The sequence below is a fragment of the Telmatherina bonti genome, assembly GCF_933228915.1.
Source record: "Telmatherina bonti genome assembly, chromosome: 14".
Classification (NCBI taxonomy): domain Eukaryota; kingdom Metazoa; phylum Chordata; class Actinopteri; order Atheriniformes; family Telmatherinidae; genus Telmatherina; species Telmatherina bonti.
The window spans coordinates 25132444-25204532 of NC_136612.1; the positions used below are offsets into that span (position 1 = coordinate 25132444).

General features: G+C 37.7%; 5 protein-coding genes across 7 annotated transcripts in view; all 5 read left to right on the top strand.

The window, feature by feature from the left end:
- Positions 1-267: 267 nt before the first annotated feature.
- Positions 268-13537, top strand: gmip (GEM interacting protein; the record flags this gene model as incomplete). Its single annotated transcript, XM_079253095.1, has 21 exons — positions 268-310; positions 1649-1739; positions 2393-2480; positions 2688-2751; positions 5617-5742; positions 7094-7158; positions 7303-7410; positions 7507-7587; positions 7802-7963; positions 8169-8306; positions 8806-8996; positions 9226-9314; positions 9399-9461; positions 9576-9659; positions 9758-9900; positions 10017-10193; positions 10274-10411; positions 10611-10810; positions 10938-11262; positions 11724-11826; positions 12694-13537. 21 exons carry the CDS (start codon positions 268-270, stop codon positions 13305-13307), a joined length of 3093 nt encoding a protein of 1030 aa, XP_079109221.1. The 3' UTR covers positions 13308-13537.
- Positions 13538-14602: 1065 nt separating this feature from the next.
- Positions 14603-28976, top strand: lmx1al (LIM homeobox transcription factor 1, alpha-like; the record flags this gene model as incomplete). Its single annotated transcript, XM_079253624.1, has 9 exons — positions 14603-14646; positions 16367-16455; positions 17392-17581; positions 26921-27153; positions 27833-27996; positions 28142-28219; positions 28314-28434; positions 28515-28670; positions 28822-28976. The coding sequence occupies 9 exons, from the start codon at positions 14603-14605 to the stop codon at positions 28974-28976; spliced, it is 1230 nt and encodes a 409-aa protein (XP_079109750.1).
- A 3543-nt stretch (positions 28977-32519) lies between these two features.
- Positions 32520-44218, top strand: atp13a1 (ATPase 13A1). The gene is made up of 25 exons (XM_079252201.1): positions 32520-32984; positions 34141-34230; positions 34514-34777; positions 34878-35033; positions 35984-36053; positions 36143-36249; positions 36490-36619; positions 36754-36809; positions 37269-37395; positions 37542-37679; positions 37806-37926; positions 38031-38188; positions 38499-38674; positions 38941-39051; positions 39153-39278; positions 39361-39469; positions 39691-39884; positions 40126-40222; positions 40314-40498; positions 40690-40804; positions 40929-41125; positions 41267-41409; positions 43309-43420; positions 43501-43644; positions 43743-44218. Exons 1-25 carry the CDS (start codon positions 32631-32633, stop codon positions 43851-43853), a joined length of 3591 nt encoding a protein of 1196 aa, XP_079108327.1. The 5' UTR covers positions 32520-32630; the 3' UTR covers positions 43854-44218.
- A 1365-nt stretch (positions 44219-45583) lies between these two features.
- Positions 45584-49503, top strand: dsn1 (DSN1 component of MIS12 kinetochore complex; the record flags this gene model as incomplete). The annotated part of the gene is made up of 11 exons (XM_079253096.1): positions 45584-45613; positions 46004-46265; positions 46367-46440; positions 47116-47188; positions 47302-47383; positions 47508-47564; positions 47696-47767; positions 47883-48030; positions 48623-48710; positions 48800-48906; positions 49492-49503. 11 exons carry the CDS (start codon positions 45584-45586, stop codon positions 49501-49503), a joined length of 1005 nt encoding a protein of 334 aa, XP_079109222.1.
- Positions 49504-51694: 2191 nt separating this feature from the next.
- Positions 51695-72089, top strand: part of pbx4 (pre-B-cell leukemia transcription factor 4) — a 31014-nt gene continuing 10619 nt past the window's right edge. For 2 of the 3 annotated variants that reach the window (XM_079252765.1, XM_079252764.1), the window contains exons 1-3: positions 51695-52228; positions 55782-55855; positions 71831-72075. In XM_079252765.1, the coding sequence (XP_079108891.1) occupies positions 52044-52228; positions 55782-55855; positions 71831-72075 (504 nt within the window). In that variant the 5' untranslated portion in view covers positions 51695-52043. Of the gene's footprint in view, positions 52229-54275; positions 54390-55781; positions 55856-71830; positions 72076-72089 lie in introns of all 3 variants that reach the window. The other variant, XM_079252763.1, reaches the window with a different exon arrangement.

Consider the following 72089-nt stretch of genomic DNA (forward strand, 5'->3'; position numbering starts at 1 on the left):
TGTGACATAGACAAACACTTCCTCTTCCCTTGATGGTGAAAAACTTTTGGCCAACCTCATCTCTAGCAGAGGAAGATAGTTTAGAGGGCTTAAACGGTAGCTAACTCAGCGTCACATGCTGCTGATATACCGTGTGCATGTAGACACTGCAGTGCTTATTTTCAACCACTTTACTGTTTTTAATGGTGATCCATCGAGCGACCCAGCTGCAGATGATGAGCGACTGATGTTAAGGTTTGGCTACCGGCAAGGAGAAAGTAAGGAGAAATGGAAGAAGTAGTGTCAAACAAAGATTCATCTCAAGGCACAGGTAAGAAGAGAGACTGTAACATTTGGGAGTATGTTTAAGCAAGCGATGCTTTGTAGTCCATATTATCTGTTGCTCATGATGCTCATGACATGTATTATTTCTTTTCTTTTTGTTAATTTGGTTTGTATGTAGATTCAATTTATCTATTTCTTAAAATGGCAATAAAATTATAATCATGCTCTTATTTTATGTAGATTGGAAATTTTTCAGCAGTGCCAATAAAGGCATTACTTTTGCATATGGGTGCATGAACACACTATGTGCACAATGAGCCTCTGAGGCATCCTCCTAGTCAAAAGAGGGTTTGTGAACTTCCTGAACTTCCTTCTCTTTGACATATTCTTGTTCTGTGCGCGAGTCTGTGTGTGCTTTAACTTCTGTATTTTTACTGAACAGGATATGACTACTGCCCATCTTAGCCAAAAGCCGAAACCTCAACATTTGTTCATTATTCATGACAACATTGGAACTGGTTTGGCAGTCAGTTAAACTAAAATGGCTTCCCATTTACTTTTAAGTTCCCAGTCAAAAAATAGATTGTGTGATTTAAATTGATGAGCATAGGATTGTTTACTGCTGGGTTGTTTTTTTTTTATTTATGAAGAACAAATTGATTAAAAAAGGAAAATCATTCTGATTTTGCTACAGCTTACTGACTGTTCTAGCTCACTGAAAAGCTTCTAGTGTGAAAAACAAGGACTCTATATGTGCATTATAGGACGTGACACAAATTGCAAGCAGGATGTGGTTGGCCATGGTGGAGGTGTCGTTGTGAGAGGGAGATTTCTTTTTCTCAGTTGTTGCATCTGTTGAAATTTATTGGGTGATAACATTTTGGTATGTCAGAAGGTGAGACAACAATTAAACAGTCAGTTTCATGATGAGAAATGTGATAAAAATCCACCATGTTGTGTTTTAATTAACTATTATCTGAAGTTTTAAGGAAATGCTTTTGAATAGGTTTCAAAACAGGAACTGTGCTTTGGATGCTCTTCATCGATCATCGCTGTTGGACAATGATTTTTAATGGATTATTATGGGTGTGGAAATGTAATAAGTACATTGTAATTCATATAAATTTATCTGCAGAGCTAAAATATTATGTCATCACCAATCATCATTGACACGTGACAGTGAGCACAGAAGCTCAAAGGTTTATTATCAAATCCATTTTATTTCCTTTGATATCATAAAAGGAAAGATTATTATTTGAGGATAAAGAAACTGTTCACGTGAATATTAAATCTGATTTGGCCTTATGTTTGTTGTGATAGTGTACACATGAATCACATGTCGTATATGTATCATCGATCTTAGATTTTCCATTTTTCATTTCAGCTGTGAGGAGGGTACATCCAAAGTCTGAAACCAAGCGTTACAGTGAGATCTTCAGAGATTTTGATAATCTTGATCTCTCGTTCATCTCTTCGTAAGTTGATACTCATTGGGACTCATACACTCATGCAGTGATCTGAATTCTGTGATGGAAAAGTGAAGTGGTTAGTGGTGTGTTCATCATAAAAAAAAAAAACAACAACACAGGATAAAACAAGTCAGATAGCCTTTATTAGTTTATAGCTTTAATCCAAAACAAGCTCAATGACAAAGTATATTTCATTGACGTTCATTCTTTTTCTTTTACACACGATGTCTTATCTGATACACGTTCTCATTTGTGACAAACTTTGACACTAAAATGACTTCCTTTGTGGGATAAATGTTTATAAATAAAAACCACAGAAGCAGTTCTTTGATGCAACATTGACTACTGAAAAGTAGAGGAAACCTACAAAAGAAACCTAAAAGCAGTTGTAAACATCCTGTGTCTATGTTTTTCCTTATGCTTGTATATTATATTATATTATATTATATTATATTATATTATATTATATTATATTATATTATATTATATTATATTATATTATATTATATTATATTATATACAGTAGATATATTGGTAAGAATGAGAAATGGGATTCAGCGACAGTGAGTGAGTGAGTGAGTGAGTTCTGAGGAACAAACCTGTGGATATTGCTGTTGATTTGCATGTGTTTTTCCCAATGACATTTGCTCTGTGTTTAGTGATTCAGAGGATCTGCTGGCAGACAGTGACTCCCAGTCCATTTCAGAATTCAACTCTGCAGAAAATGCAGACGTCACAGAGCAAAATGTAAGAGATTTATTCTTAACAATAAATGAAACACATGTAAGTATGTTTTCTTACGCTGCTGAGCTCAGATCATGTTACTGAAACTGCTGAGCTCATTGACACCAGAAGTAGTGGGGATGCTTATGGAACCAGTTACAGAAATCTGTAGGTGTGGTTTAAGGAAATTGGCTGTTGCTTTATTAGAATATGACTCTCTTGTTCCAACAGTGTGAAGATACACTTTGTGCACAGATTCGTTCTGAGGCCAGTGAAGTGGATGGAAACCAAACAGGTATGTTTTGTGCAATAAACAAGCAAAGGGAAAACAAAAAGGAAGTGGTGATGCACATTTTACAGTCTGTCTGTGTCTGGCACATAAACTGTAAAACGTTGCTTATACAGGCAGTCAGAAAGGTTGCCATCTTGCAATCTTAGCGATAAAACACTGCTGTCAGCAGTGATGAACTGGTCATGGAGAGCACCAGGATATTTCCTGGTGGTTTGGCTGCCAAACTTGGATAGCCAGGCTGAGATGCTTTTTGTTTTTGATTGTTTGCTTTTAATACAAACAATCCGTTGTGCGGCTCATTTGGGTATCTGACAAACTGACAGCAACGCTGCACACAAACACACAATCTCATCTCTTCTTCTTGTGAAGCTGTCTGTAACAGCACTGCAGACACATGTGCCCACCCCCACCCCTCTTCCCAAAGGAGTCAAGAGGCAGCCACTTAAAAACCAAATAGTTTTGGCGAGCAAAGTGGTGTTCAATAACTGACATGTTTTTCAGAAATGGAGCAGACATTAAATAATAGTGGTGACAACAGACACACAACCATCCAGCACCAGCAGCTTAAAGAGGAGGATACTGTAGCTGATGCCAAAACTAAAACAAAAGTTTTAAGTTGTAACAAATGATAATGAAAATTTTAAACATGGTTAACTACATGAACACAAGATAATACATGATATGACTGTTGAAATGTATTATTATTTCATATTACATTTAATTGAACCTTTATTTAACCACATAAATAAAGGTTACTGAATTTGAATAGCTTGGAATTTATGGGTGTCTTTTGGGTTTTTCTGTACAAAGATGAAGAAGTGAGCTCATGCAGCCACGGCAGTGGTGGACAGCAGTAGCAACCATCCGAGCAGGACCTCTGTACCTTTCACTTGTGGTATGACACTGGTTGACACAGTAGTCAAATTTATAACTAGTCTGGAACATTTTGTTTTAAAAATAGGATTAGTCTCAAGATTATGTGGATGATGGTGTCACCTATTCTATCTAATATACTGCTGGCTGCACTTTAACAGTTTAGTAGAAGATAAAAATAGTGTCAATTTATGAGATTTGAGTTCAGGTTATAGCAGCACAACAGAAATATTTATGAGGGAAAGAAACAGAAAAGGCTGTGGGTTGGTGCATGTGAAGCCTTTGTTGTTTTATTGTTTTACACTCTTACATCAGTAGATGCCCAAACTAACTTGGTGTTTTGCGTTAACTGGGTGGTGTTGTCCTGAGATGGTATCAAATTCCCAGCCTGTATTATTGTCCCAGTGCGCCCCTGGCTGTCAGTGAGGCTGATTGTGTCTGTTTCAGTCTTTGGTTATTTTCTTACACTAAGCTGTGATTTGTAACTGCCCTTTTGTAACAAGATTAAGATAAAGATAGAGGATTTACAAAGGAGTCTGACGTTCTACGCGTATATGTATAAATTAGAGGAGTAGATACAGTAAGAAGAGACATGTCAGTTTTACTGAGCTTGAGGAAAAATAAATACAGAGAAAAATATCGCACATGCTCACGGTTAAACACATAAAGGTGTTTCCTTTTGTGGCAGCCTCAGTTAAATCCAATACAGGTCGCAGCACATCTCCTGAATTAAAATCTGAGCAAGACTGTATTTAGGTAACAAAAATGGTAAAAATGACTGCGCAAATTTAGAATCGTTCCACAAGTAATCCACCCCCACCCAATCTTATCCTGCAAGCTAAGTCACACAGCAGGAGGTTAACGTCACTCAGTGCTCCTCTAAAGTCTGTCCTTCCGCAATCTGGACCCAACTAGGATAATCCTCAATCCAAGCCCCTGTTCAAGACAGATTTTTTTTTTGTATTTTACTGCGGTTGTTTTTTTTTCCCCACCTCTCTAACTATATTGGATGTCATGACACTGAGACAATTTAATTTGCTTGTCTGTCTCAAGATCTAAAGGTTCAAGATCTCTGTGTGCACTGTCTGTAGAAGTGAAAGTTTTTTAAAGTTTATAAATACTCTGATACTCCATAAAAGAGAATCCAATAAAATTACATTTTATCAAACATTGCAATGAGAAATTTTGAATAAAAAGAAGGAGGGTGGGGAGCTTTTGGAGGACCTTGTGATTGTCACACAAACGTCATCCATCCTGTGTTTCAGTGAGTCACAGAGGAAGATGAGTGGTTGGTATATCAACACCCTGTTGGTTTACATGAGGTAGAGCTGTAACATGATGGTGTCTGATACTGCCCACAAGCTCTTAGTATGCTTTCTACTTGCTTTTACAACGCGACTTGTTTCATCATAGCTCACCAAAAGTGAACAGGTGTGAGGGGGAGGGGCCAGAGACAGGGAGGAAGAGGGGAGAGGAGGGAAGTCATTGAGCTCAACTCATTTTTGTTTGGTTCATGGAAACCCTCTTCTGTCAGACCGCATTCCCATTTTTTGTTTACAGACAGACTTGGAATAGATTGTACAGTTTGTTTGTTTGTTTTTTTCTATTTTGTTTTGTTTCTTTCGGCAGCAGATTACTGTATAAAAAGTGTTTGAGAGCCAGAAATGCCCATAGTCTGCTGAGACCCTCTGGAAATTACAAGCTTTTTCTCTGAGGAGCAGCTATGACTTTCCATATGCAATCATTGTTTTCTGTTTTGGGTTTGTGCACCTTCTTTCCTTGATGATTTTTGCTTAATTTGATCTTATTTGATTGCGTCTGGAAGCTTGTGGTTGACACTCTAGACTAGATTGGTGTTTCTTTGGTCAGGGGGCGGGGGGTGCTGGTTGAGTCCTTCAGGAGAGACAATCTGTTGGGTCTAGCCCAGTGGACTTATCCCTGGATACAACTCCAAGTGTGTAGAGTCTACAGTGATGCTGATGTACTCCCTCACAGCCCAAGAAGCAGACTTGGCCCTTTGTCGCTGTGAGGATGGAGTGGAGACGGCACTGCAGTATGCCAAGATATGGTGCCGCTATGCCAAAGATCTTCTCGCCTGGATGGAGAAGAGAATCAGCTTGGGTGAGTGTGTATGCAGCTGTGGAAAGGAAATAGTATAAACAAATGATTATGATATCATGGATGTGGATTTGAATTTAAACTGTGCACAGAGGCAAAAATACAAAGGTTGCTAAGATATTTCAAATCCAGTTTTGCCCACTATGCAGAGACTAGTTTCAGAAAATTACAAGAACAATTTTGAAAGTTTTTGGCTGTGTTGATCATGTTTCACATGTAATTTTGACTTACAGAGTTCATAAAGTTATACAGAAGCATTCTAATGTTGGGATGGTAAAAGAAGCAGAGCTTAGCTTTTTTATGCAGGAAAGGATTAAAAGCAATTGTGCTTCACTCAATATAAACTGATTTTCAACAGGTTCCTACTCTGCAGAAACATAAAAAGACATTCAACACATCTTTAAAAACAGTACAATCTTACAGAGGGACAAAGCAGTAGAGTTTTATTTTACAGTAGTAGCAGAGAGAAAGAGAGAATAGGAGAAAACTGAATATTTGAATATAAGCAGGCGGAGTACCATTACATATTCAGAAGTTTGTTTGTTTGGTTTTTCCAACCCACCGAAGCTGTCTGACAGTATTGTAGTCCCCCAGTAAGCCACATGCTGCACATGCAGAGAAAGGATTAAAGATTAGCCTGCATGAGGAAGGTAATAAACAAGAGTGGGTTCATTTGGACTACATAGACAGTGATTAGTCTTGTATCAGCCTGAACAGGTGCCAGTGTCCAGGAAGGGATATAAAGATTACAAGTCTCTGGGTAGCAATCAAAAAACAGTCATCCAGTTTAGCTATGTAAGGAGCAGTGTAAGGCAACAAGGCAACAGCAACTGATGAGCAATGCAAGATGAAGCTTAACCCAAACAAGTGATTACACAGAAGCAGACCAACACTTCTTGTAATATCCTCAGGTTAAACCTTTATCAGAACACTGCCTACGTCAGATTAAGGCCTGTGCTGATTGGTCAGTTAGTGATAGAAACTTTCACACTCTCAGGTATAAATACTTAAACACTATAAAATAATCTTTTTTCTTTTTTTGGTGGTAGCTCTTCATCCTAAGACACTGCAGGTTTAAGACACTTGAACTGATTTAGTAAAGAGTTCTAAAAGGTTTAATGAACTTTTCACTCAGTGTCTTATTAATCTGATAATAGAATGAGGCGAAATGGTATCACCAAGTTTCACACAAAAAAAAGTCTTAGCATTAAATTGGGACCATTGATGAGTAACAATAATCATCACGCTAAACTGGTTCCATTTCAGTGAGTTGCGTTTTGCTTTTCTTGTTTTTATGTTGAGCATTGTATGGATATCTAGATAATGGAAACTTTCTGGTGATTTTTGTTGACAGAGCAAGAGTTTGCAAAGAATGTCATGAAGACAGCTGAAGGTGCAAAGGCCAATGTGGCTCAGCAGGTATGAATTCATTTACCTTCGGTAAAGAGTATTCTTTAGCAAGTAGAATAATGTGTTTGAATGTGTGATTGTGACACAAACAACTTAGCAGTTTTAACTAGATCTGCTGTGGACAAGCTTTTGTAAATTTGTTCTGGCCGGTAGGAAATGATGCCTCTACAGTACATCTACACCATGGCTCTGGAGCAAGATATCAAGAACAGCATATCCTCCAGAAGAACTGCTGAACTGGTACAAAGCCGATGTTACCAGGTAAAGGCGACCACACATAGATAAAGAAAGTGTGAGTTTGATAATTCCTCTTTGTATTTGATCTTTTTTTTTTAATTCATTGTCTTTGTGACCTAGGCTATGGTCGCTAAGAAGAATGAGATTGATAAGTGGCGCAGAGAGTTCAAAGAGCAGTGGTCAAGGGAACAAAGGAGGATGGTAACTGAATCAGGATTCATGTTTATAGCTGGAGTAGAATTATGTCTATAATTCATTTTGTTTATCATGTAATTTAATTAAAATTGTGTAGGAATCCTTGAGTGTGCATGTGTTGATGAATGTTGTATCTTTAGTTATGTTAAAATCTGAGTTAGCTTTATAATCAAAAATTTAAAAAAAATATTTTTGTTTTTTTTTCTGTATTGTGCATCAGAATGAAGCTGTAACTGCACTTAAAAAGGCCAAACAGCAGTACTTCCAGCGCTGTGAAGAACTGGAAAAGGCTAAAGCAATTTCAGCTAAAGCTGTGGATGACACAGCTGGAATTAAAACATTGGATAAGAGACGGAAGTCCAAAGATGAAGCCCAGACTAAGGTTGATGCCATTTTAATACATTATATTAATATAATCTGAAGAAATAACGTTAGACTAAAATTTGCTATAAGACAAAAACACAATTTTACGGAATGTTATAATTTAAAAACAAAGAAATAGATCTTTTAAAATTTGTCCCTTTTGGGATTACAAAGACATCTCTGGAATTGTATTCCAGCTCTCAGGCGCTCTGTGTCTCCCACAGGTTGTCGAGGCAGAGGTTCAGTACAAACAGTGTGTGAGTGACGCCAAGATCCACCAAGATGAATTAGTGAAGGTGAAAGAGAGAATCATCTCTCACATTCGAAAGCTCATCTGTCAAGGAGATACTGTGCTTAAGGAGGTTGGTATGAAATCAAGAAACGCAAACATCTGCCATCCTGTTGGTATGTGTTTAAACAAGTTGTGATATGAATACAGGATGTCATGTAACATTAAGGATTCAGCTTGTGTGTGCTCATTCAACTGATAAAACTGTGTTTAGTAAAGTCATCTAGATCAAAGTTTTTATGCTTTAATCAGCATGGTGTATAATATATGCCTCATCATGAATTAATGCATGTCTTTTCTTAAATATAATACAAAAAGGAGTGATTTTGGTTTGCAATTTGCTCATAATGTAAAAAACAAAAGAAGACAAGAATCAGTTATGAAGCATTTCAGCACAGACAATACATTTTAATGCATTTAAAAAAATATATGATTAATTTGGAGTTGAATTTGACACTGCAAGCAATGGTGGAGATATGAAAAAGAAATCTGTAAGCAGAGAAGAGAAAAGCTTTTTTTTTGTTTTCAAAATCATTGCTTTGGGTTCAAATCAGACTTCCTCTTTGCGTCAGGCCACAGTCAACATGTTCTACTACCAGCGACAGCAGACAGAACCTGTTCCCCTTGGTTACCACAACCTGGAGATAACATGCAGATCGCTGGAGCCGGGGGAGCCCTATCTGCTTTACATCCTCAGCAGGCGTCGCCCTGAGCAGCCTCTCCAAACCTTTGTTTTCCAAGAGTATATTCCTCAGGGGAAAGGGTATGAAAAAGTGATAAGTGGTTATTTCTAATATTATTTTGGCTGTTATTTATAGATTCAAATTTTGCAGATTTTTAAAAGATATAAAAAGACAAATTTATTAACGCTGTCAATAAAAGGGAGATGAGTATTGTGATATCTGGATATTCTTTCATTTTTCATGTGCTGTTTGTTCAAAAGGCACAGAAATATGTGGCAAATGATCATATCAATATTTTATTTTTTAAAGCAAACGAAAGACCAGCAGTGGACTCAGTTCTCTGCAGGACCATGTACACCCGACAGATGATATTGCTGCCAGACGACTCAGTGATGGCAGTAAGAACTTTGAAATCTTATGCCATGAATGCTCTTTCAAAGAATTTCTTGCCATAATTCTGTTCGTGTTTTGCTGAATTCTAGAAAAAATGGGACACAGTGATAGTGAGAGTATTGGCGGTAGCCTGGAATCATTGTCCAGTCCCGGTAAGAATGTTTTTTTTTCTTTGTAATTTTTGTTTATCTGCTAGTCAAAACTTTTCTGTGAATAACATTTCCCCTTTTTCTGCAACTCTGCTCTGTGGGAATGGATCATGAAAGGTCACAAGAGGCTGCCAAAAACAGCATCTTCTTTGACAGTGTCATCAGATGATCTAGATGAGCGAGATGTAGCGTCAGAATCAGGTTTGTTCCCTCCTTTCATTTTCATCACTAAAATCACATTACAAGTCATTAGCACTGACGTTAAACTTCATAAACCTGTCCTCTCCTCCTCTATGCAGAATGCATTGATGGCCAGTCTGTAAAAACTCGAATGATTTCTCGAGCTGCACGAACACACAGGCTTAGGAAAATGAAGAGCAAGATGGTTAAATGCAAGCAGTGTGATAACTACATTGTTGTCAGTGGGATTGAATGTGAGGAGGTACGAGGCCACATTAAGATGCATATCAAGTAGACCAGCAGCTCAGACCAACATTGACAGAGTCAGTAAGATATTCACACTATCATATGCATGTTTTTTTTCTGTCACATATTCAGTGCGGCCTAGCTCTGCACAGGAAGTGCATGGAAGTGTGTCAGCTTGAGTGTGAGCACAAGAAGGGCACGGTGTTTGGAGTGGAGCTCTCTGAGTTGTCACGAGACAGGTCAGATGGGGTACCATTTTTGGTAATGCGCTGCACATCTGAGATTGAGAGTCGAGCTCTCTCTGTCCAGGTATTATTTGCCATCACTGTGGCCAAATCATACACTGCTCCCTAAACTGCCATCCTTACGATCTGGTTTTGTTTTCTGAGGGTGTGTATCGTGTGAGTGGGTCCAAACCTCGCATTCAGAAACTCTGCCAAGCCTTTGAGATGCAAAAGGAGCAGGTGGACCTTTCTGATCTCTCACCACATGATATCACTTCTATCCTTAAGCACTTCTTCAAGGAGGTATGGAGGTTTTTAAAATATGAACATCACTGCATTCATTCAAATTCTTAATGAAATATACAACACAGTTTTGTTTTTTTTCAAAAGTTTTTAAATGCAAAGGGGGAAATATTTTTTATTAATGATGACTTTAAGTATCTTGCAGTAATGCATTTTTTCCTCATACTTCACATTATGATCTCAATAATTTTCCTTCCAGCTTCCAGAGCCTTTGCTAACCTTCGACCTGTACAATGATTTTATCGCTGTGGGGAAGACTATTCAGCACATGAGTGAAAGGGAAACATCATCAGACCCTAACGAAACAATGGACATCATTCACAGTCTGCAAAAGCTATTGCAGAGACTTCCTTTGCATTGCTTCAACACTTTGCTGCACATTATTTCTCATTTGCAAAGGTGAGTATGCAACTAGATAGCACGTTGGATCAAGGGTACATTTTCTTTATTGTTCATTGCAACATGAATTCCCTTTTTTCTATTAAAGCCCACCTTGTCTGAGTGTGTTTATTGTTTGTCTCCATAGAGTTTCAGAGAACTACGAGAACAAGATGTCCCCTAGTAATCTGGGTATTGTATTTGGGCCAACTTTGTTGCGCCCCCTAGTGTCAGTGGACATGCCAATGGTGGCCATTTTGGAGACAAGCTACCAGGCTGTACTTGTTGAGTTCCTTATTACACACCACAACAAGATTTTTGGCCAGGAGCAGAGACCCAATACTCCCCCTCCCCCAGTCCCAACAGCACCTCTTCCAGATACCCCTCCCAGGGCTTCTTGTCCACTGGATGGAACATCTAATGCTCAGTTAGAGCCTGAGACTTCCTCCAGAGACCAGTCACGCTCAGTAGAAGTAAGTACCTCAGTTTAAAAAGGATAAGTAACACTTGCTTGGAATTCACTCCTGTTTGAGAGCAGTTGCACTTGCATGTTGTTTTAAAAGCCTTAACACCTTAACCTCCTTATTCCATGAGGATTAAGAAACTGGACAGCTGCTGTATTCCTGCTTCACTCTGAACTCTGCCCTGCTTGAGCTCCTTGCAAGCTTCGCTTTGTGGGCACTGCTATTGCTTAGAAATAGAAAATTTGTTAACCAAACTATAAATATTTGCAGAGGCTGTGAAACAGCTCAGAGGCCATAAGGGTGGCGGTGATTAATAACACTTAGTTCAATGATTCAATACCTCCATGTTTTTCCTGATGGAGTCAGTTGCCTCTGCAAGAATCCCTCACTCAGACTGTAGTGCTGTAGGATTAGATGTGGTCTGTAAACACTTACAGAAATCCACCCCTCAACTTGTGTCATTCCAACAGAGACGAACTATCAAGAGAGACTCAAGCGAGGGTTATATATCTGACAAGTCTTCATCCAATGAAGCAGTGGACCAGCTCAACCATGAGACCAGTGAGAGAGCAGGTAGGCTGATGTGGCAACAGAGCAGTTAAAAATAGCATTAATGTCTTATATACTACTGGTCTAGGGAAGTTTGAGTTTGCTAGTGTAATGAGTTATAGCCCATTACATCATCTTTTATTTATGCTGCTTGAGAACATGTTTTAATTAGGCTAATCCTATCAGGCATCCTGGAGGTATTACACTCACAGCTCCCAAAGTGTTTACTTAATTTCTAACAGGTTGTTGGTTCTTGATTAGAGTTACTCAGTATCTTTCTAAGCACCTGAAACTGTGGGTGTAGCGTACCACAAAGTCTGTTGCCATTTTTATTCCTCGCTATGTGCATTTCCTCCAGGTATTTTTGGAACTAAAACTGCTTTGTTACTGAATGTAGCTCTGTAAAAGTTATTTAGACTGCTTAGCGTTTGTTGAGATATGTGCTTAAGGGAGAACTGTTAAATAAAAGTGGAGTTTGTGTTGTGATTATGTTGGGCTGAAAACCTTTGAGAAAACTATTTTTTCCTCCACAAGAAGCTCCTGCTATTTGTTGCTCACTTTTCTCTTGCTTTTACTCTTCTCTGTGGCCTCTACAACTGCAAAAACCAAAGCATTTGCATATATGAGCTTTGTATTTTTTCTTCACTGTTAAGTCTTTGCAGGAGGTTGTGCAAGTGTGCACTATCCAGAAGGATATTGAACATTTGCATGAAGATCTTTTCACATTGTAGGTTTAAATGAGTCCTGATGACTTTAAGTTCTGCCTTTGCTTGATGTTTCTGAAAAGCAGGATGCAAAGCGAGCCAGGTTTAGCAGAAATCATTTCAGTGACGTGTGTTTGCACTGCTTTGCTTTGTGAATAACATACCTTTTCTCCCTCTTTTGCTCCAGTCCTGGCTATGAGAGTAGCATCTAGTGACCCTCAGGGTGAACCACTGGCGGAATCTGCTTCTGATTCAGGGATTCAACCACACTATCGCTTCACAAGACAACCTGTGAAGTACCAACGGCATCATAATGCAGGAACCCGACTCTCTAACCCTGGTTGTGTGACAAGACAGTCAGGAGCTCCAACAAGTATACATCAAGGGAGTGCAGACAGCAGCCGCAGCTCCTCTCCTGAGCTACGAACACAAAAACTTACTCACAACTTTGATGCCCACTGTGAGAACATTAAGCAGCCCCACCAGGCCACTGCGAACACAGAGAGTAAAGTGGATGTTCCACTGAGCCCTCGTGAGGTTGTGCAGTACATGCTGGGACTAGACTCAACATTTGTAGGTGCAGCACAGAATTCTTCTCATGAAGTGACAACAAGTTGGCAAGCTGATCAGAACGTAAATCTGAACAATAACAGACAGAGCACTGGACAGAGTTATCAGCACTATTCATCACCAAAGACGATTCCTGTGGACCACAACCTGAGTTCTCCTGCCCAGAAGATCCTGTCTGGTCTGAAGCTGAGACGCAGTCACTCAGGGAAGGATGAGCAGCTCTTTGTTTGAATAATGATTTTTTTTTTTAAATGCATTTATGATCACTTGGAAACTGCAATAATAATAACACTGCTTTCATGTAATTTAAAAAAAAAAAAAAAAGTCCAATATTTAAGGCACAAATATCCCCTCTGACATGCACATTTCAAACACTCAAAAACGTCCATGTAAATTTAAAGGAAACAGCTTGGATTTGACATTTAAAGCATATTTTAAAAAGTTCAGTATTTATACTAGAAGGCCACAATCTTAACAGCAATTAATCAATGATCTACTGACCCATCAACATTACAATACTCAGAATCGACCTGCTCAGAGACCTGTTCGCATGAAGTAGTGTTTATTAAACAACATGGTGTTGGAGTTAAGTGATGCAAACTAGCACATAAGCAACAAGATTTTATTCCGCAACAAAAAATGTAGAATATTTATTTTTTCTTTTAAATTTTGTTTTCTATATTCTGTCTTTTTAGGGGTTTTTTTTTTTGTTGTTGTTTTTTTTTGTCTGCAAATGAATATTTTTTTTTATACAAAGATGTATGTAAATGACTTTTAAAGTAATTGCAGCGCTACAATTTTGACACAAGGGGGCGATATTTCGATATGAGAGAAAAACGTGTAGAAACAACAGTAAACCGTTTATTTCTAAATTCAGTGCTGTGTTTTATTTTAAAACTTCATACAACTTTCTTACAACCACAAAAACACTTTCTGTCATATGGATATTAATATGTTTAGAATGAGATTTAAAGTTGAGCAATATTTTTTTTTTTAACCTATCTAGATGGAGTTAAAACTGTATTCAAGCACGAACATCCTTAAATTGCCTTTGTTTCTTTGACATATACCTATATTCAAAAAGTTTGAGAATATGACATTATTAAAACCATAATGGATTTTTTTTCTTGTGTGAATGCATACCAATATATCAGCGCAAGTCATTTCACCTTTCCGCTGCGCCTAAATCACCGTCTAACCTGAACACAAATGCAAAGAGATCCTCCCCATCTGAGGTATCAATAGGCTGCAATATCACTCATCTTCCCTCAGCATCTTCTGCACCTTCTCCCTCCCTCCTTCCTTGTCTGTCCATCTCCTCCCTCTGCTCCTTTCTACGCACAAAACAAGTCAGTGCGCACACACGGCTGCTGGAGAAAAGAGGAGACAATAGACCGTACTTTTGGTCATCATGTTATTTGGATTTTTACCATGAGCATCATGCACGCCGAATTGTAAGGTGCAGTTGGATAGTCTTTTAATCGCATGTGTTCATTAATAAAAGCTGAAAGTTTGCCCAGCTTTTAATGTTGCCAACCGAGATTTCAGGAGGAGTGTGTTTCACCTCAAGGTAGGACTCCGCAACTAAGGAACAGGTTGACAGTGCACGCAGCCGGTTGATGTGCTGGTGGGCGCGTTGTTTGAACTGGTGTGTCCTATTTCCAGTTCCAGCAGTTGTTTAGTGGGAAAGCTATTAGATTAATTTATGGATGACATCAAGTGAACTGAGTAAATCCCAATGACATTTTTGTCTTACAACAAATGAGACCACAATTTTTTTTTTTTAAAGATTGCTATAAAGTCAGTGGCGTAGAGAAACTATTTTTCCTTTTTATACATTTTATTGTATTTAATCAAAAATTATACTTTGCAGAGTGCATGATAGCTATTGTGGCTAACTGTAATTGCAATCAATTATTTGATCACTTTATGTGCGTCATTGCAACTAGCCTACAGACGTAATGCACATTGACTTTGCTGTAAAAAATCACCTACGTTTCTACCGGATTCACACTAAAACTGCCTTTAAAATTAGAATTATTTGTTATTTAGATCAGACAGTAACATAAAAATAGGCTATAGGTAAATGTAAAAAAAAAAAAAAGTTACAAATTATTAATACAAATATCATGTTGCCATTTCCAGAAAGTCGTTAACATGACAGCAGGTTATTATACATATTATTGGTTCTAGACAGAAATATGTTCATTTATTCAACCCACTTAGGAAAAATGCCAAATCAGATCAGCTCTATTTACATAATTCGTTTAATTCGTTGACACTGATTATATTATTCTATGTTGCCGGTTTTGTTTCATGGTCATTATGTTGGTGTCTAAAGCTATATGAAGAAAACATCATTAAGCAAAATTAATTGCAATAACAATACAATATGAGACTGAAATATTAGCTCTTAACCAACACATGTAGCCTACAAAACATAAGATGGGGGGAAAATGCCTAAATAAGCCAGTTGGATGTTCAACTGATGTAGAACAATAGGACAAGTCTTGTAATTGTCAAGCCAAAAATTGTTAAACAAAAAGCGTCGGCTGCATTTTCGGAATCTCTAAATCATGAGCATAAATCTCATCGTGTTATTTCTTTTCCTTTAAGGAATTCATCACTATGTTTATTTTTTCAAGGCCGAAATTTAGTTAAACACACACACACACACACACACACACACACACACAAACATATACATACATACATATATATATATATATATATATATATATATATATATATATATATATATATATATATATATATATATATATATATATATATATATATATATATATATATACATACATATATATATATATATATATATATATATATATATATATATATATATATATATATACATACATATATATATATATATATATATATATATATATATATATATAATTATTGCATGTGTAACCTTGTTTATATTTTCAAATCATTTAGTCTTTCTCCTTCGTTCTATCTTTCTTTGTTATTATTATCATCATCATAATTATTACTATTATTATTATTATTATTATTATTATTATTATTATTACTATTAATTTGCAATTAACAACTTGAACCAAATCCAGCGTGTTTTTTCTGTCTACTTTCCCGTCTGTATCGTAATTATATAAAAATGTGGCGAAAAAGAAAAATGAAACTGGTTGATTTTCATAGCTACCCTTCTGAGACTTGTTTTGTGTTCATTTGTCTATTTTTAGGTCTGTGAACTGCATTGGTTTTGTTTATATCTAAGGTTATAAAATGTAGCATTTTTGTTTCTGAAGCGATCACACTAAGGGAAGGAGAGAAGGGATGAAAACAGAGGAGAACCAGCAGTCCTGTCTGCAGCAGCCTCCATCCTCCACGCCTTTTGGTACGTGTTAGCCTTCCTGATTATTTTTTGCATGAGATTCTTGAAAATATAAGTGCTTAATAATTAGTCTACGCATTTTTATCATCATAAATAGGAAGGCTTGTAATTAATTCAGAAGTTTGTAAAAACACAAAGACGAAAAGGACAAACTCGGACAACGACCACGATCTCATTCATTGTTAAATTAACCCAAGCTATTCAGTACTGCAGGTTTTGTTTCTGTTGAGATATTAGGCTATGCTCAAGTTTTTATGAAGACATAAAAGATTTTCAGAGATGGAAAAAAAAAAAAAAAAAGAATAAAGATTTCTCGGCTCCTCCATAATCATAGACATGATGGTAGCACTAATATATATGCAGCACTGGAAAGATAAAAGAAACAAATATTCCTCTCCCCATGTTGTTATTGATAAATAGCTTATCAATAGGGCTATACTAGGTCTGTAACTTTAATCGATCTATTGCATGTCAGAAGAAGATTCAACATGTATTTCTGAGACAAATTTAGCAACAGAAAAATCCAACACTTTTTAAGTCCAATGTGAAAGAAAAACTGGCATTTTTTGGGTTACAAGCAGCAAAATGTTACTTTGGTAATAGAACTTTTTTTTTTAATTAATTGTTCTTTCATCATTTGAACTTAAAGATTGTGTTAAAACACAGGCCTAGTACAGCCACAAACCTGGTGACTTTTAATGTGTCCTTTACGCTGAATTGGACATCAGGTCATAGTTCTCTGCCGGATGACAAGATTATTTTTAATACATCCCAGAAACATAAGCAATAGTTGGTTCAGTGCTTCACAAATGACCACGTTGCAGGGAAGTTTCGGGAATCCAGCGATGGAGAAAACTGTGAGGACTTAGCTGTAGTGACCACAGGCGGCTTTGGCTTTTTCACTGCCTCAATGTCCACGCACTGATCTGCTCCCACCAGGTCCAGATTACAGAGGAGGGGGAGAGGTCTGTGCTGGCTGCGAATCTCCCATCGCAGATCGCTTCCTGCTGCGCGTGAACGAGCGTAGCTGGCACGAGACATGCGTCAAGTGTGCCGTGTGTTTGAGCGCGCTCACTGGGACCTGTTACTGCAGAGATCGCCTGTTGTACTGCAAGCACGACTATGAAAAGTAAGAACAAAACCGAAACGTGTCTGGAGAGATGTAACCTTTTTATTGTCATCTGTCACGTGATTCTTATAGTTGTGAACTTTTGTGTTGAAAAATCCATTCAGTAGTGCTTGTTGTGTGCTTGTGTTAGAGACGCTAAAGCATGGATAGCCAGCACTACATGAAACTATTGTTGGCATTATACCCCCAAAAGCACAAATCAGTATCTATCTATCTATCTATCTATCTATCTATCTATCTATCTATATCTATATCTATATATATATGTATATATATATATATATATGTATATATATATATATATATATATATATATATATATATATATATATATATATATATATATATATAGATAGATATAGATAGATATATATGTGTGTGTGTGTGTGTGTGTGTGTGTGTGTGTGTGTGTGTGGATCATTTTATGCTCTTGCTGACATCCTATTTCATGAGACAAACCAAAACGGTTGAAAGTGAAATGTGACAATAGCCTATACCCTTTTTTGGAGCATCTCCCAAATGACATCCACTGATCATACACAGGCACCGCTCTCTTGCTCCATTGTGGCATTGCATTAGGTGCTTTCATGTTTGTCACCCAATATTTTTGCAAATCAAGACTTCCACAGCCCATCCCTGAGGTATAGCTGACAAGAGAGTATTTGCATGGAAAAAATTCTGAGGAATGGTTGAAGAAGTGAGCGCGAGTGTGAGAAATAAGAGTTTGACGTGCTGAGTCGATCGCCAAGCTTCTCAGACCACAATCTGATCTGATGGGATCTGTGAGAAACAAACCCAATCCACAAAGACCACACCCCACAGGCCCTAAAGAATCTATTGCTACTATCTGGGTATAGCAGATGCTCCAGTACACCTCAGACGTCTACCCCATCACTGTTCACAGCTGTTTTGGCAGAATGAGAGGAACTTACACAACACAATTCTAGGCTGGGAGTCCAAATGTCGAGGTATATTTCCTTTGTAATTGCAGTTTTATGACTGGTCATTGTCTGGTTTAGACCATCAGTGCAGATAATTTTGTGGATGTTTTTGAATTAATGTACTGATGCTCAAAATCAGAATGAACTATTTTTGACACAATTCTTCCTTATCTTGTAGCATAGTGATGTAAAGACACACAAACACAAAATACAGCAGCATAAACAATAACGCATAAATAATATTCGCTTGGTAAAATGAGAATTTGGTTTGTTTTAAGATTCTGTTCTATGTACATTTTTGTGGTCAAAGCACATTTTTCCTTTGGTAATTTAGTATATGCTGCGGTCAGTGGGTGTCCATGAACTCCAGGGATGGACAGCTTACAGACAAGCCTGCAGCTTGTTATCATTGTTTTGAAAAGTGTCAGACGGCATCCAGCAGCACAGGCTCTCCCACTGTACCTGACATCTGGAGGAGAGAGAGTGAGAAAGGAGATAAAAGCCCCATTGTGTGACATTTATTTGCAAAAATGAGTGGGAAAAGTGGAGGCAAAAACCATACCATGAATGAAGCTGACTTTGTTTTCAGTGATGGCACGATAAAGCACATTTGCTTTCCATGCATAACGATTGTAATTACAGATCCAAATCAACAGTCACAAGCTCATTCGCAATCGTGTTGATTTAGTCTTCCATATATTGCATATGCCTTGTTGCTTTGTTGTGTGAGTTGGTGCCAGACTTGGCTCACAGCGATGCTTGTGACCTTCAGTGGATCAGCAACAATGTCTCCTTGTTTTCCGAGCAGTCTGTCCATCAGCGCCTTATACTACACACTCCCTGGTCTAATGCAGGTGTGTGCACTTAAACAGATAAGCTTGTCCAAGAATTTAGAAAACGTATATGAATTTAAAGGGAATTCATATTATTATTAGCACAAACTCATTTTTCTTTCAGCCTGTTAATTGATGTACGACTTCATTATAGCTTCATCTGCTACAAGAAAGCAAAGCTGGGCCACTTAATGTCTGAACACATTCATGCACTAGGATTATGAGTTCTGAGGTAAAGTATGCAAAATTACACCAGTATGAATGCATGAAATGCATTCAAGCTAAGGTACCATCTTGCAGGCTTTTCAGCCCAGAGATGCTTTGTATCTACCGAGATACCAAATATTATTAAAGCAGTATCTCTGGCAAGTCCAAATCTCTCTTTAAACGGAAAAAAAATTGATTGCTTTGATTAAATCACCCAGCACAAATACATACAGACCTCTTTTTCTAAAACTCCCTCACATCATAAGCTCAAGGCCATTTTGTTTGTCCTGATCATCGGTTTCTATTTGTTTAATTTCTTTTTCTATTAGAATTAAATCCATAAATGGTTTAGATTAGAGTGGGACTGGGTGGGTTTGGATTATATTAAAAATAATGTATGGGTTGGATGAACAATTGAACATATTTGAAAGCCAACTCAAATGGCAAAAACCAATCTAATGGTTTAATACTCTCCAACTCCTTTTTATACATCTGGACCAAACTGCCTGCAAGGCAAAAGTTAATTCTGTATTTTCATGTTTAATATTTTTGAAGCATCTTCAAGAAGTCAGACTGTTTAAATACAATGTAGAGCTCTGTAAAATATTGATTGGGTTGGTCGATTGCAATTAAGTTTATTCCCTGAATTGTCAGATGATAAGTAATCACCTTATTGGCACTCGTGGAAAAAAATATGTTAAAAAAAAAAAGGAAAATTTAAAAAGTAAAAAATTAATAATGAAATGCTTTTTCAGTATTGCCAGTTGCAATTATTGTTGGCTTAAACCTGTTATGGAAATGAGGGGATTAAAACTAAATAAACTCAAGTGAGTCTTCCTGTGGATTTATTTTTATTGTCAAAACCCAAAAAAATCCTTTGGAACTTCATCCTGTCATGGACCAGATGCTCAGCATGAGGTGTTCTCAGACTTTCCCACACACAATTTCCCTCAAGGATTCTGCACAGGTGTAATGCAGTTTTACTGAAATGATGGGCACATTTAATGCAACGCAGCCACAAATTAGGCATTTAAATGACAACAAATTGTGCTATGTTCTAATAAGAAATAGTTTAGTTTAGTTTATTCAATTAATTCTTAATACATTTAAACAAAAGAAGATAAAATAGTAAAAAAAAAAGAATGAAAAAGAGCAGAAGGATATGTTTCAATATGATTATAATCAAAACATAATAAATGCAAAACCTGATCCACTAGCTGTTAAATATGTATTTGGGAATATGCACCTCAGTCCTATGCAGAGTCATTTTACTGGCTTACTGTTTTAGTATCATGCTGCACTGATGACTATAGGGTCTCTGTTTCCTGCTCAATAATTCTGACCCTAAAGAGACTAGAGGGTGTAGTCTAGCTGTGTGAAGCCTAAAACTCACATGTAAGCCCATAAAGGCAGCTGAAAAACAGGTCACTGGGGTTGATATTCACTAAACCTTACATTTTATACCTCATGCTGAGGGGTGGAGGGCACACAGACAACACCTAAGCTTACAAACTCACTCACTGAAAGAAAAAGGAAAACTGAAGAAAAGGGAGACACAACTGCCACAGTTGCAGAATAAGCTTTTTCAGTTCCACAGCGTGCAAGTCAAACACTAATATCCTAAAAAGAATATTCTCTCAGTGTGAAATGAGTGAATATCTGAATTTTAGGATAGAAAACCACTTCTGCCTACTATGTCTCTGCCCCACCAAGCATTTCTCTCCCTGTCTCTCTATCCTTAACCTCATTCGTCACTGTCTGTTTTGTAATAATATTTCTCTATACCAAACCTCATTTCCTTCTTGTTGAGATTGATAGCAGTGATGACACCACACAGTTTATCTCCCCATTTATTCCTTGTTTTCTCTTAATCGTCCAACCACCCGCACCCTAGTCAGTGCCGCTTTGTGTCTCAGAAAGGAGGATAGGAGGAGGTGGTGGGAAGGGTGATTGGGTGTAGTGCTAATTGTCGAGCTCTCTGGCTGTCCCGAGATGACAGATCTGACACAGTGCTGCTGGGAAATGCTATTACAGAGAATTATGCAATGATGTATCACATGAATCACAAAGCCTTATTCCTATCAGCTTGGACTCGTGTCCATTAATCACTCTCCTTTTTAATGAATTACTGTTAATAAAAATATGTCTCAGAACATGTCAGTGAAAATTACAAATAAACAAATTGTTCTTTATGTTTAGTCGACGTTGGCCACAAAAATAATTAAAACAAATGTATTTGCTCGAAAAATTTGTGGATGATGGTAATAAAAGTTTATGGCGTTATGTAAAAAGTTTTTTTTCTAGCTTTGTGTGCTTATAGATCAGTCATGGGTGCTTCTGACAGGTCAGGATTGCCATATTTATATAAATCAAAGGCTTTACAAACAGTATGACATGAATGTATTTATGCAGTGAAGGTACACCTTAAGTACAACTGCAGCAAAACAGATGATGATTTGAGGTGCATCAGATGAAAGAAAGTGGGGGCGTTGGAATTTTCTTTGTTTTGATGGTATGCTATTGAAAAACATAAACTAGATTATATTAGTGGAGGAACATAAGGGAGAGCTCTCACTTATGGAGAGTGGGTTCAAAATGGGATAAAGAAGGTAAAGACGAGGTGTCTTACAGATTTAGGGAGGGAACAACCAAACAGAGGGGCTGATTTTTATCTGGGTATGTCAATGTGTGCGTGTGTGTGTTGGGGAGGGGGGGGGTTGGAATTGCCACTGATTTTTGCATAATGTGTGATGAGACCCCATCATATTTCCTCCCCCACAACAATTTTATAACAGACAGCTAATAAATGTTTCATGGCAGAACAAGCTGCTCGCCTCGGCTTTATTAAATCTGAGATAATAAAAGCAGAAAGAGAGAGGAAGAAAAAAAAGAGTGAGAATAGGGGGTCGCACCAGAGAGAGAGAGAGAGAGAGAGAGAGAGGGAGATAGGGAGATAGGGACATCAGTGTAGACTTTTCTCAAACCAACTAACTGTATCTCCTGTTTCTGAGGCAACGGGCCCCGCCGTCCCTCCGCCACCCCCTCCCCGCTGCTTCCCGCTCCACCAGAGTCAGACAGGAAATGAGAAACGGGCAGACAGGATATTGCGTTCTGGTGGCCTGGGGATTAACTGTTTTATCTAAACTAACACACACCCACTCACTCACACTCATAAACACACATCTATATCCTGACACATAGCATTCATTCTTGGTACCATCAGGTGTGGTTTTAACACGCACAGAGACATGTATCATGCAGACCTTACACATCAAGCAGGTTTTTGGTTGCTACTTTATACAGAGAAGGACCTCAATCTTTCAAGACTCAGTCTTGCTCCCCTGTAGTGCTAGATATTATTTCCAGTGTGAAAAATTACCATAAGAGTTAAAACGTGTAACTATATAACTGTGAGACTGTCCAAGTGTCCTTTCAGAATCCACAGACAACAAACCCAATAAGCTAGAAGGCTATCAATGTCTTAGGGAGACATGCTACAAACATGACAGTGTTGTCTGTGTTATATGCATATTTGTACCCAGGCACCTTATCTATGAATCTGTGTTTACACTAACTGAGCATATTTGTGTGTATAAGTGCATGAGTGGGCTATTTATTTATATACATATATGACAGTGCATGTGTAACCATGGCTATACTTTTCAAACACACACACACAAACACACACACACACACACATATCTATATCTATCTCTCTCTCTCTCTCTATAAATATATATATATATATATATATATATATATATATATATATATATATATATAGATAGATAGATATATATAGATAGATAGATAGATAGATAGATAGATAGATAGATAGATATAGATGTAGAAATAGACATAGACATAATTATAAATATAGATATGTAGATATATAGATATATAGACATATCTATATATCTATAGATATATAGATAGATACATATGTAATGTAATGTGTGGGTCTGTGAATGTGCGTGTGCATGTATGCATGTATGCATGTATTTTTGTGTGAGTGAGTGGTGGCAGGGTAGCAAGTATCGTGGGGAATGCTGGGAGATTTTAATAACACAGAAGCAGTGCAGGGAGATTTAATAAAAGGAGATGATGTGATTACTGAACCCTGGCTCTGAGCCATTTTGCTTCACAGAGCAATATCCGCCAAAAGTGTGCACACACATTTACACACACACACTCACTAACTCTCATACATTTCTAAGAAATACTAAAAAGAATACAACTTTAAAGTAAGATTGATACATATCATTTGTTCTTTTTGTATCTGTCTCCCGAATCCTTGATTGTACCTTAATTTTTAGGGAGAACAAATGTACGCCATTTCTTGGGGTCAAAAGTCTGTTGAAATCATTAGAGAATAAAAAATATATTCAGAAAGAGCTGTCCAGGTGTCAGACTGAATGACAGAGGTGGATGTCAGATGAGCTACAGTTTCAAGGTAACTAGGGTCTTCTGGGATCATGTAAGACAAACCCAAACCTCACAAAACTGAACAAACTCTTCAGCCTGGAGTTAACATAAGTGAACCTATACCAGTATAAATATTTGTTTTGACCAAAAAGGCACATACAATATTGTAACTGCTCTGAAAAACATACATATTTATGGAATGATTGTATTCTAGTCCAAACCATGTCAAACTTGTTATGGCTCAAAGGCAAAGCAATGCCACATGACACAGCTTAGAGAGATGGCAAAGATTCTGTTAGTCTATTTGTATGCTTGGGTTCTACAATAATGCAAAAAGAAAATACATACAATACTATACAATGATGCAACTCTCTCTTCCTCTCTGCATGTAATCTCATAATAAACACGTTTGTTCAAAATCCATTGAATTGAATATGAAATTGTCTGCTGCAACCTCCCTTGGCTTTTGTACATCACATAATCAAAAAGTTGATCATGCACTTGCACTTTTGGTCTTTGTCATTTTTCATGTCATAATATACCAGGAATAAGTTCATTTTAGGAAATGTTATTTAAATTAATTATATTTTAATGCACAGGTGGCTGTTAATGTACCTCAACTAAGTATTAATTTTCATTTTCTTTAAAAAATAATAAAAAATTATGACATGTATAAGCAAAACAATCATCTTTGATTAAAATGTAGTTTTCCCTCCAAACCGAGAGTACCGAACAAGTCTCCCTTGTAAAAGTGATTTCTGATTTCAATGGGACTTCCTGGTTAAATTAAGGTAAATTAATAAATAATATAGCAAACTGCTTAATGTTTTAAATGAAAAAATAATCATATATTTATTTTCTCAAAGTTATGTACAGGACCCAAGTAATGGTTATGAATGGATTATTGGAAATTAATGGAAATTAAATGTGAGGGCATTTTTAACTAGTATTAATTTAATAAACTAAATATGGAGCTTCCTAAATGCTAAGTTGTCATCTATACATCATGTTCATAGTGACTTTTTGGAAGCTGCACCCTGGTCAGGACCATGTGTAAATGATACTTCTATTAGAGGGATTAGACTGATCTACTTACAGACCCCCCTCTGTGGCAGTTGCCCCAAGTTGCCTTCATTTGCCATGTTGAGTAAATTCCTACCGTGCTGGGTACACCCTGATTAGGGAGTGTAGGACTTAACCACCAACATTATCAGTCTTATGTCAAGCAGTCCTGACGGTTCTGTTCTGTTGAGTAATTTTCACAGTGAAAGGAGGTGTTTAAGATGCTGAAGTGTGTATTCAGATGGGGAGTAAAGCCGCTCAGACCAGGGTGATTGATTGTTTCCTTTTGTCATACACACATATTATGACTGACATGTTTGCTCCTTTACAGTGCAGATCTCTCTAGAATGAATTATAATGCCTCTGTAAGAAGGGAGGTTGAGAAACATTTAGTTAAACACTGTGCCCTGTTGCAATAGATCTCTGTATTGTTGCTTATAGGAGTACTTATGTTTGCTTTCTGATATTAAGTTAGCGACACTGTCATTTGGGGAATTTAGAAAGCGTTTGGCAGATGGATTGAGAAAGATTAGCTGTAGCAGCTGCGTTTGGGACAGAATCACAGATTAGGAGCTCTAATGTGCAGACCTGGCTCCTTCTTTACACTCCAGATTTGGGCAGCAACACCTTCCTATCACTCAGTCAGGGAGCGTCAACACTTCGGCCTTCATCCCCTCGTCCCTCTTTTAACCTCCCCTTTCATTCTCCCTCCCTTTATTCTTTTTTTTTTGCCAAGGTTGCATGTTGTTGTGGTGCTATTTCTGTATCCATGTATCGTTATCCATTCTGTATTTGCTGTCTAGCAATTCTTTTTGAGCTGGCGTGTCAATGATCCAGTGTCTCAAAAGCATTTTCTGTTTGCAGGTGTTTTGCACACCCAATGTGACAATTAATAATGGTACGATGTATAAAAGTTAAAGCCTGTATCAAACTATGTAATACTCAATGGGCTCACGTGCAAATGTCTGTGAATTTTTGTGCATGCACATGTATGTGTGTGAGTACCAATGTTTGTGTGTGTGCTTGGTGTGCATAAGTGAGAGGATAGAGATTAACCCCATGCTATCCCCAATCCCTGGTTATGAGTTTACAGCGTCTGTCTGGCCATCTCACTGTTTAAACAACAATCTAATTAATCCTGTCTTTATTAGTTTCAGTGAACTGGGGAGGCAGGCTGGGAGGGCGTGAGGGAAAACTGGGAATGCTGGCAGTGAAGAAAAAAAAACTCAGGGAGGGGGAGGAACCAAGTGCAAGAACAAGGATTTGAAAGGAATTTAAAGGCAGAGACTTAGGCCCTTTGAATGGAAATAGGGATGTAAAGAGATTGTGAGTCAGTAGAGAAATTGAAGGGTTATAACGTCACACAGTAGGAGAAATAGTGGGACAAAGGAGGAAAATAGTAATAGGGGGAATCAATGGAGCTGAGAAAGACTGTTTTAAGCCTTTTTCATTTAGTTTAATAAGTGCTTTAAGATTGTGGGTGACATGAATACGCTGGAGTTTGATAGTTTTCAATATTTAAGCATATCTAACAGACGGTTCTCATTTCATAGGCTAACTACTGCCATCTACTGTCATATGGGAGAAAAGAAAACAACAAGCAATAGTGATGACTGTAACTCATCTTAGCAGATGTTCACCTTGTTGCACTGTGAATTGGGTAATGTTTTTGCAGCCTTTAATTAAGAGACTATGCTAATCTCCAGAATAATTGGAGCTGAGGGTACATGTGTCGGAGTACTTTGTTTATGCATCCACCTTTAATTACTTCACCTATTTATTCAGTTAGACACCATTCATCCCCCACATCCTCCAACATAAATAGATCTAAACATATAAACTCATGTGTTTTCGTTTCTGTGTACTTCCAGGCTCTTTGTAAGAAAGTGTAGTGCCTGCCTGCAGGTCATTGGACGATCTGAACTGATAATGCGCGTGCTGGGCCAGGTGTACCACCTGGGCTGCTTCAGCTGCTGTGAGTGTGAACGCCGGCTGCAGAGAGGTGATGAGTTTGTGTTGAAAGAAGGCCAGCTGCTCTGCCGCATGGACTATGAAAAGGAGAGGGAAATGCTTGCTGCTATTAGTCCCACACCAACTGAATCAGGTACAGTGCATTTGAATTAAAAAAGTTCTTAATATAAACTATATTTTTTTCTTTGTTTTTTTTTTTTTTTTCATAGACAGCTGGGATATACTCCATCTTCCCCGCGACCCTGAAGCGGTTTGGAAAATGAATGAATGAATGTTTTTTCATATTCAAATATTTATCTTTTGTCCCAGCACAGTCAATCTCTGTCACTTTCCTACAGATCATTTAGCAGCACTTTAGGAAATCAGGTATTTTAAGTTTTATGTCAACATTATAAAGTAAAATACATCTTGTGATCTACATAGGTTATTTCCATTTAGGCACTGTCAGTGATGCTTGGAAACAACTGCTTGGCAGAATAGCATCATAATGACAAAAAATATTTAAAATGATGCAGTGGCAATGTGTGTAACAGTACCATGACCTCACTGTTTATATTCACAAATTCAACCTTCAGATTCAAGTAACATATGTAGAGGATTTAAGAGGTTGCCTTCAAAGGTGGGCAACAGCTTTTATATTAGAATCTGTTGATTATTTACAGTATGTGAAGTTGAATCCGCACCTCCAGTGAGCTGCAACAGCTTGGAACTAAACACCTCAGACACAGTTTGATTTTCTCAGTTGTTGACTACAGCCCAGAGGTCAGACGCACACAGACAGCTGGTCTGATAAAGTTGTCTGTTTTTCTTAGTCAAAAGTGAAGACGAGGATGGTGGAGGAGGCTCGAGTGGTGGAAAAGGTGGTGACGAAGGCAAGGAACACAAGCGTTCAAAGCGACCACGTACCATCTTAACCACTCAACAGCGGCGAGCTTTCAAGGCCTCCTTTGAAGTGTCAGCTAAACCATGCAGGAAGGTGGGTGGATCAGCTTCTTATCAGAGCAACAACATCCCACAAAATATTTTAAAACTTTGTGGTTTGGGGGCCTGTCTTTGAGTTTTTCAGAACAGTAACTCATTTTTTGTGTTGTAAAAACTATGGAAAAACTCTTAACTTGTAGGTGAGGGAGACACTGGCTGCTGAGACTGGGCTGACAGTGCGTGTTGTGCAGGTGTGGTTTCAAAACCAGAGAGCCAAGGTTAGACTTTAAAATGTTCTTAAAAAAACAAGCTATAACATGCATATGAGCAAAGAAAAAAAAATCCACACATTGTGTGATTTTTGTGACTTAGATGAAAAAGATAGCTCGCCGACAGCAGCAGCAGCAACAGCAGCAGCAAGAACAGGAGCAACTTGGAGGGACGAGGAGAGGACCTAGCAGAGGGGGCCGCCAAAGTAATGATGATAGTGAAGGTAAAAAAGAAAGAAATGAGCAACAGAAAAAGAGAGGTTCTTTAAACTGATGTGGTTAAAATGGGTTTTTACCTTCACAGATGGATCGAGTACCCATGGCATGGATGGGATGCTGGGGTATCCATCTCTGCCACGTCAACAGTTGCTTGCTCTGGATCCCAACATTTATGGTGGAGAGCCTTTTCGACATGGGCTTACCCCACCTCAGCTGAACAGTGAACAGCTCCATTCTTATGGTAAGGCTCAAGGTTGAGCTGAGTTCAAATGAAATTGTGTATTTCAGAAATCAAAACTTTTTTCAAATGATCATCCCACCATCATTACAGTATAAGGTTTGCTTTGATGTTATGTCCTTGGTGGAACCTAAATATCTTATTTAAATTGTAGATTCAGAGACAGTCTTCCACGATTTGGACAGTGATGGGAGCCTTGGTCACCTTGGTGATTGTCTCTTAGCAACAGGGGAAGGCCTCCTGACAGGACGAGTGGGAAACCCCATTGACCGTCTCTACTCCATGCAGAACTCCTACTTCACCTCCTGACCTTTGTAAACTGTCACCCATTCACTTCCTGTTTCACCTTTCACCTCAGAGATGCAGCTAATGGAATCTGTCCATCAACATGCCTGTGGGACCATCCTCTGTCATACAGGCTAGATCCAAACACTTCAGCTATTTAAACAGACTATTATTTTAAGTCACACATAGTCATATTTAGCACAATATTCTCATATCCTTTCTCTGACGAGAATCCCATGCTGGAAGTATAGATGTCCAAGATGATGGACTTCAATTTTTCCTGGTTCTATTTATGTTATTTTCAGTGAAATATGTTTCATGGCACTTTCCATCTGAAGAAAAAATGATGACACATATACCTATCAATATGTATATCTTGAATTCAAACTAAGTGACAAAGGAAGATCATTCATCAATCAAATTACATTCATTTAGGAGGTTTGGCAAGATTTTTGCGCAGGTGAGAGTCCAAATTCTATTAGTGTAATGCATAACTTCCTTTGTTTTGCCAGAACTAGTTTTACTTAATGTGTATGAATGACTGCAGTATAAACAATACTGTATATGGACTACCATTTTGCTCTCAGGTTAGTGTGTGTGTTTATGTACCCTGAGTCTCAACTCAGGATATTGTGTTGGATACAATGACAGATTATCTTTGACTTCAAGAAAGTAGTTTGCAAAGCAGAGGAAACTCTCCAAGTATACTTATTTCAAAGTACATCATTAGTTTTGGAAAATGCATGACATTTATAATATGGACCAAAAGATTGTTTTTTTGTTTAAGCATTTAGAATATAAACGACAGCACAGGGTCATTTTAAGAGCCTTATGTGGAAACAGGGTTGTATAAATAATTTCTTTAGCGTTCCCTTTTCTTTTTATAATGTAATCAGTAAAAAACAGCGCAGCAAATTACAACTAAAAGATCTATAATGTCCCAGATCTAGGAAGCGAGGTACACGATGATGTACTCCAAATGTAAATGTTAGTATGACTGTGCCACAATTAATTGTTGTAATAACTTTCTGTAATAATTTTCTTCTCAGAAAAAAAATCATATTAGATACTGTGGGTAGATATTTTGTACCTTCTGTGATAATCAACAAATATTTAAACTGTAGCATGATATTACTATACCACAAAGTAGATCTACAGAAATAGCTTTCAAATCTAAGCTGGACTGTAAATGTTTCTGAAAGCACCAGAGTAGACTCGTGGTGCAAGATGAAATAGGATTAGGGTGGTACTTGTTCTATTTAGATGCTAGTGATTGGCTAAAACCTGTGATATTCTTTCATGACATTATGACTCCGCTTACTGACTCATGGTGTTTTTAAAGTGATATTATTGTGAATGTAACTTATTTGTGCAGTATTAGATGAGTTCTTTTAATTCTTTTGTTCAGTGACTGCAAGGTGATGTGTATTGAATGTAATGTTGCTGTATCTTCAATACAATCTGCAGCTTTATCTTTGAAAGACTATTGTCTCATTTCTCCAATTACAATAAGTGATGTAACTCTGACTGCTCACATGGCTCAATTACTGATACACTTTTTTAAAAAAAAGGAAACTTTCACCTTATTTATGCCCCACAAAGCTTTAATACCTGAACCAGAAAAAGTCTGTTCTGCTCAGTGGTCACTGTGTTCATAACTCAAATATCCTCCCTCTGTCTCTCTCAGTAGTTCTCCTGATTAGAGGTAAACAGTTGCCTCCTTCTCCTTTCTTCCCAGACTCCCTATTTTTCAGTCATTGTGTAGTCAGAGTCTGCGTGGGAGCACACATTCCAGTTTAATATTTGACAATGACTCAGACCTGGAGAAGGCAATGGTAGGAGGGGCAGATGTAATCAACAGAAAACAATTAAAAAATAATCAAATATTTAGTGAAATGAAACAGATCAGTACAATCCAGGACTTGCATACAAGGAAGTATAAATGCTAAATAAGATCAAATAAAATTCCTTTATTAAAACCTTCAGCAGGGAAATTTCAGATAGCAAACAAACAGCAGCAATATGCAAAAAAAGAGAGTATCCACCGTTGAAAAAAGACATTTCTTCAATAAGTAAAATTATGATCAAATTTATATTAAATTCCTATAAGTTGTGGTGTTGCAATGTTGTCATGATTTATTGTCGCAAGAAGTCACAGTGAAGAGAGCTGGCATTCTTACAGTCACTGTACATACATTAACAAATTTTGGACACATTTCAAACCAGTCCATCTGTGATGCTGAACACACAGGTGTGATCTCCCATCCTATGATGACTGCGGTACCTCATTTGTTGCTGGAAAAAAGAAAGAAATGTATTTGTTGGCTAAAAAAGGAAAGCTGTTATTTATTATTATTATTATCATCATCAAATGGTTTAGAATTTGATTTACGTGGCAATTTTATTTAATCGTTAGTTTTAGTATCAAACACTTACTATGTCCAGTGCAAGAATGCAAAAGTCATTATGGACTTACCCACTCCACGGAGGTCCACTGTTTCTGCGCAGCCGAGAAAGTGGGCTATGTGTGCTGTGCAGGAGGTAGGACTATTTTGATTTTCTCTCAGGCATTGCTCAAACTTCACAAACTCTTTGGAACAGTCCTGTCTGATCTTCTGGATCACCGGGCTTCATACATTTAGGAGTAAAGCACAGATATGTCTTAAAATATGCATTTATAAATTACATTGCTCAAAAAAAGTTAACAGACAAGTTGCCTTACTGTGATGATGTACATTGTGAAACCTTCATCTTTAGATCGTGACACTTTTGCTGCCATGTCGACGGGTTGGAGGATACACATGATCCGTATGATTCCAGCTCTTTATGGCAGTACCTAGCCGATATTTCCATAGCAGCTTGCCTGAAAGTGACATATATATATATGTGATATATAAAGCATGAATCCAATAAATCAACCATATTTCATCGACCTAGAGTGCTGTAGGGAGAACTGTAACTAAAACATTAAGCGCTAAAACAGTTTTAGAAACATGTATCTATAAAGCTCCTTAACAGAACAAATAGTGATAAACTATTACTATATCATCAATAACCACAGTCCTTACATATTGCTGTGTGATGTGGTATCGAACAAAAAAATTAGTCAGAGGTTATCCCAACACCACTGTATCATGTGGCACCATGTCTGTAAGTGAGGCAGTAGTTGCAACATTCACACTCGTAGCGGATTGGACAGGAAACGACATTGTTGTGGATTCCTTTAATCTTATTGGTTCAATTTTGCATCAATCATATACTTTGGGACAACCCCTATTGTGACGATGATTTTCTTAAAGGGAGAGTTCTTTGCCGGCACTAAATTTTAGTTAGTATTTTTTTGCCAAATAAAGCAAATTATTTGCATTTAACGTGATTCTTTTTTTTTATTTTTTTTTATTTTTACATTAAACGTTAAACTAAAGTGGGAAAATGAAATTTGTTTTTGTCGCAAAGGTGATAACCAGTGCCGTCTCTTTCAACGGCATTGGCATTTTTCATTACGTGTCCTTACGCGTTTACGTATGCGGAAGCCAGGATAGGAGCTCGAGCGATACAGTAAACGGGTTCCGAAGGCTAGATAGCACTCTGCTCTCTGTCAAATTGTATTTCTACCAGCTGAAGCACGACGGGGTGGTGGTGGATGATAGAGGGGGCCAAGGGAGGTAAGAGAGTACAATGAACAACGCCAAGAAAGACGAGAATGTGGGTGCAGATGGAATACTAGGACCGGATGAGCTGCAAATGGCCCCCTCTGTGAACCACAACCAGCATGACAGCGGCACCGGCGACGAGCTGGTGAGCTCGGTGACACTGTACAAGCGAAGGCCCCGACTGCTACATGGCACAGTCCTCCCGTTCCTGGCTGTTCTGTACCCGGGGTGGCTTTATGTGTGGTTGGGAGTCTACGGTGCTTCCGAGTATCCCGAGGCAGGCCTCCTTGCATTAGCCGCAATCGGGATCGCGCACGTCCTAACAGCGCTCTCCGGTTATTGGTCTGTGCATGCGCATTGTTGGCTTACATGTTCCAAGGTAAACATAACAATTTTACTGTATAGATATCCAGTGTATGGAAATGTTTTGTCATATACTTTGTACTCACCTTTTGTAGGGAGGTTACAAGTAAGGGACAGGTATAGATTCCCAACCAAAGTATGGGACCAATCAATGAATACTTAAGTTATTTTACCATGTAAAATGTGTTATACTTTGTCTTATACTTGGAAGACGTTGTCAAAAGACCTCCAATTTTTTTTTTTTTTTAGAATGGGCAAGGATCTGATTAGCTGTTTACCAACATGCCAGTTTACACGTAAGATAGACATTTGATAGCTGTATTAAAAGAAACTTTAGTGTTCAGTTTTCTTATATAATTATAACAATTTGTCTGACAACACCTGATCAGTGATTTTTCATATTCACTCTTTCATCAGCATTTAGTGTCACAGCAGCCATTCATTCCACAAATGAACAAATTTATAATTGATCACTCTGTGGTAATACATGCACTGATTTCAAATGTGCAAATGGTCAGACTTTTACAACAACTCTTGGCAAAAATTATGGGATTAACACTACTGAAGGATGTTCATTTAAGTCTTTTGCTTTGACATTAATGTCAGCAAACAATTTATATGACACAAAACTGTTTCACTTCTCAAGCAAATGTTCTAGCCTTTTAAAACACACAAGAATGAGTTTAAGTGTGACTTATGGTTTTTTTTTTTTTTTTTTTACTCAAAAAGGTACACTTAACCTTTCCACTTTTATATGAGAAATGAAGCAGACTAAGAACATCATGTTTTTTCTGCCCAACATGAAATTTAGTATTGTGTTTTTGTTCTGTTAGTTAAAAACAGTTTATATCCAATGTTGCTTGCCCTTCTAGCCTCTCTGTCATCTTGTACCCCAGGGTTACTTTAGGAGACCATAAAGAGACTAACTAAACACTGGCTGTGGAGTGGGTCTTTGTTTTTTTTTTGTAGCTGCCATAGTTTATTGAAATTTGGGGGTTATTTAGGGGTTTCAGTTCCTTGTCACTTCATGCTACATACTTGTCATTTAATGTGTTCTTAACAATGTGCCTGACATTTGCATTTGAAAAATATGTCATATCATATTTGAGACATATAAAGTTCAGACTAAACAGCAGCGTGTAAACTTGTCATGTCTTTATTTGCATATACAGGAGCCAGATCCAAACAAGGCTACGCTGGCAAAGGTCATTCCAACCCCCAACAACGGTTCTGCTGAGCTTGTTGCTTTACAGAGAGACCAGGTTAGTTTGCATCTCCAGTGACTGGCTATTCCATGTATTTTTCACTAAAAAGATTTCTTTGATTTTACATTTCGTACCAATGAAGCTCAAGGCTTTTACTGGTCAGAGAGATTACTTCTATTTAAGTTATATGGTCCCTTTTATATTTTAAACAAATGTTTTAAATGCTTCAAACTTAATAATATGGTATTAGCATGTTCTTTTTTTAATGTACTATTTATTTCTATGTATTTTCTTGACTTGAATGCTCATCTCCTTGTCTTTTTCTTATTCTGATCATCAGGACGAGAATGGAGAAAGGATTTTATCTTTAGAGTTTCAGAAGATCCGGTACATATTTGACTACAAAGAAAAGAAACGTTTCCTTCCAATAGCGTTTCCCATCAGCAACCCAATGGGTTACTTTCAGTCTTGGCGTGGCTATCAGGAGGAGACTGAACTCAGAGCTGCAGAAAAGCGATATGGCACCAATCGTGCTGAGATGGTGGTGCCAGATTTTTTAGAGCTTTTCAAAGAGAGGGCCACAGCTCCTTTTTTTGTCTTCCAGGTATGAATATTTAATGGTGCTTAGAATTTGACTGGTTTTGCAGTGGAAGTGTTAATAATCTTTATATTCCCTTTATGTCATACACCTTGCAATTCATCAGGTTTTCTGTGTTGGACTGTGGTGTCTGGATGAGTACTGGTACTACAGTGTTTTCACACTGTTTATGCTGGTGGCATTTGAGGCCTCCCTGGTCCAGCAGCAGATGAGGAATATGTCAGAGATCCGCCGCATGGGAAACAAACCGTACATGATTCAAGTAAGCCTGATCAACTTAAAAGTTATCATATTGATTATTTCTTGATTAGAATATTGCATATATGATTGGCATAATGTTATCTCATAACATTTTATGGGTCTAGAGCAGGGTTATCAGTCCCACAAGCACCACAGATTTTTAATGTATCCCTGTCTTAACACACCTGACTCAAATTAAATACATCAAAGACCTGCTCAACTCAGGGCCCTGTGGGACCAAGTTCAGTTGCCCTGGACTAGAGGAAACTTTTTGCTCTTGCCATAACTGAACTGTATGCATTATATTTAGTCAGTACTGAAATAAAAGACCTTAACAATTTTGACAGGATGTGTATGATTCGTGATTTGCACTTGAACAGTGATCCAATGACAGACAAGGAAAAATACATTCAAGTTGAATTAAAACTTCTCTTCTTTAAGTCAAGCATGAATGGAGAGCATCTGGCATCAGTTACAAAGCGCTTAGATCTTGGGGAATCCTTGCTTCAGAGGGTCAAAATTTGAAAGCAGATAAAGGAATGAAAAATATTAGGCAACTTCACTTGACACAGTGACAATGCTTACGAATAAACATTGCACACAAAAATCATTTTTGAACAACTATCACATTACTCTTTGTTTTTATTTATTCATAAAAAATAATCTGCCGTTTTGACTTCTATAAATTTGTGATTAAAAACAACTGTTTGTGTTTGTATTATATTTAGTAAAACACTACTTAAATTTTGTAGATAGTAATGGGAGCATGTTTGGAAAAAGTATCTAAAAAGTTACTTTTAACAGTAAAACATCACTTTTTGTTGTAAGAAATCAACAAAGTACCCAAGTTACTTTTTGAATTAAGTAACTAGTAACTGCAGCTAGTTACCTTTTTCAGTAAGTAGCACAACACTTAGTTTATTCCTTTTGTATTAAAAGCCTACCAAATGAAATGGTTATTCTTTGTGGCAGGTGTATCGCAACAGGAAATGGAGACCTATTTCTAGTGATGAACTTGTCCCTGGAGATCTCGTCTCTATAGGTAAATATCCCGTCCTAGTTTTCATGACATGTACTGTGAACATTAGCTTGACTTTTGTTTGTTAAAAATGTGTATTCTCTGCTCTTTAGGACGTTCACCGCAAGACAACTTGGTACCTTGTGATGTGTTGCTACTCAGGGGACGCTGCATTGTGGATGAAGCTATGCTGACTGGAGAGTCTGTGCCACAGATGAAGGTTAGAAGCTGATTTTATTATGATTCTAAACTAAGTAGATAGATAGATAGATGGATACTTTATTCATCCCCAGGGAACGAAATTCAGGGTTATCCAACAGTTCCTTTAAAAAGAAGATAAATAGATTAAATTAAAGAATAATATTCAACAGTCTAATTGCAGCAGGAATGAAGGACCTAAGTAGTTTAAACAAATACATTTATGTGCACCAAATTAATACTGACAATACATTGTGTGCAGGAACCAGTGGAAGACTTAGATCCAGAGCGAATTCTGGACCTCCAGACAGACTCTCGTCTCCATGTAATCTCTGGCGGGACAAAAGTAGTCCAGCATAGTCCCCCTTTAAAGGCCAGTGCTGGACTCAAGCGTAAGTGCTAATGCTTTTTTAAATTTATCCCTTAATAGTATGTTTTTACAGTTGAATCGATATATTTAATGGTGCATCTATTCGCAATGAGTTTAAAATAACCTGCACTCTTAAACCTTTTCCATTATGTGCAGCTGTAGACAACGGCTGTGTGGCCTACGTACTGAGAACAGGATTTTATACCTCTCAGGTAAAGACTGTGGTTCATATTTCTATACTGATGTCCTCTTTCTGACCTGAGATGGGTTTTTTTGTTTGTTTGTTTTTTTTCAAACAAACAAACAAAACCAAAAACAAAACAGAACAAAACAAAAAAAACAGAATTGTACAGATAAAAAAACAATAACAAGAAAAAAAAAAAGTGTACATATATAAAGAAAACACACACACACACAGAAAAATAAAATAAAATACAGTCTCACACATTACATTTGCCTAACAGTTCTCAAACTGTAGTTTGTGTATCAGTAGTGGTGCTTGGGCCTCCCATATACCAGCCTTTCTGTGGTTGCACCCATAATTTATTTTCAAATAGAGACTATTTGTATTTATAATAATCAATTTTTTTTTTTTTTTTTTAAACTTTTTTTTATTTTTTTTTTTATTGTGTCAAATACTAAATAATTAATGCTGACAAACCTGCTTTTAGGGTAAACTGTTGAGGACCATTCTGTTTGGTGTGAAGAGAGTGACAGCAAACAACCTAGAGACCTTCATCTTCATCCTCTTCCTACTTGTGTTTGCCATTGCTGCTGCTGGATATGTGTGGGTTGAAGGTGAGGAGCACAGCATAAGCTCAGTGTGATGCGATTCTTATTTAACATAGATATCACTGTCATCAAAATCACTGCTAATAGGAAAAGACAAGAGATTAAGTTGATTTTTAAAAAAGAGTGTTTTGTGGTTTTTATCGCCCCTTCAGGGACCAAGGATGCCAGTCGGAACCGCTACAAGCTGTTTCTGGAGTGCACACTTATCCTCACTTCAGTGGTTCCACCAGAACTTCCCATAGAGCTTTCCCTAGCAGTTAACACATCTCTCATTGCACTGGCTAAACTTTGTAAGCATGTTTTTCTGTCCAGCTGGATGATGGAATATTTATCACAGCAAGTGGAAAAAGCAGCATATGAGACAAAGCTTGTAACAGCAGAGTTTTATTAAGTGTTTGTTTTTTACTTTTGCACAGATGTGTTTTGCACAGAGCCCTTCAGGATACCATTTGCAGGAAAAGTAGAAGTTTGTTGTTTTGACAAAACTGGAACATTGACCAGTGACAGTCTGGTTGTACGTGGAGTAGCGGGTCTCAGGTAAAAACTCATAACTTTATGTTATGGTTTTAGTTTTTTGGGGTTTGTTGAAACAGTTATTGCATTATAAGAAGTGAATTAACTAGTATGTATGTTAATGACAGACAGGGAAAGGAGGTAACACCAGTCTCTGAGATACCAGTTGAGACACATCGGGTAGTGGCCACTTGTCACTCGCTGGTTACTCTGGATGATGGGCAGCTGGTAGGAGATCCTCTTGAGAAGGCCATGCTGACTGCTGCTGACTGGACTCTTACTAAAGGTACCCACTAAATGGACACTGCAAGGCAGTACCTTGTGTATAAGAGATCATCAACAATATATGCTTATGTTGGTATATGACTGCATATATATATATCCTGCCTCCTTCCCCATGATAAATTTGATTTTAAATACATTCCTTCAAAGTAGCACCAAACGTAGTGCTTTGCATGCAGTGGAATAATTTAAAAAATGCACCTTAAAGCAGAGCATTTATTCACATAACTTAAACTTTACTGCAAATGTTAATATATCTGTAGAGTTGTTCTAAGTTTTTAATGTAAACTGGCTGACTCTTGTCTCTAAACCAGATGAAAAGGTGTTCCCACGGGGCATCAAAACCCAGGGACTCAAAATCCACCAGCGTTTTCATTTTGCCAGTGCTCTGAAGAGAATGTCAGTGTTGGCATCCTATGAGAAACTGGGCTCGACTGAACTCTGCTACATCTCAACAGTCAAGGGTGCTCCAGAGACTCTCAGAGGAATGGTACATACTGACAACATCTTGTTTACATACCTACTTCCTGTAGCCCAGGTTTAGGCAAGTTTGCTTTCCGAGAGCTGCAGTCCTTCAGGTTTTGGTTGTTTCCCTGTTTCAGCACACCTAATTCAAACTTGACCAAACTTGATGAGCTGCTTGATTAGTTTAATTTGAATCAAGCGTTTTGGACCAGAGTCTGCAGCTCTCAAGGACCAGACTTGCCTACCCCTTCTCAAGATTAATCAAGTATTTTCTAACATGGCTGTCTTTAGTTTGCAGAATGTCCGTCAAGTTATGATGAAGTCCACAGAGAGATGTCACAGGAAGGGGCTAGAGTACTAGCTCTGGGTTATAAAGAAATTGGACATCTCAGTCATCAACAGGTTCAGATTTCATTGCTTACAAACTTTCAGAAACATAATAATTAGTCATGTTTGTTTACAGATCTGTTCAAAACTGATATGAATCTTTTTGGTTCATATAGGTCCGGGAGATAAGTCGTGATGCTCTGGAATGTGATCTTCATTTTGCTGGGTTCATGGTTGTATCTTGTCCACTAAAAAGTGATAGCAAGGCCGTTATCAGAGAGATTCAAGAAGCATCTCATCATGTAAATAAGCTTAGTATCTCAAAAGTTCAGAAACACTGAAGGAAGATTTAATGATGCTTAATTGCATTCCATCCACTTTCAGGTGGTTATGATAACAGGAGACAACCCTCTAACCGCTTGCCATGTAGCAAAAGAGCTCCACTTTATCCAGAAAGAGCACACACTTATATTGCAGCAAAGTTCTAATCATGGTAAGTTGGGTATCTCTCCTCAGAATTGCTTACATTACACACATAAGGCTGTGAGTGTTTAAACGGAGGACACAGAGAAAGAGTTAAGTCTTTATTGTATATTTATGCTGATTATCTCATTCAAAGAAAGAATTTTGCTTCCCAAAGAGACTTTTCTTAAATAAGCATCCAATTCACCAAAATTGCTTCTAAACAAAATTACTGTTCATTTTGTTTTGCAGGTGAGTGGCAGTGGGAGTCCATTGATGGCAGCGTGTCTGAATCGCTTCCCCCTCCTTCTGTTTCTTCATTTGTGCGTCAGTATGACTTATGTGTGACAGGGGAAGGGCTCACCAGACTGAGCTGTGACCCCCGGCTTCTCCATACTCTGTTACCACATATACGAGTGTTTGCTCGTGTCAGTCCAAAACAGAAGGTAGGTCCCAATGCAGCAGTTGGATGTCCTGAAAAGTCCCAGAGACACACAATTATATCTGTAGTTTTTTGTCATTAAAATGCAGTCAATAGACATATTTTCATTATCACATAGACAGGAAGTTGGAACAGACAGTTTTGCACTTTTGAGATGCATTTTGAATAGAAATAATAGTATGTATTGTAAGGCATGTGGATATTAATGTAAGTAACAGTGGTTTATTTGTTCCATGTTATTTTAGGAGTTTGTGATCACCAGTCTAAAGGGACTGGGCTATGTGACTTTGATGTGTGGGGATGGCACAAATGATGTAGGCGCTCTTAAACATGCTCATATAGGTAAGAGTTATCTGTCACAATAAATGAAACAAACAATTTGCTGTGCATGACTCCCAACAGGGAACAATGATGAATTTGTTTTATTCCACAGGTGTTGCTCTGTTAGCTAATGCTCCTGAACACATGCCAGAAAAAAAGAAGCGTTCAAGAGAAAAGGAGTCATCCACATCCGAATCCAGACCTTTACCACCTGTCAGTTCGGGAGCCAAACTGAGCTCCAGGGCAGCCAGACAGCGTGTTATGGCACAAAGAGAAGAACAACTTGCTGCACAAAAGGTCATTGCTTTGTTGAAATTACAGAAATCTTTTTAAAACATGTTTTTTTTTATGGAGATGCTAAATGCACCATGCTGACATGCACTTTACCCTCCGTCCAGCTAAAATTGTGAACAATAAAATGATTGCTCAACATAAGAATTATTGTTGCATGGTGTGCTAATTCTCATATGTGTTTTTTTCTGTAACAGGAGAGAATCAGTCAAGTCCTCCGAGAGCTTGAAGAGGATCAGGTGCAAGTAGTAAAACTAGGTGATGCTTCCATTGCTGCTCCCTTCACCTCAAAGCTCTCCTCCATACAGTGCAGTGAGTATCACTTGTTATTAATCTTGACTCAAATGTAGTTTGCAAAGACTAAGACATGAAGTTGGTGTGTCCCTAGAAAACATTTTTCTTTCTTTTTTTTTTTCTTCTTCTTCTAAATTCCCAGTATGCCATGTAATAAAGCAAGGCCGTTGCACGCTGGTGACTACACTCCAGATGTTCAAAATCCTTGCACTCAATGCGCTAGTTCTGGCCTATAGTCAGTCTGTTCTCTACCTCGAGGGAGTAAAGTTCAGTGATTTCCAGGCGACTCTGCAAGGCCTGCTCTTGGCTGGATGCTTTCTATTCATCTCTAGATCAAAGGTGGGAATTGAGGCTGTAATACCTGCAGATTTTACATTTTCAAAGAAAGATTGATGGCATTTACTATTTTTTTCATATAAACACATTTCTGTTTTTATGGAAAACAACCCGAATAACAACATTCTCTTTGACTCCACTCAGCCACTGAAAACATTGTCACGAGAACGGCCCTTACCGAACATTTTCAATCTATATACTGTGTTGACTGTGCTGCTGCAGTTCACGGTTCACTTCTGTAGTCTTGTGTACCTTTACAAAGAAGCACAAAGCAGAAGTCCACCCAGGTGAGTAAGACAGAAGGCTTCTTTATTTTACTCCAACCTCGTTATTGTTGCACTAAAAACCATGTCAAAGTACAGAGTATCTTCCATATTATTATACAATTGCTGTTTTTATTAATTTCTCCTAAATACTCAGCGTCAATTAAATGACTTTTTTCAATTATCAACAATCACATTATATAATTCTGGCTTTAGTCAACAAAACTGTCAAAAATGAAAACATTTTTTGCCAATCCCCCTACATATGGTTTTCCAAATTCTTCCAAACGGTTTCAAAATATTATATTGTAAAGAACTGAAAATGTTTTCAAAAACCAAATAGAAAAAAAAAACATTTATTATCTTGTAATGGTTGTAGAGATTCCAGAAATACCAACAGCTTAAAAAACGTGCCTGCTTGCTGCTCATCAGTGGATTTTTTTATAATAGATTTTGCTTACGTTTTTGTACAGAGAGATCATTCTTTTTTCTGTACTGTATGAAAAGCTGATACTTGCTTAATGTAGAACAATTAAACTAACCTGGAAAATTAATTATCAAACAAATTTTTTGTCAGTGATCTAAAAAGATGGGAGAAATAACACAAGCAAAATCTTCCACAGAAAAACTAAAACCCAAATGGTTGATGAACTGAAACTTTACATGCATAATTCAGAGCTTTGTAAAAAAGAGAAAAAAAAAAAATCTGTCTGCATTTGCGTGGGCCATCTTTAATCAGATCAGAAGCCCACTCTAAATTAAAATTATCAATACTCTATGTAATACTCAATCAGATCATTCTGATCTGTTTTGGCTGAATTAGAATCCATAACAATTGTATCAAAATAGGTAGGTTAAATTGATCTTTTAAACATGTAAAAGTTTTCTGATTTAAAAGTAATGTTTTTTTCTGTCTGATTAGAATAAATGTGGTCTTTGTCAGTATACACAAAAGAGACAGTACTCCATCCCTGGTCCATGCATTCATTGAGGAAAACTGTTGCTTTCTCAGAGTTGTTTTCCTTTTTCTGATCTGCTCCTGTATGGAATAAAAACTATACTGAGATGTGAAGGTCTAGTCTGTTTGTAAAATCTTCTAATAGAGATTTTTAATGACATCTGTAATTGTTTTTCTTAATACTGCTTTAAAAAGTCTTAAATGATGTATTGAAAGTGATGTGCATCATTGTTTCATGTCTGTCATGCATGTACTTTCTGGCACTTGGCAGATCAACAGTATCAATAAGAAGTTTTAGTTGTTGATGTTTTACCTGGTGAAATAAAGGTTAAATAAATGAAATACTTCCACTTTCCATCTATAGGCTTATGTAAATTGAATAAAGTAAGGCAGGAAAAAAGTAAAAAAAAAAAATCTTCTCCTCTATATGTTTTATATACTATCAGGCTGGTTCACATTTTTTATGGTCAAAATAATTTTATTTTCATGAAATGCCATTTATCGCACGTAGATAAACAAATGAATGGACCATTTTAACAAGATTTGCAGATTGTTCAAAATCAAACTAAAGAAATGTTTGTGCTTTTAAATACAGCTTCTGATTACTTGTTTAATATTGGGGGGGGGGGGGTGTACTTTTTCTCCAAATTGTCCAAAGGGTCTTTTGGACAAAATAAGAAATTATTTTTATTCCATCACTCTACATGTACAACTGACTAGATTTCTCAAATCTTTAGAAAAGACCAAAAAAACTTGTCAGCAAACATATTTATTAATTTTTTGCTTTTGTAATTCTGTTATTTATTTTACTTAATTCCATTGTCCTGTACTGTTTAAAAGATTGCATTATTGTTAAAGCTCTTTATAGTCTTGATAATCAGAAGTGTAAAAAGGAAAAAAAAAATATTTTTCATCATTAACATTATATGAATAGATTATAACTTTGATATGTCCATTTTTTGCAGAGAGGAGCAGTTTGTAGATCTTTATAAAGAATTTGAACCCAGTCTAATAAACAGCACCGTGTACATAATGTCAATGGCCATGCAGATGGCCACCTTTGCCATCAACTACAAGGTACCGTCTCTTGTTGCTACGAGTAATTCATTTCATTCTGTATACAAAAGATTAAAAATGTTTCTGGTTGTTCTTTACAGGGTCACCCATTCATGGAATCACTTAGCGAGAATCGACCACTTCTGTGGAGTATTGCTCTGTCAGGTTTAGCGATTGTGGGGCTCCTTACTGGCTCCTCGCCAGAATTCAATGAACAGTTTGCTCTTGTAGATATTCCAACTGAGGTAAAATAGCATTTTTTTGCAATAGCTTTTATTATTATAATTATAATGTACATCATTAAATTCTGTAATCTGATTAATGTGTTTTTTTCTTCTTGTAGTTCAAATTAATCATTGCCCAGGTTCTGGTGGTGGATTTTGTTGCTGCTCTGCTGGTGGATCGTGTCCTGCAGTTTCTGCTTGGAAAAGGAACTCTGAGGCTGCCTTCTTGAACTCAGTGCCAACAGCAAATGCTGCCCTTATCAACCAAATTGCAAAGGGAGAGAAGACTTTAAAGGGGGTAGAGAATTATAGCTGTCGGGACATACACAAGACAGCAAAGACAGTCATGGCATGTAGTAGTGTTCACTCTGTTCATCCCTTCCTTTGTAATGATCTGCTCCTCTGCAAGCCTTTGTGACTGTATTTAATTGACTCTTTGTTTCAGTCTCTTTTTTTAACATTTCCCTCCCCACTGCTACAAAATGCCATGAAAACAGCAGTATTGAGTGGAGTGAGATTGTGCCAGCCAGAGTGAAACCTACAGGAACAAAAAAAGGGGCATTCTCCAAGAGAATTGCAATAGTGTTTTGGATATTTTCTTCCCCTTTTCTCTGATTTTGTAAAAAGTGAAGAAGTTCTTTAACAAACTTATAAAGACTTAAAAAATACAAAAGTGAAGTCTACAAAGTGTGTTTTTTTTTTTTCCCCAAGTACTGTAGGGCAAAGTGTGTGCTACTTATTTTGAGCTATCCTATCCTCAGGAATTAGCATTGTGCCTATAGTGATCCAAGTAGGATACAGTGCGGCTGTTTATAGCAAATGTAGTCATTTAGTAAACCTTTCACATCTTGGGCTATACAACACTTGCCCAAACAAAAATGCAATTCTTTTTTAAAAAAATTATACAGATGATCTGTTTCACTGTGAATCAAGAATCATCAGGCTAAGGAGAACTTAATGCACCATTAAATCCACATGTTGGGCCTGCTAATATCTGCTTTATTGTGCCGTTTTTTCCCCATTGTTTGGGATAAACTTATCAATATATTACAATGAATACCTGTGTATGTGTTTAAGAAGGAACCGAAAAAATGTACTTCCTAATCAGGATTTGCTTGCCTCCCTTTCCATAATCATGTACCGGTAATTGCCTTTGTAAAGAGAGATGGCAATTGATGAGTAGCCTATATTGGCCATGTCAAAGTATAATTTATTTACTTTATTTTCCCACCCCATGGTCTTCTAAGTCGAACAAAAGTCTGGGATGGTTTCTCTTTAATTTTAATTCTCTATTTCTCTAATATCTTTCCATTTTTAGATATTGTAGCCAGCTTGTTTTCAGCAGATGAATGTACTTAGTTACCATGGAACACAATGCAGTTATGAACACACAATTCGGACACTGTGGAGAAGAAAAAAAAAAAGGTCAATTTAAATATTGAGCCATGAATTTTTAAAAGGAAAAAAGTGAAATTTGAAATAAAGTAGACAAACTTTTATTTGGATGGAGACTGATAACACCAGATCATAATGAGAAATATGTTGTAAGGAGATCATTTTATCTTCAAATTCATATTCCAAACTTGTTTCTCAGTCACCTGTGCTCTCTGTTGAAAACCAATAAGCCAGAATGTCATTGCTGACCCTTTATACGCCTAGGTCAACATTTTATCATAATCCAAAGAACCTGAAGTTAGTTATATCAAGGTCAATTGCCCAGTAGACTGATTACACTTATATCAGTTTTATTTCAGTTATATTTGTAGCACTTTACTACTGTATTTAATTTTATTATATGGTGACTAATATCAATTTAAGTTTATTTTTCTTTTGTTTTAATAAGCATGTGATAATCCGGTAGTTGGCGTCTATGAGCTTCACTACATTTCCCATGACGCTTAGCGGCGCAGAGGGGGTCGGTTTGTTGGGCGCGCTCTGAGGAAATCTATTTGAAATTAAAATGGCGGAAAAGCAGATGGAAGATGGGCAAGTATCTTGTTTTAACTTGTGTTTTAAACAAATTAACTCTCAAATATTGCGTTCTACCATGGTAATGCTTTGAAGTAAGCTAAATTAGAATTTCTACCAACAATATTTATGTTTGGGCAAAAGTGTCGTTTTGGTTTTGTAGTTCTTTCTCATGAAAAATAAGTAAAGCAACATATTTATATTACATAAATATGTAGCTTTTATGTGTCTTTGACGGTGGCCTGTTTATTCCTGGAAAAAAAAACATCGCAGCTGTGGAAGTAGCGGAGATAACACTCCAAATAAGGTGAGGCAGTAAGGTGTTTACACTAAAAACATTTTCTCACACTAGCAGAATCGTATCTAAATATACATTACATTTAAAGTTAACTCATGTTTTCTTCATCTCAAGGCCAGTTTTGTCACACAATCAACAAAAAGATGCTCCTCCGCAAGCCCTGACTCGGCACCTCCACACAAGTCTCCCCGCACCGGCATCCCTTCACCTTCAGTACAGACTCCAGATTGTGGGGAAGGAAAGATGGAGAAGGACGAGTCCGAAATGCAGACAGAAAACTCTGACAGGCCTGTGAGCCCTGCTGGACGGAGAAAGTCATGGAGAAGAGCCACTCTGACTCGACGCTCTCTCCCTGCCCATCCTAACCCATATCAAGGTGAGATGAGTTTGTTTTTTCTGCCCATTGTAAACGTCATATCTTTTTATTGAGATACTCATTTTTTGTTTGATGAATGCATATTTTAAAATCTGTTTTAGCTTTGTGCAGAAGCATAAGCACATCCCTGTCTCAGCAAGAGAGGCTTGAGAAATTGTTGGAGGCTTCAATGAAGGTAAATGTCAAGAAATCATAGGTTTAATGCTTAATATCTGTAATATATAATGTGCACAAGCCATGTTTTACTTTTCATGTTTGATAGTTTTCTCTAAAGCCTTGTGTCCATGTCTACAGAGTTATTCACATCTATAGGGGGTCAGTTAAAATGAGAAAACAAGGGGAGAGCATTTTATGCTGAGAAATTACCAGTCTGGCATTGACAACACAGAAAAAGAGTATAGATACTTAATTGTCATTGTCTGCTGGGTTTTCATATTGTGAAAATATATCAAGCAGCAAATGTAGTTTTGCTTTAGTGTTGCTACCTAAGGTGCCAAAACTAATGCCAGTTGTGGCACATAGTGAATGAACTATCAGGGTCTTGTTTGCATTAGATTGGAAGCACATACATATTGGTTGTTGTATGTCAGAATGTATTTCAAATGCATTTTAAACTTTACTGTCCATCCTAATTTGATCTTCTGTAAACTTTTGAACGCACCTGAACAGTTGTTCAGTGTTTTATTACTTATTGCATTACATGCTGAAATGCCACACATTCATGATGTAATCACTGTTGCTTTTCTTTCTTTTTTTAAAAATTTTAATCAAAACGTTAAGTGTGCCAGTTTAGACTGGAATATGTTTTCATTAGATGTCTATTTTTTATGTAATCACCTCTGCTTTGTAGTTGGCGATAGAAAGAACTCAGAATTCACTCCAGTCGGTGCCAAATTTCTCAGTGGAGTCTTTTCAAAAACAAGGTTAGTGGTTTGTTTTGTTTTGTTCATCATTTCAGGGACGTCTGTGTTTTAAGCCCTTGGCATTGTAATATTCATTTTAAATATTGTCTGGATTATGGGTTTCATTGGTGTAGTTGAACACATCCAGACACAGTGGGGTTGCCTTGCCAAAAACATGCAGAATGAACCACCTCTACTCCCTTTAAGTTCAGCAAGGTATTGTAACTGATTTTATGTAATTTGTTATGATTGTGTAATTATTCATAGTTATTTCATCACAGATTTTAAAGACAACTTGATATTTCCTACCACATGTATGACATTCATATTTTGTATGCAGTTCCAGTGAGCCTGCAGTGCAAAAAGCAATGGAAAATATCCAGAAAGCCATCAACAGGCATGTTCTTTGCAATCTTGTATCGTGGGGTTATGACATCCCTGTCCAAAAAGACATATCAGACTGTCATTTGTCACAGAGTGATCACAAAAATTCTACATTAACACCCAAAATTTTATTGTGATTTTTAGGATGCATGCTGAAAGTGAATCTTGGGAGGAACTGTTGAACAAACACCGAAGTAAAGCGGAAGAATTGAAAAGGTGAATATGTGTACCATCATTAATGAATCCCATATCAACAAATTATGTCAGAATATGTCTTTACAAATTTGTGCTAACAATGTTATCATTGTTATGCGTTTTCATGTTATTGTAGGAAGGTCGAGAAGGGACAGCAAACAGGCATATCCCTAAACTCTTCAACTATGGCACAATCTTCACAATACCATGTCATACAGAGTAAACCCAACTACCACAGTCTTCTCTGTCGGCAACAACCAATCCTCCATACCATGGAAACTATTGTATGTATGAAATTAGATTTTTATATGCTTATTTGAAAGTCTGAAAGGAAACCTGCAGTCAAAGATCATATCTTTTGTTTGCTAAATTTATTCAGAGTTTTATCCACTTGATCAAGTTGTGTGGAAAAAAACAACAAAAGACAGCGTGTCATCACCACCTGAGAAGAAATGGACTGAGATAATCAGATTGGCTGCTATGTTTCTGGCAGTCTGACCTAAGATAGCTATGGCTACACATGTCATTCTCATCCTTTACTATACCCAGTAATCACTACAAATACTACTAGTATTACTACTACAAATAGAGCAGTATTTAGACCACTACCCTCTAAACATTGCTATCACATTCAACTAGAGCCACTGTCATACCCTAACAATTTATCATTAATTGCAGTCATAACCTCTGCCGAGCTGGAGGTTTTGTTGGTCTGTCTGTTAGCAACGTAACTAAAAAAGTTATGGGTGGGTTTTAATAAGATTATTTGACATAACTTCTGCTATGAAGGCCTTATGTGTACTAAATTTATTCATCATTGTTTTTTGTATGTATGAATAAGTCAGTTAATGAGCATATCTATTTTTCTGTTTGTAGATGGACACTCAACATAAGATGATAAGAGAGCTCATTTCCATCAAAGATCAATCACAGTTATTGATAAAAGAGACCAGTGGTCGATTGGGTAGCAATTTTAATTGCCTTTCTTAATTTCTCTGGAATTCTTTGACACCTTTTGATCAAATTATTTTTACCTCATTCTGTTTTTTCTAGCTGAAGGGGCAGGATTCCAGGATCTTTCATCAGATGTCCTCAGGAACCTAATGTCAGCACGTTTATCGACCACAACTACACAAGAACCGGCTATGGAGCAGGTTTCTGTAGGACTTAATTCTGAAACTTGTATGTCTGTTTAATAATTTAACATATTTGATTCCTCAACATTTTAATGTACTTTATTGTTCTAATTTTAATGGCTTTTCTTCTGTTTTGACTTTTTTTTTTTTTTTTTTTTTTTTTAAATCAAAGAGCTTTATGTAAATAAAACAATTTCAGGCGGTAAGGTACTTGTTTGACCAGCAGGTGGCAGAGTGTGGCTTTGTACTAAACTGACAAGCTCAGTGAATGGGCTGAGTGGATTTCATTTAAGCCTTAATTAAGTGTGTTCTCACCTGTAAATGTCTAAACAGATTAAAATGGTAGCTGTTAAAGAATAGACAGGTGTCACTGAAAATGATCCCCTATCTTACAACACATGGTTATTAGTTTTACCTTCATGAAAAACACTGAGAAAGAAATTATTCAACATGTATTTGTACCCTGCAACCAGAAACTAAAACTTATTCAGTTTTATATAAATATTAAATCATATATTATATAATAGATGCATTGTAAGTTATACTTTTTAGTTATACTTTTAGTCTGTTAAACAGTTCTCTTTTTCTAAGAAATTCCTTGTATAACAGGGACAACACTAGAATAACTAGAAGAGATTTCTATTTTACCTTTAGTTTTTAGCTTGTATACATTTAATAGAGGCTCATCCTGAGTCACATCTAGTCTCTTGTGGCCCTGCATCTATTTCACTTCATCAGTGTCCCTTGACCATTCAGGAAAAGGCCCCTCCCCCATAGTGACTCACCCCCATGTCTAGCTTAGCTTGGTCACTGATGCAGAACGAAGCTCTGACATTGTACCAGTCAGTCAAAGCTTTGTTAGCCATCACTTCCATCTCTTGGAACCATTCCCTCATTAAAGTTTATACTTGATTAATACTTTTGATTATCCCACTGCTGAAAATCCCATTTTCCTATGTAATATTGGACTTGCCCTATATGTAGTAATGATTACTAACATGAAGTATGTTTGGTTTTCCTTATAGCTATATTCAGGGGGAGTAACTAGAGGGAAAAGGGGCAAGCAAAAGAGAAGACAAGCAGGGTTGTGACCGTGAGAGTTGTGAGTAAGGGAGGATGGCGCACAACAGGAGAGATCGATTCTTATTTAGATGAAAATGAGGCTTGATGCTGGTGGGGTGAGAGAAGGGCAGCTTTAGCATCCAAATGAGTTGAATGTTTCACAGAAATGGTCTTTAAATGAATCACTTAAAATAAGACCAAAAGTTTACAATGCCATTGACAGTCCTTTTCATTTAAGGAAGATTGTTGGTGACCGTAATAGAAAACTACTTAAGGAATAATTAATTTAAAATGGCATGATAAAGACTTTACCACACATGGCAAGCCAGAGTTTGCAATTAAATCTTAATTTGCTGCACAGGTTACATAGTTCCAGTATAAACCAAGCTACATTGTACAAATGTCTGATTGTGGCACAAGTAACTTCCACAAGGTTAAATTCTGCTGGCTATTTAGAAAAAAACCTAAAACCAAATAGTGACCTTTGTCCTATATGCACATACATGAAACAATTACTGTTTATGTTTACTGCATTCTCTTTTTGTTGTCCCAAACTTCAGATTGATTAGTTACAGATTGCAGTAGATGGATCATTGGAGAGTCAGCATAAACCACTGCCAGTTTGGTCCAACTCCCTCATGCACACCCATCATCTCTTTTTCAGTTTAGCAAGGCTTGCTGCTGCTCTCCTCCACATCCATTCAGTCAATCATTCGTCTTGGAAAGCTGTCTCTGTGATCTGAGTGATAAACAACAGCAAAATTGCACAGTTTGCAAAAAACAAGGACACTTGTTTTCAATCTGCTGTCAACGTTTTCATACTGAGAAGTGATGGGACGTTTCATTCATCAGAGGTTTGGGACCAAATGATATTTCAAGCCTGGACTGTTTTGCTTTGGGATTGGATGTTGCAGCTAAAATTGGCACACTTTGCTCATACATGCATATTTCACTTTTTGCCACAACTTGTATGCAGCGTTTGACTTGCACACTTGCATAATACCTTTTAATTAGGTTTTTTTTTTTTTTAAATTTGTACATATGTGTTGTCAAGGCATTACATTTGTAGATTCATGTGCTTTGAACTTGCTAAAATGTTTAAACGGAATCGCAGGCTTAACTACTGTTTTCCAGCTTTGTCTAAGGGTTAGTAAAAGCTCATATGCGACTCTTCCTTGTGTTTTAACTATCCATAATAAAGTTTTGTTTGGGAAAAAAAATAGTGAGTAGATAATTATATCTGAGTGACGACAACGAATGTTTTAAGTGATTTGGATAACAAAAGCATTGCTGATGACGTAAGGGGGCATCCATTTGCACACCCACGACAATATCTGCTCACCTGGAGTTAAACACGCTGTTATAGCAAGTAAAACTCAATAAATGTAATGATTTAAAGTATTGCCAAGATTTCTCAAGCTAATATTGAAATGAGTGGTAATGGCTCTTTTCTCTACAGTAGTTTGCCTGTACCCACCCACTAGCTCGCGCTCCGTGGTGCTATGAATTTAATGGACAACACGACGCACACCGCTCGCGCAGAAGAACATCCCACATACTCGCGCGACATCAACAACAATGGCAAACCATATTCTGTTTTGGTAGATTTCTCTTCAGAGCTATACGGTGCGAAACTGTAGTTACGGCTGTTTTTATTCTTGGATTGGCACGTTTAATTGCAAGAAGCGCGCGTTCCTTTGTGATTATATTTTTCGTTTTACAATTTTTTTTCCTCTGAAAATGTGCGAGGCGCTGTTGGCAAGCTCACACAGTCTGTGCATGTGTGTCCCTGCTGCTTTTCTGCTCTGCTACGGCTACTAACCTAGCTGCTTTTCACTCGGTGGTTAGCCAGCGTTAGCCTGGCCGCGGATACTGACTGGAGTTTTTTTTTGTTCAAAAGGAAACCCACGCGAATGTAAAATACATCCGTGCGATCTGATTTTTGAAAACGGCCCTAAACTAATCGTTAACAGTCGCTGTCGGGTAAGGCAAGACGTGTTGTATGATTTGTCGCAAAAAATACTTTGCTGGCTAGCTAGTAGGCTAGCTATTTGTGTGTATTCTTCGACTGAGGAAAACGGCAAGTTTTCTTTAAAAGTATGGATGATCAGACCAGGATGTTGACGGGTCTCACCGGACTTGGTGGACTACCACAGGCCGATGTTGGTGACCCAGACTCTGTTAGGAAACAGCAGTCCCTCGGTCAACCGCAACAAGACATTGGGGATATTCTACAGCAAATAATGGCCATCACCGACGAAAGCCTGGACGAAGCACAGGCCAGGTAAGACATACGAATAGCCATTTGCCACACATTATCGCTGTTTCATATGCAGGCTCTGCTATTTGTTAAGACTACTGCTTCATTACAACAATTTTGTTACTTAACGTTTAAACCTAATTTTTAGCGAACTAAAATGGTTAATTTTCCTTTTGTTGGGAAAAATTGCTGAAATGTCCAATTTGTTTTCAAGTTCCTAATTGCATTTACATATATTTAGTTTTACAATTTGCGATCCCCCACATAACATAATTTATAAACATACTCACATGGTTGCAAAAACGTTATGGCGCCACGTCCGTTTTAATTGGTTTATCAGTGAAGTGTCAAATTAAAAAGTTAAGCTCTCATTTGGGTCTGTGATGCCAATGTTATTCCAATGGTAGTTGTGAGAATCCTGTATAACCTCAACTACATTGTGCTGTTAGGAACAAAGTGGTTTTTTGTTTTTTCCAAACAAAAGTTAATGTTCGACAATTTAATATTTATACTGGGTTTTTGATTGATGGGTCACACTTCAGCAATGAAAAAGACATCAGATTTTAGGAAGCTTTATGTTGTTCATCTTATTTAAATGTGGATATTAGGATAGGCTTCTTAACTGCTTATAGTAATTGCTAAAACCATTGTCAAGTTTCTTTTTCTTTTTTTCAGTTGTGACTATATGTATCTGAAGTGTTTGCAGCATTAGAAGTCAAAGAGGAAGAGTGGGGGGGATTAAAGTTTAGGAATCACGCAGTGCAGCTTGCTAACCAAGTGTCTATACTTAGTAACATTCTTAGTTGGTATTCTTGAATGACCTGTAATATATTGTTGGGTTAGGGTTATAGTTATAGGACTCAAGTATTGCATAGAGTGACTGACACTCATTTGCCATGTGTCTCAAGGAGCGTAAGGTCACTTTCAAATGAAGCGTCAGTATTTCAACAATAGACAACCGTCCACTGCAAGACTGTGGCCACAGTGTGATGTGTCATTAGCTAGTGATTTTCCACCCAACATTTGACCACCTGGTTCTCTTAATTAATTCACTCCTCTTTCACTCCCTCCCTCCCTGGTGTTCATCCTTTTCATTGTGAGCTGGGTGCAATCAATTCTCCTATAATGTGTACGCGAGTGCAGCTGTCCACAAATCGAGTTTCTATTAATGAGATGGTGGTGAGGGGGAAGGATGATGCTATACTGGCAGCCTATGAACATCGGGATGTTATCTTTTCTTAACTACCAGTATGACGACTTAAACAGGTCTTATTTCAAGGTACAATTATTACTGCTTATAACATGTCTTGGTAACATTAGGAACTTTATATAGCTATTATCTCTTGTAACTGGTCATTTCTGCTGACAATAACTAAAAACTTTAACTTTTGTGAACTGTACATGGCTTTATTTGGAATCAAAAACCCCAGTGTGCTGTAGGAAGCCATGGAGCTGGCTTTTAACAAGATGGGACCAATAATAGAGATTACTTCTTTGTATGCTTATATTCCTACATAGATGATACCCTCATAATACATATCCCTGAGAAGAAAGACTGAAATAACACAACTTGATTGGTTAGAGATTGTGGCATAGAAACACATCACTAAATGAGATATAAAAGGCAGTCTACATATTCCATAAAGTTTATGCATGGTATTAGCTAACATGCTAGTTTGCAGTTGGTTCGCAGGAGTTTTGCTGTTTATTAATGTACTTTTTAATGCTTGGTTCAAGTAAAACTCCAAAACCTAAGCAAATTATTAACTATACGGACAATGTTTTTACAAATAGGTGTGACTTAACATTGACAATCCAGTCATCATTCACAATCCTAACAAAGTTTGATACCTATGCGTCAATCTTTTCTTTATACATAACAATCTACAAATTGAAGTGTGAGGTGGCCTGCATATGGTAGAATGAAGTCCCATGTCATGCAGGGTGGCAGTGTGTTGGGATGGGGAGTGGGATGGGGAGTGGTCAGGGCAGCGCAAGAACTTGGCGTTGCAGAATACACTTCCTGCGCACCATCCACCCTCATCCTCTCACCCTGTCGCCATATGTTCAGATGCTGGCCAGAGGAATCGCCGGCGCATTGGGGTGGATCAGACGACCCCACAGAGGGAGGGAGAGCAGGGGGGGGCATGGCAGGGGGTGGCCTGCCACTCAACTTCCAGCACAGGTCAGTACAGGACCGCATGCGCTCCCCCTTCTCCCCCTCCTGTTCATACACTCCATGCTGAAGGCAGTCCTCCCCCAAATCAAATTCAGTAGGCAGAATTGGGTGGATGAAATTCACAATTCATAATCATGTATGATAAGCCTTGATGTTTTCATTGAGAGCCATAGTTTTGGGCCATGCACTGTAGTGCTACTTTTGATGGTGCCCTTAATAATTCTGCAGCGGACATTCCCAGCTGGAATTAGTGTTTAGGTCATGTTTAGCCAAATCATATTCATCTGTGGTTAATTTGTGTTTGTGGTCATATTTTTTTGTGTTTGTTTCATTTTCTAACTAATTCTTGTGAGTGACAGAGACCTTATGGTTTTTGCTGTTTTAACCTGAACTTCAAAATTCCTGTTAGACTTTTCCAAATGTATATCAAAGTTATTGCTGTTTAAAAAAATTTTTTCCCAAAAAACTGTGATTTATATAGTTGATAAAATTTTACAAACCCAGCCTAAATCAAACAGCGCACTGAACAAAATGATAAGTCAGTGGTGCCTCTGGAACCACATAATAGTGTAATTTAGGTTACATCGTTGGGGGTATGGGCGACATGTTTTAGATGTTTGATGATGTATGTGGGGGGGGGGGGGGGAAAGTATAAACTTGCAGTTTGTATGTGCTCAGCTACACTTCCCCACACTAATGTGAAGCGTAATTAGTGTAGACAGACTTATACGTAGATGAGTGGAAGTCTGTTGGAGCATAGAAATATTTTTTGGCGGGAAAACTTGTTTATAAGGTATTTTGATCTATTTGCAGTGATGTGTAAAAGTTTTGCCTTTTTCCTATTGATTGCTATTAGCCTTTTTAGCTATTTAAAGCATGCCTGCTTGAATTGTAATTGCATCCTAATCCAAATGTTTTCCATCAACTTACCATTTACTTCTATATAATGAGTATTTTTCTAAGAAGCAGAAATTAGATTAGTGTATTAACTCTGAAATCGGGTGCTCAGTAATAATGACCTTGAGGTTTGGCATCATTACCTGTCCCATAGTGCAAAGCACTGAAGTGACAACATTACTCTTGCTTGTTCAGATTGATGAGTCAAAGACGGTTCTGCACTGACACAGGTATCCAGCCAATCAAAAATCTTTTAAACAACAAGGTTCTTATTTTTATTTTATTTTATTTTTTTAATTGTTTATTTTACTTCACACTGCATTATGTAAGTGCTATGTACATAACAAACAGGTCTGCCACCCTTTTTTCTCTTTTGTGTTTTGTTTTCCATTTGTCTTATGGGGGCAGGGGAAGAAAAATAAAACACAGCTATAGATGGAGGTCTGTTTATCGTAATCCTCCTTGCTCTTTCCCTCTCTTATCCCCTCCTCTTTCTTACAGGAAGCATGCCCTGAACTGTCACAGAATGAAACCAGCCCTCTTCAGCGTTCTCTGTGAGATCAAAGAGAAGACGGGTGAGTTTATACTTCACACTGGCTATGTGACTGTGTGCTCCAGTGTGCAGAGGCTGTTATGTATTGTTGATGTAAAGTGTATTTGCCCAAGGTTTTCTAGCGCCTAGCTGCTTTTTTGATATCCTCTTAGAATATCATATTGACTCAGAATTGAGTGCATTTGCTGTTGAACTGACTCGGCTGCATATGTCTGCTTTGATTCAAGATCTTTCTAAATATGTACCAGTTTGTCATTTTGATCTCATATTTACAGATACTCAACCTATTTTTGGCTGCTGTCCAGACTTCACACTGACCAGCTGAAACTAATCTTAGCGGATCAGTTCCTTTGAAACTTGAGTCCAACAGCAGAACTTGCTCACAAATCTGAGTTTGCCTTTGACACTGTCACATTGTGGTTTTTGTTTCCGTTTTGACCTGAAGCATCTGAAATGTGTTACTTGATTCAGGGCTTATTTGTTAGTTCTTCTATGAAATAATTACAGTTAATTTAACCAAATGCAGTGACGAGTTTCTCCACTAGTATAAGTGTTAGCAACATTTGTTCAGTTATGGGAATGAATAAAAACACTTTTAGCTGCACTATTTTAACAAAAAAGAATTACTTTAAATACGAACAGGAAAAAAAAAAAAAAAAAGTAGAAGAATCCAAAAAGAAAACAACTGTATGCACAGGCATCTGGTGACAGGCAGACATGACAAACTGCACATGGTTTCTAGCTTTATGGTGCATTCACATCTGGATAGTCCTCTAGACTCGGTCCGATTGTGGACTTGGCTCAGTTGTAGGGGGGTGTATCCATTCAGACCGAGATTGCATTCATGCTGCGCATTGGTCAAACGTGCCAAACCGTTACAATAACATATCCCCTTTCCCACCAAAGTTGGCGCTGCACTAGTATTTTGCATAAGGATGAGACCCGCTTGAAGAAGAAAACTCTGTTCTGAGTTAATCATGGAGCAGAAAACTTTCGCTGTGTTGGATTTTTTTATTTTGTCTCATGCAAGTCTACTGCAGAAATACACTGCAACAATGGACAGAGTATGAACAATAGACAAGCCAGAGGACTCTTTACTATGTATTTACCCACAATGCAACACTACGCCAAAAGCAGGAAGCAAATTTTTTGTGGTCTGCCTGTAACAGGCCGAGACCTGCGTTTGTAGGTGGACCGAGTCTGCTTCTTTGGTCCGAGTCAGAATTCGTTTGGTGCATTCACAGCTCTCCAAACGAAGCAGACTTTCCGAGCAAACAGACTCGGATTTGAATGAAAAAGGCTGATGTGAATGTGCCCTTACAGTTAAATTGTTAAGCTACTTTTAGGACAAATACATTAAACTGTTTCAATCACTGTTAAAACGCACATGGTTGCTGGAAATAAATAGTTTTATATGTCAGTGTGAAAACCTGATTCAGTAGCGACTTAAGCTTATTTTTAACATAAAAACTACTAAAATATCACTTCATTTCTATACGGTCGGTTATAAATAATTGGCTGTGCAGATATAGTTATTCAGTAGAAATACTTTCTCTCATCTTGCTGCTATTGAAACCAGCTAACTGACATCATTTTTGGTGTTTAACACAGATTGTTGGCAAATCTTTAATTGTAGTACTACATAGTGTTTTAACTATTCATTTTAAAAAAAAAAATCCCTTCCTCTGCCAACTTTTTTGCCTTTCTGTGTTGTACGTCATCTTCTCTCCCTGTCCTTGTGCATCTTCTAACAGTATGCCTCTCTTGTTCAAATACAATTTGAAAATGCTGCACTGCTGCCTGTTGTGGCCTCTCTGTCAATAATGTATTATTGCTCTCCAGTGATTGGAGAAAAGTAAAGGCTAGGCTTGAGTGAGTGGGGTAGGGTACACTGTTTCCCAGGCAACCAGTGGTCTTATTTACCCTAATGCCATTCACTTTGATTTTCACATTTAGTCTCCCAGCAAACTAGAGGGAGGATCTGTGACTATTTGTATAGTAAGCTCAACAGAAATAAGCAAGCAAAACAATAACCTAAGCTAACAGTAAATTCATACTTGAGGTGAATTATAGAGTCATATGGCCTTCCCTGTACTCTGCTGGCCGTCTGCCACGTAGTGCCCTAACTACACTGTGTACCTGCTTTGGTATTTCACTGCCAGTCAGACCCCCTGTAGGCCCCATTGTCTGCCTCTGGAATGTAAAATGACTTCTCTTCAATGCAGCTTGTGGAAGACCCAGTCAGTAGTCCTTTAGTATCTCCAGAGATTTTCTGCAGTATATTCTCACTAAAAACACGCACTTCTGCTGGCACAACCACATACACAAAATAACTCCCTCACACACATACACTTACACCAAAATGAGATAAAAGCAAACTCAGACTTGGGTGTACTCCTACTGCTTCGGTCTTGTCCTCTCCCCTCCCTCCCTCTGCCTCGCTCCCATTCTTGAAAGAGAAGACTTGCTCTGAACTCGGGGCTTTGATATGGTAATGTAATGGTGGTGGTGGAGGAGGGGAGGTGGGGTATGGGGGAGGGGAGGTGAATTCCTTTGAGTGCTGCAGTTGGTTAGATTGTTTTCATTGTAAAGGAAATGTTCTGCACAAATGCCCCCCCCCCCCCCCCCCCCCCCACTGCCACCACCCTAAAACACCCCCATTTTACAACAGTGCCTGTTCTGTACTGAGCTTTCACATTAAACATGACCTCTGCTTGAAATTTATTCTTGTCAGTACTTTACTGAAGATTCTATGGAAAAAAGAAAAAGAAAAAGAACTTGAGAAGAGCATATAAATGATCAAAGTTAAGAGCCTGTGGCTTGGCTTTTCTCTTCTCCAATACTCTCATGGGTATTTTTGTGTAAAAATAGCTCTTGGTGCAATGGGACAGCTTATGCCAAAATCTCTCACCAACCACTGCAGTTTATTCTCACAAGCTTTTCATTTAGTTTGGGCATCTTTCTCCTTACTTTTATTCTCTTTGCTTTTCACATGCCAACAGTCCATCTGTCACTTTCTCCTGTCATCCCCATCACGTTCTTTTTTGTTCCAGTCTGAATATTCCCAGTTGTTTTATTTTTGGAAATGTTTTAAATCAATATAAAAATAGTTTTCCAAGTGATATTTTAAAGCTATATATATATATATATATATATATTATTATATAAAAACACTGACACATTAAAGCTATTACAAGCTTCTCCTTCAACTTCCTCACTGGGAGAAATTCACACCCTGACACCCCCACTCATCTTAAGCTGTCTGATAAACAACTCTTGGATAATGCTCTGTGGTAACAGTGGCAAGCTTACAAAGGTGTTTACTGTGAGTTTAAAATGGTTGGTTTTAATTTTTCTTTCATTATACAAAGATTTAAGGATATATGGATAGATGCAGCCCTCCAGCTCATGACCATATATTCCTCTGAACATTTTTGGTATAGTTCACTGAGTTAAGATAATAGGTTGTTGTTGAATGTGCTAAATTATGCTAGTGTCCCAGTGTGTTTGCTACACTGGTTTATTGCTGTCTGTCTCTGCCACAGGCCCAGTCGTCTCTGTGCACAGACTCTGATGTGGCAGTTTCACAACACGTGTATTTCACAATTACAAACATACTTGGTTAACTGTTTGGTTGAAAATCCTGTAATATCTTTTTATGTGTTAAATCAAAGCACCTTATTTTTCAACCACCTGCAAATATCAACATCACAACCTACCTAGTAATGTAGGTAGCAGCTTTTGCTTTGATCACACTTCAGTGGTTTGTCATGTTATAATGTTGGGATTAAGCACATTCAGATCTATGTTATTTTTAACAACCATATTTCTACTTTCATTTTATTTGGGAAAAAAAACCTATTGTGTTGGAAATATGATTGCCTTTTTATTGAAAACATTTTTTTTATTTTTCATTTCTGAATGTAAAACACATTTCTATATTAAATCTGTTTATGCCTAAGGGGATATTTGCACCATAATAGTCCACGGGACTTATTCCAATTGGGTGAGGATTTCTGAAAGATTTAGCACCTTCCTTTTGGGTTGGTTTGTGGTCAAACTGCACTTCACTACAGCTGTCAAAACTTCCTGGGCAACATGTAGCTAAAACAACTGATTGGTACAGGGCAATACTCCCAGAAATACACAGTTTTGCAGGTAAAAACATAGAAATTGACATATATCAAATATCATGCAAGCAGATATTTATTCAGTATGGGTGGGTCGCAGGATTTATATTTGTGGCCATGAGGAGTGTACAGGGTTGTCTTTCATTGTGAGTATTTCCAAACATTGCACTTATTTGAATTGCACTTAAAGTCCTCATCATCCAAAGCTGCCAGTGAGATATTTTTTTTCTGCTGCTTCTGTGATTTGGTATCAAATATTCTTCCAGACTGAGATCGCGTTCATGCTATACTTCTCAAATGAATTGGACCTTTTAAATAACCTAAGCCACTCTCCGCCAGTGACGGCGCTGCACCAAGTGTTACCGAAGGAGATGGAAAGACAGACAACAAACAAGAAAAGCCATTCAGCTATTGACTAATGCAGAAGCATGAAGTTGCATCAGATCTTAGAAGCTTTGGATTTATCAGAACCTTTACCAGATTCTTCCACGTTTGACTGTAAGCTATTTTTTTGGTCCAGAAAAATTGCTTGCATCTATGTTTTGGTTGTGTTTACTAAGGATACCATGCACTGAACCCACAATGCTCTTTGCTTTGCAGTCTGCCTCCCATGTTTGGTATTCTGTAAACAGACTGAGATCTTTAGGCAGACCATGCACCCTTTTCGAATCGATGCAGAATTTGTGAATGCACAATTGCCAAACAAAGTGGACTTTCTGAGCAAGCAGCCTGGGATTTTAATTCAAAAGCTAAACATACCTAACCACATTATATTTTAAAATAAAAACTCATTCATTCAATTTTATTTGTGCTCTGTTAGCTTGGGAAGTCTACTTCATTTTAGTAAATGTGAATGCCCCAAACGATTTCTGATTCGGATCAAAGAAGCAGACTGGGTCCGGCTACAAATGCAGCTCTCTGGACTCGCCACTACATACGTGTGTACAGACTTTGGCTACGATCAGGATGTGGAGTTTTCTGAATCACTTGCCTCATTGAAGCAGTTTAATTATTATTAGTTTTCAAAGAACCCAGTTTGGAATGGAGCCATAAAATTTTATGAGTTGTTGAGAGCCTCTGGGAAGTATTTAATTATATTTTATGAAGGGGAAGCATACAATTAATTTTCAGCCAAAAGCATTGATAAAATATGAATTGTTACTTGATGACATAGTATAAATACAAACCAAGGTAACAAAACCTACATTTTAGTTTCAGTATCACTTGTGTCTAAAACCTTAAGAAGTCATTCACTTTTGCACAGTCATCACCTATCATTAGTGAAATCCTTAGGTTTTGTATGACATGGGTTTATATCAGCTGTTACAATGCAGCAGAGCAAGTTTATCTGATTGTTGTTTTTTTTTAAATCTGGATTCTGTTTTTTTTGTGATGTTCTGCCACTCAAATTTTTTTCTTTGCCCTGCTCTTGTGCGGAGGATGGGGGAAGAAGAGAACAGTGCATTGAGAGGGGTGCAGGAGCGATACAGAGAGATTGATGAGGCAGTAAGAGCAGGAGTAATTACTCGGTGTCCATTCCCCAAGCCAGATTGGCAGACGGCTAATATCACACAGACCCCTGGCCCTGACAGACAACCCCCTCTTCACCACACACACAGACAAACACCCTGACTCAAACTGGGGATCCAAAGCACCCCAGCCCTCAGTGTATGCCTAATGTTGTGTGGGCCAACTGATATTCCCCATGTGGAATTGTTCCTGAAAGAACTGGACCAGTGTATTTTGAAAAGGACAGTGATTTGTCTGTATGAGACTTGAAAGAGAATCAAAATTGTTGCATACGTATGGTTGCATGTGCACAGCAAGTTTAGGAGAAGAATTTAAGAATTGGTCAACACTGAAACTTATATTTATGTTGAAGTACAAAGACAAATTGTTTTACTGTTAAAAAAAAAAAAATCGATAAACATAGTTTAATTAAACAGAACGTGTATTTTAGGTTATTTGCTTTATTTAGGATTACTTGCTAAATGAATATTTCAGTGTTGCATTACCTCCAAATGTCCACTAATACGCAACATAATAAAGTATGCTAAGTTGGTTGTTTCCTTTGAGTGCGACAAAAAACTAAGTAGTTCTTCGAATCTGACCTATCTCATTTTTCTATACCTCTTGACTTGTTTTTAGGCCTTGTTCTTGAAGGAAGTCGGCATCCTCTTAATTAAAGATATGCAAATGAAGTCTCAGCTGGAATGCACTAGTTTGGTGGCAGTGGGGTGGGAGAGTCTGTGAACCTGACTCCTAATCCTGACTAATTAAGGATTAATTACAATTGATGTGTGTCTTCCACCCCTTCTTAGTAATACACATAGCTGTCCCAGAAAATATGTTTGCCTATATCACACTGTCATAAAAGCAGGGGAGAAATAGAAACATCAGGGTTGGTGAAGGGAGGGGGCCTAGTACCCACCCATTACTAGCTATATGCATTATTATGATCCACTCCTAAACAATGCAGACACATGTATCAATGTTTTGTCATTCTTTACTTATGTAGGCTAAAGCCATACTCTGGACGGGTGACTGAACTGGATTTTTTCAGATATGTTCAGACGAACCACGTAGCCCCAGTTCACTCTGGCACCATCTGACTATGTCATAATGCTTGTTCACTTGTTATAAATGGGCACTGCTCTTCTGATCTATCGCTTAATTGCCACCTAATTTGCATAACAGTGCAAATTAACGACCTCTCAAATGAGCGTTCATTTTTCACAAAGTCTTTAGGAGCTCCTTAAGAGTCTGTGCTAATGAGCACAGGAGGCAGCTGGCCTGATGAGAGTTGACTGGGGGAAGATCCTTGCAGTGCTGTAACAAGCCTCCTGCTTAGGTGCTCTTCGTCATCTTCCTCATCCTCTTGTGACATTTCAAATTCAAATTATTTCATGTTTCGCTTTGTGGAAAACTGTGCTGGGCTGGGAGTTTCATGTTAGTTTCAGTTACAAGTACACCTGTCGAAGTGTCTTTGGGCAAGATGCACCTTACATTCTTCCTTGTACTGCACTTGTTTTTTTGTTTTTCTAATTTATTATTTGAATGTCTTTTTATTTGAGTTTGCTCCACAAAGACACGTTGAAACATTAGTCAAATGACAGTTAATAAGTTGCAGTCACACACCATTTGCTACGTTTACATGGGAGTTTTAATTCCTGTTTAATTCCGAATAAAAGTTAATTCTCTTTTAAACTGATTAAAAACGACCATGTAAACATTTAATTCCTAATGCAAATTTCTATTTGGAATTAAACTTAATTCCGATGTAAGTGGCTGGTTTATTTGCATTTTAATTCCGAACTATTTAATTCCTCTGTCAAATTAATCCCGTTCGTTCTGCGCATGCTCGTTACCTTGTCCTGTCCCGATGACGTGCGTTGTTTTGCCTCCCGCGTTTGGTGGTCTGTCTTCCTTCTCCTTCTCAGTTGTTTCAAAAAGTGAAGTGATATGCTTGTGTTGAGTTAGTACTTCAAATTTATCATAAAAATAGCGGCGAAACTGGTACTTATGTAGGTTTTACAAGTTACGACTGAAAAGATTAGAAGCAGGGAGCTCTGTTTATTTCCGGTATACACCCTCTGTCCAATCAGAACCCTTCCCATCCCGCCGCTCAAAAGAGGAACGAAGAACAAGTTTCATGTGAACCTTCATTCAGATTTATTATTTTCATGTAAAGTCTTAGGAGAATACGTTAATTCGGAATGATTTAATTCCAAATTATTAATTTTGAATGAAAAAAACATCATGTAACCGTAGACATTGTCAGTTTGTTTGATGTGAGGTCATTCTGACATACATTGATTTCATTCAATGTAACAACTCAAAACATTATTATGGCAACCTTACAAGATTGTACTTAGTATTGGATACATATCAGTCAGCATGGTTATATACACAGTTGTGTTAAGCTTAGTTTGACCTAACCATTATCTTTGTCCAAGTATACATGAATGGGAAGGTAATGAAGTTCTTTACAGAAGTATGTCTGATGTAGTAATGCTGTGGACAGTGACAAAACATAAACTAATGTTAACTAAAATGTTTTAGAATTTAGTGTAAATGCTTTGAGTAGCAGCAAGCATTTGTGGGTGAATTTTTATTGTACAATTTGATGTCTTTTAAAAAACATGGGCATGTAAATGACACTTTTTTTATGAATAAAATGTATTTTCTACTGATTATTCGTGCACCATCAAGAAAATAGCTGTCAGCTTTTGTCTTGGTTTATTTTGTCCCTCTCTAAATAAACTACTTTTAAATTAGTCAGCCACCAAACAAGTTATTTTTAATGCAGTGAAACAATGCCTCCCTGTCTGTACCTGAAGCAGATAAATACATTTGCACAGAAAGTAATAAACGTTTGTGAAAGGCGTTGTTTCCTTTTTTGCTTTTCACAGAACAGGTGCAGGAAGATTCTGAGGTCTTAAAGTTGCTGAACCTCACTGGCAACGCCAGCGAGCATTTCTCTCTGCGAGAATGTGTAGTGTGTAGAAGAAAGGGGCGGAGTGTAGAATCAAACTTTTGAACGTAGCATGAGTTGTAGATTTCCCCTCCTTGGAATGTAAAAATTGAAAAGAAATTAGTACAGTGTTGGATGTATATGGGTGGCTGTTAAAATACTTCAGCAGGCTGCCCATGTGTTAAAACTGTTTTTGACATCCTGTCAAACATGCTGACTTCCAACATGGCGTAACTTTGTCTACTTCAGCGTAGGGCTGGGCGATATATCGAATATACTCGAGATATCGTGGCTAGTCCTCTGTGCGATATAGAAAATGCCTATATTCGTCATATTCGAGTATCCTGTTGTCACGCAGTTGTTTTTAGCTGTAGGCGGGGTTTTCTCCCTCCTCCTCAACTCTGCACCGCTTTGCACAGAGAGTTAAAGCAAGCGCACCTAGTTACGTACAGAACGTGAGCTACGTGCTACGTCACGAGAGGCAGCGTGTAGCCACTGTTGCCAACTTGGCGACTTTCTCACTAAATCTGGCGACTTTTTTTGTGAAAAGCGACTAGCGACAAATCTAGCAACTTTTACTGGAGTTATTGGAGACTTTCCTGGTGTTTTGGCGACTGACTTTAAAGCGCATATTGTAAAGTTATTGTTTCGAACGAGAGTCTCTCCCCGTCCTAAAGCACTCGGTCGCTCCTCGGTCAGAGGAGCAGAGAGGACACCTGCACGACTCCACCTACAGTCACAATGAACAGACAAATCCGCCACTGATCCCGCTCTGGATTACAGAGTGGGACATACATTGACGTAAAGTTTTTCACGTCACAGCCTCTGTCACTTACTCACCTCATCCACTGTGTGTGTGACACAGGCATATTTATCTAGCTCGTCATGTCTCTAAATAGTACAGAAAGGAGTGGGAATCAAATCCTGAATTAAAAACTGGCTGAAGCCATTTATTGGAGATGATACGAGGACATTCTGCCTGTATTATAAGAATGATTTCTACGCTAAACTCTGCGATTAATAAAAATACACGACAACTCAAAAACATATCCATAAAGCAAAGCCTTATAATAGTTCATCATTTGAAAAGTCACCCCCTAGAGCACCTATTTTCATACGTTGCATTTATTACATCATGCAAAGGCACTTTATTTTATTTTAAAATGTTTCTGCCACTGCTTTAACTGTTCAATAAATGCAGTTTTGATCAGTTTGCTTCGTTAGAATTTCATCCTTTTGGCATGAATGTTTAAAATCAGCATATCTTAATGCAGTACGAACAATTATGTTTTAACGGAGACACAAAATCATCTTACTGATGTGATTGTATGCACCAAAGCATTAATTCAAGGCTAAGGTAAATATCGAGATATATATCGTATATCGTGACATGCCATTAAAATATCAGGATATTACTAAAAGGTCATATCACCCACCCCTTCTTCAGATGTGCACTGCAGTGATGAATTAAGTTGGCTTTTGATGCGTTGTTTCAAAGGAATCTGAAAGATTATATTAATCAATAAATAACACTACTATCCCAACTTTTTCAACTCCAACCTGATCTAGCTGCAATATGCAGTTATTTTCTTCTTAATTTTTATGCGTTTGTGCCAAATGAAAGTTTTTCGGCATGGAACTGAGGTTTCTAGTCTCTGACTAAATCCTAACTTGCTCTCATCGCTTTAACCCTTTAAGGGCCTGGTCTACCATTTGCAGTGACTTTGATGAAAAATTGTGGAAATAAACCTGCCTGAGCTACCTCTACCAATTGGTTTGTGTATGTAAAACAAACACAGTGTTTGTTGTAACACTACTGTTTCAAATTTCTGCCATTTCACTGTTGTTACACTATTAACTTCTTTTTTGCATTTCAACCGTTTGCTAAAAATATTTATTCTGTTCATTCTTGTCCAAAACAAATGAAAAAACACAGAAAATATTTTCCTCTGGCCTTTTTGTGAATGTAAACATTAAAGGGTTAGTGTTGTTTCACATAATGTAGCATACTTGTTAACTTGACTATTATGGGCAAAACAGTGTTAATAAAATGAACTCAAGTTGTGTGGTAAAGCTGCTGTGGGCATGGCATTATAAAATTTCACAATTCTCTCAAGTTTATTATAATTATGCCGTTACAGCAGTAGTAGTACAGTTAAACCTGTTAATTTAGCATCAGCACATGAAAACATTGCATGCTTTAATGCTAGTTATGGTAATATGACAACAAAAACAAAAAAATCACTGTGACTCTTTGAGGACTTAAGTGACGTACCGCTGTTGATTTACTGTGCAATATTGTTTGAATGGCAAATATTGTGTATGCACATTGTGTGGTGCTCTCCGTCACTTTCACAGGCATGTTTGAATGAAGAGTGAGGAACATTAACGGAAAAGTGACCAATCCGTGAATGACTTGAATGCCGTCACTTCAACAGATTGATGAAGTCATTAATGTTAGTACCTCATGTCTGAAAAGGGTGTATGCAATCTCAATGAGATTGAAAGTCAAAGTGGGAAGAGGAGGCATAGAAATTCCTCAAAAACATGAGACAAAACGGGAACATGCAAATACAGCCAGTAGTGATGGTGGAGTCTAAACAATTAAAAAAAAAAAAAAAAAAAAGTGAATCCCTAAAGCTGGAATCTTATTGCCTTATTTCTGTTGGGTTAAGTATATTCGATTGGCCGAGATTTAGTTGTAGTAGGTGTACTGATTATTATCATAAGTGTACAAATAAACAACATAGAAAGTTGGCTTTTTATGTCCTGTTGTTTTTACACACACACACACATACATACATTCATGCATGCATATATATATATATATATATATATATATATATATATATATATAAATATATATATATATATAAATATATATATATATATAAATATATATACGTGTGTGTGTACAAAAATGTTAGTTATTGTATATATTTGATTAGAATATTACGTTAAAACATAATAAACATAATGTGAGTTGCTATGAGTGCTTCAGTGTTAAAGCCGATCCCCTTTAGTAAATTATGGGTTTGATTAATGTGTTGTGTTTGCCTAAAGGTGTGAATTCTCCCATTCACACCTTCGTCAGACCACGCAGTGTTTATCCTCTGTGTGTTTATTTGTGTCAGAGTGGGGGGCTGTGTGCAACAGAACTCTGGTGAACTACCCAAACAGATGCTGATTAGCGTGAGCTGCTTAAAGTGGAAATGGGCATATGGATTGGGCTTATCAAGTTGACCAAAAAACTGCTTTTTACAAGAATAGATGCACATTTTTTTAATCTTGAATTTACTGCTAAAATATGCCTATTCACAATTTTCATTAGGCAAAGCTCCTATTAGAGGCATGCATACTTTTGATTACTGTTTCCATGCTGTAGTCTACAACCTGCCTAAGGCAGAATTTTATTGACCCAAGCATTATTAACCAGCCCATATTCTAAGGAAATGGCATGGAAGAAGTAATTGCCATATGCCTCAGAGTTTACATTAATCAGTGGATACCTTATGTGGTGTATTGAAAGAGCTTCTGATTCAACTAATCTGGTTGTGTTTTTTTTATTTTTTAAATATTTCAATCTTAATTTTTTTTTTTTAATTGCGTCTCATACAAGTTGACCACCAATTTTTAATTTACCATACAAACAATTTATTCTGTTTTTTACAAGCTAAATTTGGATTTGTATCAAACATAATTTTTCTCTGCTTATTTCTCTGTGTTTTATGCAACCTTAAATGTAAGGCGTTTTGTTTTCACCTACTGTCTGGTATCATGCACACACACATTTGTACACTAATATTATAGTTTTTCAAGTGGAAAACTGCATGTTGGAGATTTTCCAGCACTTTTTGTATTGCCCAAATGCTAATTTATCTCTTACAGACAGTTGATGTCCTTCAACACAAGCTTACCTGTCATATTGTTTAAGCTGCAATTCAAATTTATATCCACTTCCAAAAAGTTAAATTAGCATATTCTCATAGTATATCTGTTTACGGAGAAATGGGATTTTCTGACCATAAGTTATTCTCTGTATCTGAATTCTCTGTAATGAAAGGAAAGAAACTGATGCTTTCACAATCTTTTCTTTCTCTTTAGCTCCCTTGCTTTATGGCATGTCTATTCTGGATTCTCTCTCTGTCCCTTTCTCTCTTACACACATATCTTCTCCTGTGACTTCTTTTTTTTTTCAATTCTCCTTGGTTCTCCTTTTCTCTCTCTCTCTCTCTCTCTCCCTCCTTACCTTTTTCTCCCCTTTTTTCCTCCTCTCTCTCCTGCTCCCTTGCTCTCTCCCAGTGAAAGGCTGAGAATACCCAAGGGAGCTGATGCAATTAAAATGCTAATCCTGTCTGTCTACAGAGAGAGGGAGAGGGGGGGCTGACAGCATGAGGGATTGCGGCTCACATGGAGAACTCGACTGAAATGGAGAACAGGGAGGGGGGGCACTGGGGGAGATGTGGGAAGGGGGGGTGTGCTGAAAGGGAGAGGGGGGAGGGGACGTGTGTTGGGGGAGACAGAGTGAAAAAGGGGATGCTAGTGAGGAAAAAGACAGACAAGGATAAAGCTTGTGCTCTGAGCTGAGCAATGATATACTGACTGCGTTTAAGTCTTATCTATGCATATGTGTGGAAGGCATTACAGTTAATGTACAGCAGCACACTACTGGCATGGTTGTTCACCCTTACCTTAGCCACTTTATATATCGTGTCTTATGTCTGCACAGCACAACGTTTCCACATTGGCTGTGGAGAAATGAGAATTATTATGTATGCAGTGAGAGCCCAGCTGGATACCCTGAATATTTCATAGTATGTGTTGCTCGCTTAGTTTCTCAGTGCCACACCGCCCAGCTAGGCTTTTTGAAGCGTATGCATGACGATGATGTCCAAAAGGTATAGATGCTGGCTTTAGGCCTGAAACGGTTCTTTTTATTTTCAAGAATATAAAAGAATCCTCTCTTTGAAATCTTTTATTTAGACCCAGTCCAGCTTTAATCTTGGGGGGCTGTTGATGAAAGGAAGAACACTTTTGGTGACATTCTGGCTTTCTGTGCAGTATTTTGACTCATCTTAACAGCTGCTATAATATCACTAGGCCACTAGACTGTGCATGAGTGCAATTCTGCTTAATCACAGCTTAATTGGAGTAATTAGGGGAATGTAGGGGCATTAGGCTACAGCTGGGGGCTATAATGAGTCCCAGCAAAAAGGGAGGGGGCCGGGGTGAAAAGCTTCAACAGCCACAGTTGCCCTCTTCATGATAGGTCAGTTGTACATCTCGATGAATGGACCGCACAGATAAAAAAATATAACTATGTAAAATCAAAACCGTATGCAGCAGATGGTCCCACTAGTGTTTTTACTCCATGGCAATGTAGACAAAGTATTGCTTTAGTGGAAACCAAACAAATACTGAAAGTATTAAAGTAGTTTTAAAATGCTGTAATTATTTGGCTAAAAAGTGCACAGATCTTTTTTAATTTTTGTAAGGAGAGAAAAGGAGATGGGCAAATCAGGGTCATTAGTTCAGGCGGCTAGGTCTGCTGCATTCCTGAGCCCTGAGATGGGGGAGCAGCAGAGCAGGAATGTGCCTTGGAGAGAGAAGAAACCTAAGCAGAGGGAAAGGAAAAAGGCAAGAAGGAACAAGGAGGGGAAAAAAAGGAGGAGGGGTGGACACTTTCTTTTTACAAAATGGCCTGGTGCAATGGTGGAACAGTCATTTTCTGATTAACTAGGAGTAAAAGAGAAAAGTTGTCTTTGTTTCTTCACATCTGTTTTGTTAGTTCTGATTCATTCGCTGCTCAAAAACATTTGTTTCTTTGTTACTCATCTTAAAGTTTTATCAGCCCAAAAAGTCAAAATAATGTTTAGGTTTAAAACACAAATTCTCTGATGAAAACTTATTGGATTAGTGCATGCATCCCTAAATTTCCGTGATGTGAGCATTGATAGAGTATAATCCCTAATGAGGACAAGTGTCTAATGCCACCCAGTTTCCACCGGGATTAATCTTGTCATCCATATTGTCAGTGTCTGTCTCCTTCAGGATTATGATAGTTTCCCTGCAGTAAAAATCGGCTTTTGCCAATTTGGTGTTCAGCTGAAAAGATCAACACAAGTGTGAACAACACATGGTGTTAATTTGTGACTGACAAATAATTACATTAACAATGCAAATACATATCTTAGTATTGCCCAGAACCTTAAGCATGTGGTTTACGGCTGCAACAATTCACTAATAGAGTCATCAATTACGTTGACAGTTATTCTCTTAATTAATCCAATAATTTTAATTTTACAAGATGAAGTGGAAGAAAGATGACTGTCAGATTTCCTCAGATCCTCCAGTCACATAAACCAGCAGTTTAAAAAGATATTTACAGATATTTATATCTGCTTACATTTTTTTTTTTTTTTAAAAAGATGAGCATTGAATTTTGTCACTTAAAAAGGGTAGCTAACATGTAGTTTATAACAACAGTAATAACTGTTTAATTATCTGCCGACCGGAGTCTGGGCTTTCCCTGTTTAGCCCTAAAATTCAAGTCATGATTAATGCAAAGAAAGTATTTATTATTAATCAACAATAATGTTTAATTCATGCATTTCTACCACAGTAGCCATGTTGTTCATGTTTCATACTTGATTTTTTTTCTTTCTTTTTTTTTTTTTGTAATGAATGACCTCTTAAGGCTACATTTAAGATATTGAAACGTGTTATCAAGTTGGTACTCTTTCTGAAGAATGATTGAGAGGCAAAAATATCAAGAGAAAATACAGTTAAGTCTTAAAAACTGCAGGCTTTGGGGGGGGAGGTCTGAAATTTAAACTTTTCTGTAACATAGTGATGTCTTAGGGCGAGTGTGCATGTGTGGGTATGTGAGTGCATGTGTGAAAAAGAGAGAGATGAGAGCAAAGCTGCAGGCTGACAGAGGTCCTGGTATAATACAGTGGTGGAGAGCAGCGACTGATAACTATACTTATGGCCACTGGGGCTCAGAGTGACAGCACATGCACTTCCATTACTGGTCCCATGCTTCATGCCCTTATCCCTGGCAGTCTGCCACAGTGAGGCCACACTGCCCTCTGCTGTTGATTTAAAGGAAGTTCAGGCTCATTGAAAATTCAGTTAGGCGTTCAAAGCAATGACTCAGGGGAGAAACTTGACTGGGTTTTGACAAGGCTGCACCACTTAAAATTTTTGCTGTAATAATGCATATTCAACCCTTAAAGCTGCAGCTGTAGCTCTCTATATGGTTTCTGGTGTGGTTTGTAAGGTTTATTTATTTTATAGAGATGCAATTTAATGTGAACAGAGTAATAATACTGTTTTTCCCAGATTACTTAAATGTCCTCCTTAATTATTATTATTTTTCTCTCCTGTCAAGTGCTGAGTATACGAGGCGTGCAGGAGGAAGATCCCCCAGATCCCCAGATCATGCGTTTGGACAACATGCTTCTAGCAGAAGGTGTTTCAGGACCAGAGAAAGGTGGAGGATCAGCTGCAGCTGCTGCGGCTGCAGCAGCAGCGGGAGGTTCGCCCACCGACAGCAGCATCGAACACTCTGACTACAGAGCCAAGCTCGCCCAGATCCGCCAGATTTATCATTCTGAGCTGGAGAAATATGAGCAGGTTTGTGCTTAGTT

Coding starts and splice junctions, on each gene's coding strand:
- atp13a1 (XM_079252201.1), top strand. CDS start 32,631: ATGAACAACGCCAAGAAAGACGAGAATGTGGGTGCAGATGGAATACTA. Junction 34,231..34,513: donor TTGCTTTACAGAGAGACCAG/GTTAGTTTGCAT, acceptor TCTGATCATCAG/GACGAGAATGGAGAAAGGAT. Junction 38,189..38,498: donor TGACTGGACTCTTACTAAAG/GTACCCACTAAA, acceptor TCTCTAAACCAG/ATGAAAAGGTGTTCCCACGG.